Source organism: Populus nigra, chromosome 4 (assembly GCF_951802175.1).
Source record: "Populus nigra chromosome 4, ddPopNigr1.1, whole genome shotgun sequence".
NCBI lineage: Eukaryota > Viridiplantae > Streptophyta > Magnoliopsida > Malpighiales > Salicaceae > Populus > Populus nigra.
The window spans coordinates 68,238-129,185 of record NC_084855.1 but is presented as its reverse complement, the minus strand read 5'-3'; the positions used below and the strand labels follow the sequence as shown (position 1 = coordinate 129,185).

General features: G+C 36.7%; 8 protein-coding genes, 1 long non-coding RNA gene and 1 pseudogene across 22 annotated transcripts in view; 5 read left to right on the top strand and 5 right to left on the bottom strand.

Annotated features, from left to right (window-relative positions):
• Positions 1-644: 644 nt before the first annotated feature.
• Positions 645-6,128, top strand: LOC133692316 (uncharacterized). Of its 6 annotated transcripts, XM_062113176.1 has the most exons (12): positions 645-847; positions 1,014-1,182; positions 1,745-1,826; positions 1,913-1,982; positions 2,372-2,488; positions 2,784-3,086; positions 3,218-3,606; positions 3,881-3,980; positions 4,443-4,496; positions 4,590-4,676; positions 5,326-5,454; positions 5,575-6,128. In XM_062113176.1, the coding sequence occupies exons 3-12, from the start codon at positions 1,759-1,761 to the stop codon at positions 5,890-5,892; spliced, it is 1,635 nt and encodes a 544-aa protein (XP_061969160.1). In that variant the 5' UTR covers positions 645-847; positions 1,014-1,182; positions 1,745-1,758; the 3' UTR covers positions 5,893-6,128. The 6 variants fall into 6 exon arrangements, with proteins under 6 accessions (XP_061969160.1, XP_061969161.1, XP_061969158.1 ...); XM_062113177.1 differs by having other exon boundaries at positions 645-1,182; positions 1,750-1,826; XM_062113174.1 differs by lacking the exons at positions 645-847; positions 1,014-1,182 and adding an exon at positions 1,232-1,571 and having other exon boundaries at positions 1,750-1,826.
• An 87-nt stretch (positions 6,129-6,215) lies between these two features.
• Positions 6,216-8,486, top strand: LOC133692317 (AP-1 complex subunit sigma-1-like). Its single transcript, XM_062113178.1, has 6 exons — positions 6,216-6,502; positions 6,733-6,819; positions 6,968-7,059; positions 7,142-7,250; positions 7,385-7,420; positions 7,840-8,486. The coding sequence occupies exons 1-6, from the start codon at positions 6,500-6,502 to the stop codon at positions 7,930-7,932; spliced, it is 420 nt and encodes a 139-aa protein (XP_061969162.1). The 5' UTR covers positions 6,216-6,499; the 3' UTR covers positions 7,933-8,486.
• Positions 8,487-8,985: 499 nt separating this feature from the next.
• On the top strand, positions 8,986-18,096 carry LOC133692315 (tetratricopeptide repeat protein SKI3). Of its 2 annotated transcripts, XM_062113170.1 has the most exons (20): positions 8,986-9,142; positions 9,239-9,352; positions 9,434-9,835; positions 9,931-9,981; positions 10,101-10,193; positions 10,526-10,666; positions 10,760-10,840; positions 11,381-11,628; positions 11,712-11,883; positions 12,204-12,323; positions 12,411-12,464; positions 12,621-12,686; positions 12,799-13,011; positions 13,169-13,220; positions 13,546-13,919; positions 14,038-14,132; positions 14,867-15,109; positions 15,658-16,301; positions 16,679-16,882; positions 17,537-18,096. In XM_062113170.1, the coding sequence occupies exons 1-20, from the start codon at positions 9,131-9,133 to the stop codon at positions 17,716-17,718; spliced, it is 3,561 nt and encodes a 1,186-aa protein (XP_061969154.1). In that variant the 5' UTR covers positions 8,986-9,130; the 3' UTR covers positions 17,719-18,096. The 2 variants fall into 2 exon arrangements, with proteins under 2 accessions (XP_061969154.1, XP_061969155.1); XM_062113171.1 differs by lacking the exon at positions 13,546-13,919 and having other exon boundaries at positions 13,976-14,132.
• A 69-nt stretch (positions 18,097-18,165) lies between these two features.
• Positions 18,166-20,038, bottom strand: LOC133692732 (protein LYK5-like; annotated as a pseudogene).
• A 1,469-nt stretch (positions 20,039-21,507) lies between these two features.
• On the top strand, positions 21,508-23,592 carry LOC133690598 (uncharacterized). 2 transcript variants are annotated; one of them, XM_062110823.1, is made up of 7 exons: positions 21,508-21,840; positions 22,061-22,121; positions 22,201-22,295; positions 22,395-22,428; positions 22,616-22,670; positions 22,745-22,804; positions 23,359-23,592. In XM_062110823.1, exons 1-7 carry the CDS (start codon positions 21,643-21,645, stop codon positions 23,465-23,467), a joined length of 612 nt encoding a protein of 203 aa, XP_061966807.1. In that variant the 5' UTR covers positions 21,508-21,642; the 3' UTR covers positions 23,468-23,592. The 2 variants fall into 2 exon arrangements, with proteins under 2 accessions (XP_061966807.1, XP_061966808.1); XM_062110824.1 differs by having other exon boundaries at positions 21,510-21,840; positions 22,762-22,804.
• A 708-nt stretch (positions 23,593-24,300) lies between these two features.
• On the bottom strand, positions 24,301-25,292 carry LOC133690599 (calcium-binding protein CML37-like). The gene has a single exon (XM_062110825.1). It carries the CDS (start codon positions 25,104-25,106, stop codon positions 24,528-24,530), a length of 579 nt encoding a protein of 192 aa, XP_061966809.1. The 5' UTR covers positions 25,107-25,292; the 3' UTR covers positions 24,301-24,527.
• A 3,551-nt stretch (positions 25,293-28,843) lies between these two features.
• LOC133692515 (uncharacterized) lies at positions 28,844-32,610 on the top strand. Of its 4 annotated transcripts, none has more exons than XR_009841908.1 (5): positions 28,844-29,194; positions 29,442-29,541; positions 29,659-30,315; positions 31,773-32,260; positions 32,347-32,610. It is a non-coding gene; the product is annotated as an uncharacterized LOC133692515 (long non-coding RNA). The 4 variants fall into 4 exon arrangements; XR_009841906.1 differs by lacking the exon at positions 29,442-29,541 and having other exon boundaries at positions 28,859-29,194; positions 31,773-31,819; positions 32,171-32,260; XR_009841907.1 differs by lacking the exon at positions 29,442-29,541 and having other exon boundaries at positions 28,848-29,194; positions 29,665-30,315.
• A 785-nt stretch (positions 32,611-33,395) lies between these two features.
• LOC133692514 (uncharacterized protein At1g76660-like) lies at positions 33,396-37,220 on the bottom strand. Of its 2 annotated transcripts, XM_062113523.1 has the most exons (3): positions 36,280-37,220; positions 34,523-35,693; positions 33,457-33,902 (listed from the first exon to the last, which is right to left on the bottom strand). In XM_062113523.1, exons 1-3 carry the CDS (start codon positions 36,325-36,327, stop codon positions 33,691-33,693), a joined length of 1,431 nt encoding a protein of 476 aa, XP_061969507.1. In that variant the 5' UTR covers positions 36,328-37,220; the 3' UTR covers positions 33,457-33,690. The 2 variants fall into 2 exon arrangements, with proteins under 2 accessions (XP_061969506.1, XP_061969507.1); XM_062113522.1 differs by lacking the exon at positions 36,280-37,220 and having other exon boundaries at positions 33,396-33,902; positions 34,523-36,260.
• Positions 37,221-39,181: 1,961 nt separating this feature from the next.
• On the bottom strand, positions 39,182-48,147 carry LOC133692512 (histone-lysine N-methyltransferase ATXR7-like). Of its 3 annotated transcripts, XM_062113521.1 has the most exons (20): positions 47,778-48,147; positions 47,440-47,645; positions 46,761-47,295; positions 46,513-46,629; positions 46,105-46,419; positions 45,691-46,011; positions 45,291-45,605; positions 44,662-45,162; positions 44,108-44,537; positions 43,885-44,010; positions 43,217-43,800; positions 42,995-43,117; positions 42,761-42,841; positions 42,150-42,203; positions 42,025-42,058; positions 41,907-41,932; positions 41,765-41,811; positions 41,620-41,673; positions 41,293-41,413; positions 39,182-39,482 (listed from the first exon to the last, which is right to left on the bottom strand). In XM_062113521.1, exons 2-16 carry the CDS (start codon positions 47,619-47,621, stop codon positions 41,910-41,912), a joined length of 3,741 nt encoding a protein of 1,246 aa, XP_061969505.1. In that variant the 5' UTR covers positions 47,622-47,645; positions 47,778-48,147; the 3' UTR covers positions 39,182-39,482; positions 41,293-41,413; positions 41,620-41,673; positions 41,765-41,811; positions 41,907-41,909. The 3 variants fall into 3 exon arrangements, with proteins under 3 accessions (XP_061969505.1, XP_061969503.1, XP_061969504.1); XM_062113519.1 differs by having other exon boundaries at positions 41,907-42,058; positions 47,778-48,144; XM_062113520.1 differs by having other exon boundaries at positions 41,907-42,058; positions 47,917-48,144.
• A 9,177-nt stretch (positions 48,148-57,324) lies between these two features.
• LOC133692061 (uncharacterized) overlaps positions 57,325-60,948 on the bottom strand; it is a 3,725-nt gene continuing 101 nt past the window's right edge. Inside the window, exons 1-3 of the mRNA XM_062112736.1 lie at positions 59,983-60,948; positions 59,139-59,825; positions 57,325-58,340 (exon numbers count right to left, since the gene is read on the bottom strand). The exon at positions 59,983-60,948 is cut by the window's right edge and continues 101 nt beyond it. Of these exons, the coding sequence (XP_061968720.1) occupies positions 57,756-58,340; positions 59,139-59,825; positions 59,983-60,927 (2,217 nt within the window). The 5' untranslated portion in view covers positions 60,928-60,948 and the 3' untranslated portion in view covers positions 57,325-57,755. The remainder of the gene's footprint in view (positions 58,341-59,138; positions 59,826-59,982) is intronic.

Here is a 60,948-nt window from a genome sequence, read left to right as displayed (position 1 = left end):
AAAATCATCAAGACATGATTTTTTTTTGTTGCAACTTGTTTTTTGAAATTATAACAAGTTTTTTATTTAGAAAACCTCACTTTTGATTAAAAAAAAAACATATTCTCACAAGAAAAAAGAAGCACAAGAATAAAAAAATTATCTTAAAAACACGTTTTTTACTCAAAAATTCAAATCATTGAGATTTTTTAAAATATTTATTTTAATTATTATAAAATTAAATAAAAATTTATTTTAAATATCGCCTCTCACCGTCAGCGTGCAAAAAGCTCGTTTACATTTTTTATAAAGAGAGAAGAGAGAGTGGCAAGCATTAAGTTAAAGTAAATAAAATATAAGATGGTCAACTCTCCAAGCCATTTATCTAACCTCCTCCTCCTTCTTCTAGTTCCGAGTCCTGACTGCCCCGAGAAAATAAAACAAACAAATATTACTCCCGTACGAAACTGATAGTGATGGCGAAACGAAAAGTAATCAGTGCCCACTGCCCCACTCCCAAAGCAACTGTTGTTCTATATTAAAATATCAGTCATGTGCTACAGGTTAATCATTCATTCAGACTCATAATCTCTCATGACTTTAGAGTGTCGATTGTTTTCCCTTGCGCCAGGTGAGTTAGTGGAGCGTTGACCGATTTCTGTACGTTTGTTAACTACTCCAAATTCATGGGTTACTGTATGTATACATGTTTTCTTCTTTCTGATAGTATGGTTGAGTGTCACACATGAAACATCAACCTGTCATTCTTCTGCTCTGGGCTTGGTGAAGTAGCTGGGGAATACATTCCAGCACCTACCTTGATCATGGGGGGTTGGGTGACCTGAACATAAAAGAGAAAAAAGAGAAGGTCAACTGCTCCTCTTCTGGGCCTGCAAAGTTGCAGTCATCTTGCTCTACTTTCCACTTTCTTCCTAATGATATCATCTCTTGTGATAGATATCTTTTTTAATTAATTAATTAATTTATTTATTTGCAGTAGTAGAACTAATTATTAATGAGCTTTATGTAAACAGGCAGCATGATTAACCTCCTCCTCCTGCTGCTGCTGCTTCTCGCTCCCACTGTGAGGTGTCATCATTCACCAGCTGTTAATGAGTCATAATAATAATTGCTGTTTTTAATGCTCCATTCTACCCCTTTCTTGGTGGTTCCTGTCCCCACTCCCATCTACAGGACAATTCAGTACGTTATGCTGTTCCTTTCATTTCCCTTCCCCTCCCCTCCCCTCCTAACAAATAATATTCACCGACTCCATGACTCACCGTGGGCCGTCCATTTCTTTCTCTCCTTTCGTTGTTTTCTTTAATGCATCGATAGTTGATACTCAAGATCGTTTTTAGGTTACCACATGCGAATTTGTTGTCTTGTCTTGCCGTTAGGCTAGAGGATTTTCTTTTCTTTTTTGTGTAGGACTAGGAGAGAGGTCTTTTGCTTGATTGTTTGTGCTCTCGCTCTTCCTACCAAAATTTATGATGATGGTGATGTGTTATATGCGCTACTTAACTCCCTCCATGCTTTAACTAAAGTTGGAGGCTTCGAATTTATACATCTAAAAAGTTTTTACTGAAAAGGTAATCCTAAGACGACTGCTGCTACTAGTATCACTTCCCTTTACAAAATTCTTCTAGTTTTGTTCAACATATGATCTCATCTTGCACTTTTCATGTATGTCTCTGTTCGTTGCTCTGCTTGCTTCTTTGTTTGCGATTTTCTATAGGCCGGCTAAACTAACTTCTTGCAACAGAGCAGAAACAGTAAATGTCCGGTCCTGATAGGCGCTCTTTCTTTTCTTCTTGTCCCTCTATTTCACCTCCGAGCTCCTCAAGGTTAGTAATCTCTTTAATTCCTGCTATGCCATGCCACCACATTTTGGCCCAAACTCAAAAGACCTTTTAATTTGCTTTATTCGCAGTGTCCCAGACAGTGATATGCTTAACGGAGTGCTAAACATGTCACCCAAACTGTCCTCTCTTTCGAATTCTGTAAGTATCCATCACATGGTGTTTTAATGTTCATTAATCTCACTACTTTGCAATCAATATAGAATCTGTGAATCAGTCATCCTCCTTGCTATTATATCCATGCAAATGTCATTTCACTCCGTGAAGAAGGCTTACAAAATGTTTTTTATTCTAGTTTCACCTCACTTTCCAACACCATCAGAGTGCAATCTTAGGCTCTCTTTATGGAATTGTCCGTGTTAGGAAATTAGGGATCTTATTTTACTCTCAAGACAGAAGTTCTGTCGACTCAGTTACCTTCTAATGTGATTGATGGACCGACTACCTTGTTTACCTATGTCTACAAGATCAAAAGCAGTGCTCATTTCGAAAGTATTACTCATCCATGTATCTTCTTTATATTTTGACAGATTGCAAAGTTGGAGAGCACAGTGTCTCGCGAGGCTTCACTGAATTGGGATTCTGAGAACACAGTGGGTTGTAGTTCCATCATATCTATTCCTAGCGATCACACTCCAACGCCAAAGGTTCAGTATTATATAATCATGTAATGCCAATTTTTAACTGGAATTATGCATATGTGATAATATTAGCAATCCAAACTATATGGTGGAGCGTTATATGCAGGATCGGATATCATAAGAACTAGCCAACGGTGTTTAATTAAAGGGAACAAAAACGAAAAAAAACGAAGAAGTGCTAGAAATGGTTTAATTCTGTTTTGAAATATCTGGTTAGAATCAGCTAATATCTCAAAATGGATGCTGTCTTTTCTTTTTTGCTTATTTTCTTGGATATAATTTTGACCTCGTTTTTCTTCAGTCTTCTGCTGTACTGAGGAAGGAGATTGCAACACTTGAGGCTGAAATATTGCATCTGGAGCGTTATCTTCTTTCACTGTATCGTACAGCTTTCAATGAGCAGCTACCTGCTTTATCAAATGTGACTAAAAACCATTTGCAATACAAGACAGGATCGCCATTAAAAGCTCAATCGCCTCACAACTTAAAAGTACATCAACAGACCGGTGATATTATCCACCATGATCAAAGTTCCCCTGCACATGGTTGGTCAGGACCATATAGTCAGAGTTGCACTGCTAGCTTACAGTCAACATCTACAAGGGTAACTAGCCTGATTACCAGGATCTCTTTAAAACAGCTACGCTGTTCACATCACTTGCACAACTGCATGTGATTTTGCCATAAGATGCAATTTGTGACAATCAAATCGAAATTTCTATTGAGCATTTTCAGGAGCAGAAGAATGTTGATTCTGGTCGTCATAGCCTTGCAGATCACCTCCGTGCTTCTTGCTTGGTTAACGATCTTGGCATTCCTGATAGACTCTCTGAAGACATTGTGAGATGCATATCTTCCATTTACTGCAGACTTTGCAACCCCCTTCATAGCCAATTAGGCTTGGCAGCTTCTCCTACTTCATCCCTGTCATCCTCTAGTATATTTTCCTCTCGCAACCCTTCTGATAACTGGAGTCCGCATTGCAATGGAGATGCTATGTTTCAGCGTCAACTTCAAGGGTTGAAAGGAGAGAGCGGACCATATGATACAATGCTTGAAGTTCTGAACATTTATCTAGATGATGCTAGTTTCAATTATGCTGCCACCATGCTAAAAAATTTCAGGTGGTCAGAATATGCCTTTTCTATCACATTGGTTATCTAAAATGATTGATCATATTAATTGCGTTCTTGGTAGCTTCAAGTTTTTATCTGTTCTATAGGAATTAGCCTGGGGCAACTTGCAATCAAGGGTAGTGGGTTGTTTGGTTAAATCCTTACTGTTGGCTTACAAGGTGGCAGAATGGGTTGAATCATCTGATATTTCACTTCTTTGTAAAGATCAACTTCAGAGGAGTTATTTTCCAAAATTTCTCGCTTACTTTGTATTGCTGTACAGGTCACTGGTTCAAAGGCTTGAGAAGGTGGATCCAAGGAAGTTGAAGCGTGAAGAGAAGCTTGCGTTTTGGATTAACATTCACAATGCCTTGGTCATGCATGTGTGTGGACTAGCAGTTTGAATATTCTTGAACTCTCACTTACAATAAGTAACCTGTAGTATGAAATAGAATAATTTTGTAGATAGAACGAAAGAACAAAAGTGAGTTGCTCATGTGATAGCAAACCATTATTCTTTATAATTTCTTGTAAATAATCCACATCAAATGCCAAAGCTTCCACATGATATGAGCTTGTCTTTTAAACAATCTGAAAGTACAGAAACAACCAGTGGATGATCCATACTTTGCTTTTCGACCCAGATGATAGTGATTCTCATGTCTCATCTAATTGGCTTTATAATTCTCAAGGAACAATCTGTGATAACATGCGTGTTGAATCATCTATACATGTGCAATGACATATCTACCTTTATTCACCCAGCTAGTGTTTTGCACATTGATACCATTATTGCTGTTGTTCTCAATGCATATTAGATGTGTGCTTATGAGGTTTCTTGGCAGGCATATTTAGCATATGGGACACATAATCGGGTGAAAAGTGCATCCATTTTGAAGGTACAGAATGTTGGCATCAGTATACCTATCCTATCTGTTTTTGTCATGAATCTTATTCTGTACTTGTGTCATCATTGTATTCACTTCTTTCAGGCAGCATACAATGTGGGTGGACAATGCATCAATGCGTGCGTTATACAAAGCTCCATCTTGGGTATTCGGTCACACTACTCAGAACCAGTATGTCTTTCACTTTAAAACCTAATAGCAGTTATAGACTAATCATATCCGTGGATGTTCTTGCATATATACTGAGAAGGGGTGTATGATTGTGTTGTGAACGAATAAACAGAGAAATTGTTGGGGAAAAAAATGCATACATAATGGAAAACATCTGGTTACCTGGTGTATGTTCCTCTGTGTTCTTTCAGCTTTTGGCTCCATGGCGTGAATGATCAAAATGCCTTGGTTTAGAGGGTATTAAGGCAACTTTAGGATGGAGGAGGGTGTTACATAAACTGATGTGATGCAGAGTCTTGAAAAGAGATTAAGTTAATAGCATTATCTTATGGTACGCTTGGCTAGTATCTATGGTAGGCCGACAATGTTTTCTTGAAATTTAAATTCAAGACTGTAAAGGAGGTGTCTTGAGCATTTGAACAGTCTGCACTGTGAATTCAAACCAAACAATCCTGATTAAGCATTTGTTTTAGCTGCCTAATGAATGAGCCTAGTCATTTTATTTAAGAAAATAGAGCTTGCAAAGTAAACAGAAAATCTATTCATAGTTATTCTTATTTAAATAAGCAAGATATGTTCTTTGAAATTTTCAATTGTCTTATTTGCGTTTCTTAACCCTCATGAATGCTCTTAACCCTCATGAATGCAGTGGCTACAAGCATTGTTTTCTCCAGGAAGGAAATCTAAGACAGGGAATATCAGACATGTCTATGCCTTGGAATACCCAGAGCCACTCGTTCATTTTGCGCTTTGTTCAGGGGCATATTCTGATCCAGCAGTATGAATAATTCATTTCAAACACATCACAATTTCGTAACTCCATTAATTAGAACAGTTGTATACGTCCAGTCATGGCTGAAGTGAACTGATCATTACAACTTTTGTTTGATCAATTTAGGTTCGAGTTTACACAGCAAAGAGTATCTTTCAGGAACTCAAGGTTGCTAAAGAAGAGTTCATTCAATCCAAAGTTTACGTGCACAAGGAGTCAAAGATTTTCCTACCAAAAATACTCTGGTACTTTGGGAAGGACATGTCAGTAGAAGCTGATGGGGTGATTGAGGTGATAAGTGAGTGCCTGACAGAAGGGCAGCTGAAGGCTATGAGGAAATGCACGAGGGGGAAGACTAACAAGAGCATCCATTGGTTGTCGCAAAGCTCATCCTTTCGGTATGTTATCCATGGAGAATTAGCAAAAGGGAGAACAATGGTCTGATCAAAGAGCGCACTGCCCCTGCCTGTATAATACATATCTGCAAATGATCATTTTTTTCCCCTGAACAAAATAACGAGCGAATGTTGTATAGAAACTAGAAAGTGGTAGCTGGAATTGTAGAGGTGGTTTTGCGAATCTACAATGGAACCACCCGGTAAATTAACGTAAGTGTAATTATTAAGGAAAATTCTATTTTTTTTAAAAAAGAATCATGGTCTGTGTGTGTTTGATTGCAATTAATTAATTAAGAGTGAGCACTAGCAGTATTGACTTTTAAATATATCGGTCGGTTGGGAAATTGGTTGGCTGGCACAAGGCTGTGTTTGGAATGGAATAATTATTGCCTTGACCGGGCTCTCCTCCCTTGTTCCTAGTTAACTCGGAGAGGGACCGATATTCATTCATTTACAAGATGAGTGGAGTGGGAGCCACCTGTTTGGTTGGACCGCCTTTTAACTCCTTTTCTTGAGGAAAGACCCGTTAAAAATGGGCTACGTTCTTGCACACCGTTATTATTATTATTGATCTCAGTTGCTCTACCTATAATCGACAGGGATTGAAATTTAACAGATTCTCTTTGGGTGTTCTGTTCTCTACAAGTTTCACAATGGTAAGGACGACGTTGCTATTATTTTAGAAGAATATTAACGCAATCTGTTTCTGTTTCTTGTTCAATTCTGAATATGCAATTGATCCGTTAGATCGTGTCTATCTTACCTGGAGCGCCATTAATGGAAAGAAAAAACACGAAAAATCGAAGGGTTCAAATGGTATTGAGAGTTTACACAGAGTGCATCTACTACTTGTCTAGGCATTAATTAATTACCTGTTGGTTTCCAGATTCACTTCGTGCTTCTTGTCAGTCGCCAGGGAAAGGTGAGGTTGGCCAAATGGTATTCCCCTTACACTCTGAGTGAAAGATCTAAGGTAACCAGCTATTATATACAATAACTTCTCCTTCGATCGGTAGTGTTATGATAGACATATTGTTTTTTATACATACACGCGCGTTAATTTGAATTAGGTAGTACCGATCATCATGGATGCAAAACTCAATTTGTTAAGGACTGGACAGGTAATTCGAGAGCTGAGTGGCATCATTCTAAATCGGGGTCCCAAGCTTTGCAACTTCGTGGAGTGGAGAGGATTTAGGGTCGTGTATAGAAGGTTATATGTTTCGCAGAATGTTATTATGATCTTAAGACTGTACTGGTAATTGTGATTTATGAAATTAAGCCGATGCGTGCAGGTATGCTGGCCTCTATTTCTGCATGTGTGTTGATGAGAAAGACAACGAACTGGAGGTTCTTGATATCATTCATCATTACGTGGAGATACTGGATCGTTATTTTGGCAGTGTAAGCAAGCCTGCTGGCTGGCTAGGTAGCTAGCTCCTAGCTACCTGGACCCAGTGAATATTTATATACGCATGCATACTATACGTACTAGAAACATTTACTCCTATCCCCTTGTATAATTTCTTAATTATCAGGTTTGTGAATTGGACTTGATCTTCAATTTCCACAAGGTAACATTCTCTTCATCTTCGTTTTTCCTTTTCGTCATAGTTCATTAGAGGTTTGAAATCGTTATCTTTTGTAAAGAAAAAAAAAATCTTTTTAAATAGAATTATGGGTCTGGCATCGTTATAGTTAGAGTTGATTTACAGCTAGTTTGACACTATATTGTTTGTTTTAACTAGCACATTATAGAAGATTCATCTCATCTCATCTCATCTCATCGGTTAAGTGTGTGTTTAGAGATGCGGGCAGGCATGGTTTTCGGTTTGAAAACATGATCACATCATGACAAGTGGTGGTAAATCTTCTGTAATGTGCCAATTAAAACAAAGAAAAGTGTGTGGAGGAGTTGTGCATTCTTAAGCATTCCAAAGCTGAGAGAATAACAAAGGAAATAACACGGCAGAGCGTGCGTGCGTGCATGCAGGCGTATTATATTCTGGACGAAATCTTGGTAGCCGGTGAGCTTCAGGAGTCAAGCAAGAGATCAGTGATACGGGTGGTGTGCACACATGTATAGATGTCCTCCTTGCTTCGATCTCTCACACCATAATAACCCTACATGTTTTGTTCTTGATGAATGAATCTTGAACGCAGGATTCGTTGGTGGAGACGGCCAAGGAGCAGGCCAACTCGTTAAGCAGTGTGATTGCACAAGTTACCAAATAACAGTACAGGACCAATCCTCCCTTTATCAGTAGTACTGTGTTACCATAACATCAGCATAAACCTTTTATTGTCTCCTTATCTATCTTCATTGATATTTGTTTGATTCATACTGCAGTTAATTGATATTTGTTTCGGAAGAAGTTGATCGGTGAGAATATGTGAAGTGCCTTTAGATGCCATCAATTACAGATCTCTTCCACTTCGGATACCACTACCTCCTGCCTTATCATTGCTTGCTTTTAGCTACACTACTTTGGTTCAAGACAGCAAATATGAAAATAATCATGATATGTTCACCTTTTTTTTCTGTTTTAAAATGATAAAAAAATTCCACCAATAAATTCTTTATCTTTATTAGCCAAACACGTAATTTATTTCTTTTTTACACCTTTAATTATACAGTCTCTTGGCAGCATAACTTCTTTTTTTCCCTCTACTTGACACCAATCCTTGTCAGTTGTCACAGTGCTTTTATTTCTTACATGGTATGTTATTTATCTTTCATTTCATTTCGGTTTTTTTTTTTTGTTTTTTACCTGAATCTTTCTTTCTTTTTTATTTTTGGTTTTGCTAACCTAATTCTTTTATTCTCTTTAAAATACATATATTTTATGTTATTTTAAATAAACATTGTAACAAAAAGTAATAATTTATATAAAAAATTATTTCTAAATTAAGAGTAAAATAGTTAACATTGTCAGGTATGTCAAACCATAAAAACTATGATAAATTATAATTAAATTTAATACCCAAGGTATGAATTAAGAAGAGTTTGTTCGTAACACGCTCAAAAATTCGCTTTTTTTTATTTTATTTTTTATCATAACAAACGAAAAAGAAAAGGAAAAAAAAAATCATTTTTCATTAAAAATCGGGCGGGTCTGGATGTTGACGTGGCATAACTATAAAACCTCCTTTCTTTTGTTCTCTCTCGAATATATATTTTTTCCCGTATAGGGTAAGGTACAGGCACAGCGAGTGAAAAGCAAAGAGAGTGAAGAAAGAAGACGAACGTAGCGTAAAGAGGGGTTTAGGGTTTTCCTCCCAAAATGCTGAAATCGGTCTGTATTTGATTAGTCTCTCTCGTACTCCAAGCAGAATTCGAGAAATAATAGTAATTGTAATTAGAACTTGACGGTTGCTTTAATTCGTTTCAGGGAGAAGAACAAGAAGAAGATTTAGAAAAGCAAAGAGCTGCAGTTGTGGAGTTGAGAGAGTTAGAGAAGTCAGTAGAAGCCAATCCTGATGACCCCTCTCTTCGATTCAACCTCGTAATTATCAGTTTTTTCATTTAATTTTCCTACTTGGTCAGAAGCTTTTCAAGAAAATAATGATGCATCGATTGATTGCAGGCAGTGTATTTGTGGGAAAGATGCGAATGCAAGGAGAAGGCAGCAGAACATTTTGTTGTAGCAGTGAAACTGAACCCTCAGAATGCAACTGCTTTCAAATATTTGGGTCATTATTACTACGAGAAGGAGAAGGTCAGGGCTCTCAAATGCTACCAGAGGGCTGTCTCCCTCAACCCAGACGATTCTCAAAGCGGAGATGCACTTTGTGATATTTTGGACCAGACTGGAAAGGAGACCCTGGAGCTCTCTCTCTGCACTGAAGCCTCTCAAAAATCACCAAGAGCCTTTTGGGCTTTCAGGAGACTGGGTTACATTCACCTCCACCATAATAGATGCTCTGAAGCTGTTCATACTCTTCAGCATGCCATTCGAGGTTTTCCCACCTCTCCTGATTTATGGGAAGTATGTTCCTCTTCCACACCCAGTCTTTTTCTTCCTTTTCAGTTTACCTGCTTTTCCTTACCATTATATTTAATATCGTTTTTCTATCTATAAAGGCTTTGGGTCTTGCTTACCAGAAACTTGGCATGTATACTGCTGCTACTAAGGTACGCTTCCTCTTTGTACCCTTCTCCTACTGTTTGACTCTACACTCTTGTGATTTCATTTTCAAATTAATAATGCCCGTAATCACTGACTGTCCTACTCGCCACAACAATTTAACCAGTCTTATGGACGAGCCATTGAGTTGGAGGATAGGAGAGTTTTTGCTCTCATTCAAAGTGGAAATATCTTCTTGACGCTCGGAAATTTCCGAAAGGTACTCTTCCTTTGTTTAATTTTCAATACCTGAACTACTGAGGTTTCACAGTGCTCGGTTTCTTATGTTCATATAAGTACGTTTCCACAGCTGGAGAATGAACACGCATAGACCTTTCAACTTGATGGCTTATTACATCTTTTATTAGAATAGAATGCGCTGAGGCATTATTTTTGCATGCATTTATTTCTTAATAAAACATATCATTAATTATATCTAATCATGCTTGTGAGAAAAGACGTGTCTCATTTATGTGTCTCCTTCAATACAAAATTCCTTTATTTATTTGGAGGTAATTGATGATATGTGATAATGTGGTCTTCTGCAAAAAGGGAGTTGAGCAGTTTCAGCGAGCTTTGGAGATCTCACCTCAAAATGTGTCTGCAAACTATGGGTTAGCTTCTGGACTCCTTGCTTGGTCAAAGGAATGTATGAATATGGGTGCATTTAGGTGGGGAGCTTCATTGTTAGAGGTTGGTCAGCATGACTTCAAATAATCGCATCTCGGACATTTTTGTGATGTCAATATGAAAATATCTAACTTTTGGTTCCTAAAACGACCACAGGATGCGTGCAAGGTTGCCGATAAAATTGCTCAGCTGGCTGGAAATTTTTCATGTATCTGGAAATTGCATGGTGACATTCAGGTGAGCCTCTCTAAACTTCACCAGTCTCCGCCTCTTTAATGCCTCAACTGTTCAATAATACTTACTTCGTTCATATTTACTGATTTCAAATTTAAATACCACTAATTTCTGGCCTCTGACCAAGTAAAAATGAAAGATGGACTTTTTTCATTAGAGTAATTTAAAGTTTGAATTTACTAGTTTGAGATGTGTGCAAACTGTTTGGCTTTAAATTCTGAATTCACCAACATCTTTCATTGTTATATATTTTTGTTTGGTAGTGGTATCGTTGTTGTGAATGTAGTTCTGCCCACCTCTGCTAATGCATTGCTTGTTGTTGAGTAAGAGAATGATGATACCTTTTATGGAATTTCCTGGGAAGTAGAGCGTGGGAGAGGAGGATAGGCTATTTGAATTAGTCTCTTGTCATTTGTTTTGTTAAAGAACTTTTGCACATGCTGTTTTTGGTAAAATACATTTGCAATGTGTTTTGCACCCTAATTCAATATCCAGGTTTGTTTACCAAATTTAATAATTCAGGCATGTCTCTTTCCTTGCTAGCTTAACTACGCAAAGTGTTTTCCATGGATGGAAGATGACCAGAGTGTAGAATTTGATGTTGAGACTTTCCATGCTTCCATCCTTACCTGGAAGCAAACTTGCTATTTGGCCTCCACATTTGCCAAAAGGTCGTACCAACGTGCTCTGCACTTGGCTCCATGGCAAGCTAACCTTTATATTGACATTGGAATTGCTTCAGATCTCATTTCTTCTACGAATGAGAATTATGGGCACGACCAGCATCCTTGGTATGATTTGGGTTTATATTGTTTTGTTTATCTTCTATTCTTACCATAAATTTTATCTCTGAACTTACTATTGTTTTCACCAGGCAGCTATCGGAAAAGATGGTTCTGGGGGCCTTGTTACTCGAGGGTGACAATTATGAGTTCTGGGTGGCACTGGGATGTTTATCTGGTCATAATGCCTTGAGACAGCATGCCTTGATCAGGGGATTGCAATTGGATGTCTCCTTAGCTGTTGCTTGGGCATATCTTGGGAAGGTACTTGCATAAATCTCATAATTAGATCCCCCCTCTCCGCTCTTTTTCTCATGTGGTTCCATTATCATGTTTGGACTTTACTTCTTTTCTAATAAAACATACTGTTACACTCATGAAACCATTTTGTTGCCTTGTACATGCTACATTAGCCTGACTCTGGAGTTACAAACATTCCCATAGTTTTGCACTTGCCTGAATGCCATGTGAATTCCCCAGCTCAGGGCCTTTGGCACAATTGGCATTATAAATACAGAAAAATCTTGATATATATGATACTGGTGGCGATGTCAAAAAAATTCCTAAATTCCTGGTCTATACAGCTTTACAGAGAAGAAGGAGAGAAGAACTTGGCAAGGTTGGCATTTGATTGCAGCAGAAGTATAGATCCTTCACTTTCATTGCCATGGGCAGGCATGTCAGCTGATAGTCAAATTAGGCAGGTTCCTAAATTGTATAGTATTAAATGCATGGTTTTATGGTGATATAAATCCCTACGTAACACAAATGGTGCATTGTAATTCAGGGAGTTGACACCAGAGGAGGCTTTCGAGAGCTGTTCACGAGCTGTGCAGATACTTCCTGTAAACATCTAATAATTTTATGCTCTTTGAATATGCTTTAAGAGAAAGGAATTTTGCATTTAATGTATGAGTTGCACATCCTTTAATGCTACTTGGTTATGGTGCTTATCTCATTGCAGTGGCATGATCTTTTCAAATCATTGCTTTGATTAACAGGTCGCGGAGTTCCAAATTGGTCTTGCTAAACTTGCTTTTATTTCAGGGAGCCTTGCGTCTTCACAGGTACTATAATTTATAATTACACATGAGAAATTTGCCTCTTTTGAAGAAATATGTTTTCATCTGTATTTCAAATCAACTGGGCAACTTGCTTAGGAAGCTGTCGCTTCTACAGGTTTTTGGAGCCATCCGGCAGGCAGTCCAGAAAGCCCCTCACTATCCCGAAACTCATAACTTGCATGGTCTAGTTTGTGAGGCACGATCTGAGTATCAGGCTGCTATTACTTCATTTCGTCTAGCACGCTGTGCAATCAACATTTCTTCAGGTGACACATCAAAATCTCGTTTCCAAGAGATAGCAGTTAATTTGGCACGATCTCTGAGTAAGGTAATTTATATTTCTGCTTGTATTTTTGGACTTGGTTTGTTGACCTGTAAAAGTATTTACATCTTATTCAAAGGTTTCTTGCTTTGTGCATGATGTGAGTAAATTTTGTGATTATATTTTTTTCCCTTTCTTTAGCAAAAGCCTTTATTTGGTGCAGGCTGGGTATGCTGCTGATGCTGTACAAGAATGTGAAAGTTTGAGAAAAAAAGGTTCGGTTCTGGTTAACATTTATGTACTTGTATTTATTTTCTTTTATTTTGCTTAATTTAGTATCTTATGCAAGAAAGGAGTGAAGTGATGTATGGCTTCAACATCGTTAATGCTTTTAATAACATATATGAATTCTCCTAACTTTTATAATTTATGGCCAAGTTAAAAGTGTGAAACAATAGCAGTTTCAGTAAACAATAAGCGTAATGAGAAGCCTCTTTTTATGAGATCCCTGTTAGCAATCTTAGATTGTTTATTTAATGTGATCATACTGTTGAATTAAACCCTGGACCTTTTTATGTGATCAGTTTTTATTTGTTTAAGGTATGCTTGATTCAGAAGGTATGCAGATATATGCTTTCTGTTTATGGCAACTTGGTGAGAATGACCATGCGCTCTCTGTGGTAAGAAATCTGGCTTCCAGTGTTTCAGCAATGGAACAAGCACTTGCAGCATCTTCTGTTAGTTTTATCTGCAGAATGCTGTATTACATTTCTGGACTGGATTTGGCAGTTTCCAGCATTCTGAAAATGCCAAAAGAATTTCTCCAGAGTACAAAAGTCTGGATTGTAGCATCTGCCATTCATGCTCTTGATCACAGTAATCGGCTTGCACAGGCTGTTTCAAGCAGTCACTACTCTCTTTTATCCCATGATGAGATCATTGAAATACACTATTTAACAGCTCTTGCTAAGCTGGTAAATTTTTTATTTTCTTTGCTGCTACTTGAACATCTGATGTTATATTTGAACAGGGAGTTGCTTGTTTTGGGCTATGCCATTTACCGGTGCATACTTATGTCGGTGGGCTGTGCAGGTTAAACATGGATCAGATTATTGCCTTGGATTTCAGAGTGGAATTAGCCACATTAAAAAAGCTCTTCACAGTTACCCCAATAGTAATTTGCTTAGGTAGATATTGAAACAACTACTGTGCATTATCTTTTAAGATATTTCAAGAACTCTAGTTTATGCTGTTGTTGTCTGTTCTCCTGTGCAAACTACATTTAGATTTAAGCTATTTGGCTGAAACCTAATGATCAAATATCCATCTGTGATACATATATTGAGTTTATTACTACTTTTCATGAATGGAATATTTGGTTATCTAAAGAAAATTTTGAATTTATAATATTTTCTAATAATATTGAGTTTATTAAAGTCTAATAAATTTTGTCAGTGTCCACATTCTAGTATGTACAATGGTCCGTATGCATGAATTTGGTAATAAAAGCAACAATTTCTTTTATTCCGATTATGTGTCATAGATTCTACATTATGATTTCCTTGTTGTTTCATATGTGAACTCAGTCTCACAAGTTAGAGCATATTCCACACGTAATTGGTTTCCCCATCATTCAGTTTGTGTAAAATAATTTTTATATTTTTGGAAATTTTGGAAACTGACAAAATTTTGCAATTTTCCTTGATTGCATAGAATTTTTGGAAATTCATTATATTGTGTTCGGTTTGATTTCTCATTGTCAAATTAGCTATATACTTTTATGCATCATGGACATCTTTCCTAATTTTATCTACCTAAACATTTTGAAGGTTGATGAATGTTATGATTGCTTATCCAAGCTTCAGCAAGCAGTATCATTAGTTATAATTTTTTTGTATCCTTGTTGTACCTCTCTCAACAGGAATCTACTCGGTCATCTTTTGCTATCATGTGAAGAATGGAAAGAAACTCATGTAGCTAGTAGGTGCTGCGTCACAGAAGCTCCTAACTGTGCAAGCAAACAAGGTTTAAAGTCAGGATGTGAAATTCTTGGTGCTGGGGCAGTTGCTTGCTATGCAATTGGCAATAAAGATCCAAAATTTTCTTACCCAGCATGTGGTTATCAATGCCTTAATGGACCTGCAGCTGTCCAAGAACTTCAGAAGTATAGTAACTGTTCTGTGTCATTCTTATAATACGATTCTCTGTTTTCAATAATCGATCATTGTACTTGATGAAGGTTGAAAACAAAATCATTAACTTTTTCAACTTTTCATATTGTTGTGGCTTTTTGGAAAATATACAGTGCTGTTTCCTACATGCACAGACTGGAGGAGTTTGTTCCCCTCCTAAAAGAAATACACATGTAGTTTTTATTCATCAAATAAGCATTCTCCTGTGTTCAGGAAATGAATTTAGATCAGTGAATTGATAGAACATGTCTAAAGAAAAATATAAATAGAAAGGAATAAGGACAGATAATATATCAACCAAGTTACATTTCAAGAAGTGGATGCAATTCAAAGTCGCCTGCCTTCAAAATTTAATGTCCGGTTCCACCACCATGCATGCATGTGTATTGTTTTGTGCTTGTGTTGGTGGTGACTTGCATAAATTGTGTGATTTGATAGATTCCTTTATAAAAATATGCTTTAACCCATTTATTTTGTATTGGAATGAGTAAACACTCCTGTTTTTGTTTTCAATGTGCAGATACATGCGCCAAGAACCTTGGAACCATAGGGCTCAATACTTGCTTATACTTAATCTTCTACAGAAGGCTCGGGAAGAGAGATTCCCTAGCAAAATTTGTGCCATACTTGAGCGTTTAATTTTGGTGGCGCTTTCCAATGAGTTCTATTCAAGAGAAAGCATGTCTTATCAATATCAAAAGTTTCAGCTTTTGCTTTGTGCTTCTGAGATCAGTTTGCAAGGTGGAAATATAGCAGGCTGTATCAAACATGCTAAAAATGCTTCCTCACTTTTGCTTCCTAATAACTACCTGTTTTTTGGACACTTGCTGCTATGTCGTGCCTATGCTGCAGTGGATGATTATACAAGCCTCCAGCAACAGTATATAAGATGCCTAGAACTGAAGACAGATTATAATATAGGGTGGATGTGTCTTAAAATTATTGAATCTCTGTATAATGTGGAAAGTGATTCAAAAATCTCAGTGTTGAGCCTCAAGGAATGCTCGAAAGAGTGGAAGAATTCATGGAATATGTGGATAGCTGTATTTAATTTGGTTCTGGGATTAATATCTTTATGGAAGGAGGAGTACTTTTCAGCTGAAGAATCCCTTGTGCAAGCTTGTTCGCTGGCCAGTTCTGAGAGCTGCCTTTTTCTCTGCCATGGTATTCATCAATTAGATTGAGTTTTTGGCGGTCTATTACATTAATGCATCATGTTGAAAATTCCCTTAAGACAGAAAATGCTGTGAACTTTTATTTAGTAAACTTGTCTTTTGCTTATTAGATATTTGGGTGAGTTGGTTATTTATTGACTTATATGGATCACACTTAGCTGAAATTGTCCTGATTACTTCTGCATTTTTGTCGGCTTATTATGAAATAACCCCACAATGTTAAAAGTTCTTGGGTGTCTTGATAGGGATGGCTGGTGCATTTATAACAAATTTTCAAAATTGTCAAAGAAATTAACCATAATGATTAAATATTTTTGGTTTGTTTCCTTTAATTTTTCCTTGTAATTGAATCATTAATGCTTTCAGGTGTAGCATGTATAAAGCTTGCCAGACAGTTTTGTAGCTCTGATTACTTATCTCTTGCTGTAAGTAGCCTCACCAGTGCTCATGCGACTTCTACCATCCCCTTGCCTATTGTATCGTTACTGTTAGCACAAGCAGAAGGGAGCCTTGGCTCAAAGCAAAATTGGGAGAAGAACCTCCGCTTTGAATGGTATTCTTGGCCACCAGGTATGAACTGTTTAAGATACTGAATATCTTTTTGTTATTTACATAATTCTGAAATGCCAATTTTCTTGCTAGTTCATTTTGCAACAAATGGCACTGCTATTAGTAGTGTACTGGTGCTAGAATTCCACCATGTCCAAACTTTTTGAAATGCATTACAGAAGGCTATAAAGTGCAATCGAAATGGAAATGTATCTGATATATAGTGGGTGATAGTTTGGTTTTCATCTCTCAAATAAATATGCATACCAATGCACCATGTGACGACTTCTAATGGTTGCCTTTTGATATAAATTTGAACACATTTTAGCATTGGTTACAAAGTCACGATCAGCATTTGTGTACATTTGGAAACTTTACCCGGCATTTCAATCTGTTTCAACCATTCCAGATAAGAAGATTGTTTAGTTGTTTAACAACATGCATACCTATTCAAGATTTTGAATTGCCAAACACTATATTCGTTCCCATCAAAAGATTATGGATCAGAAGGCCCAGTTAGATTGATATGGTCACTTGCTGTGTATCTGGTGGTAGTTGCATATTATTTCCGAGTGCTGATTAATCAACTGTTAGTGGGTGTCTAACACACACACACACACACACACACACACCTGCATATACATGGTTATTCTGATATGCTTCATGTTTTTAAAGAAATGAGACCTGCAGAACTCTTCTTTCAAATGCATTTGCTTTCAATACAACCAGAAGCTGGGTTTAAAACTCCATCCACGGTGGAATTATGTCAAAGCCCACTTAAATGGGTTCTTCGGGCAATCCATACAAATCCGTCTTCTTTGAGATATTGGAACATCCTGCGTAAGCTTATGGAATGAGATGCACGCTCCTCCAAGATGCACGATTGGAAAAGATGGCAGAGTGGCAAAATCCTTCTCTCATATCATATGGCGTCACCAACTTTTGACAATTATATGAATTACCATCACTGATTGAATTGTCTGTAAATTATGATATCATGCTGTTTCCTTCCGGTTTAAAAACCCAATGATTGTAATGTACTTTACATGTTGGAACCTCAAAGTTGGATTCTAGTCACCGGAGAAGCTCAAGAGGGGCCATTATAAATCGTACTGTTGGTAATGGGGATCCATTTTTCGGAAATGTTTTTGGAACAACATTGTATACACAGCTTGTAAGACGACAGTGACAATGACGTTCATGGTGTGTTAAGAAAGCAGTGTTTCACTTGTGCAGTTGCATGTCTGATAAAACATTTTAGTTAATACGTTGGCATGAAATGTGCTGTTGTTGATCTAGCTTCCCTAGCCTAAAGACGTTGAGCGATCAAGCTCATCGGATGGATCCCAGTCGAATGAAGACGAGAGGAACTTGGACAATATCATGAAAACTTGAGTTATTGAAGCTCTTGTATTGAGATCATGATAGACACAGCTTTTAGCCTGCTGGGCTATTGGGAAGGCTAGATCCAAGGGGTATACGAATCCAGAGAGTCTCTCTCTCACGTTGTCTACCTCAAGCACACGCACTCTCGTTACAGAGAGCAACTCATCACCTGAACTCTTTTCAATAGCGGCTGCAGCTGCTTCCTTCCCAGATAAGAGCTCCAACAAAACAACCCCGGATGCAAGAACATCTAATTTCGGGGCGGACTCCATTTTTGATGTATTCAAGGGGCCATACAACTTTGAGTACCCACTATCGTGCCTTGTAGATTGAAATCCACCATCTTGGTCATTTTCCAGAGTTATTTCCAGCCCGAAATCAGCAAGCTTGGCTCTCAAATTGGCATCCAAAAGAATATTGCTGGTCTTCAAGTTTTTCTGGATATAGGGAGGGTTGGTGTAGTTGGTAAGGTAATTGAGGGCATTAGCCACGTCGTAGGCAATCTGAATATCTGCTTCCATGCAAGGCTTCGGTATTTGTTGTTACATAGAAGCCAATCAGCGAGAGAGCCATTCTCTGTGAACTGATAAACAAGGTGAGTGTTGACCTCATGTACGCAGAAACCAGAGAGCCTAATGACGTTGGAGTTATTGATCATCTTCAAAATGTCAATCTCGTTAGAGACATCCCCTTTCATGACCCTGACAGCAGTTGTATCGCCCTTAAAAGATTGGCAGTGTGTTGGGTTTTGAAGTGGAGACAGGCTTGTACTGAGAGATTTGCGGTACCAAAACAGAAATCCAAAGATTGCAAATACAAGAACGAGCAAATCAGCACCTATCCCAACACCCGCATGCACCCGATTGTGATCGGAAGAGCTGGGCAGGGCAATGGGAGTCTGCGAGGTAGGGCAAGCGGAGGGACTGCCGATATGTTCAATTTTGGTGGTCTCAGCGGTCAAAGGAACCAGAAGTGAAGGGGAAAATGACACTGGAGGACGACAGCATGTTTGCGTCAAACAGCCTCTGATGGTCGACACCGAACAACCGGGGATTGTAACTCGTAAGGGATGGAATTGTCTAGTTGACCATGTAGGTGAGCAAGTATTTAACCCCTAAAGCATTCTGGTTGGAAGTTGGGCAAGCACACCTCAGGGGTTTCTGGAGAATGAGTCCCGCGGTCAGATTTAGAAAAACATAGGGGTTCTGAGATATCGAGGACTGGCAAGTGGTGAGGCCTTGGTAGGTGTTGTTGGCCACCGTGAAGTTTCGTATCCGTGCTTGAGTGTGTAGTTGACGTTGTGCTGGTAATATTGACGGGCATAACAGGAGCAGTTGACGGGAACCACGACCTGGGAGGTGGTGGGAATGGAGGCATTTTCGGAGGAGATGTGATTGATGGAGGCGATAAGAGTGGCTGCTTGTGGGACGCCTAAAAGTTTGGCAATAAGGGAAAGAGAGTCATAGGGAGTCATAGATCGGAAGGTGATGTAAGATTGGCACGAAGATTTTACCCCGTTGCACACAAATCGTTTGGTTGTGTTTTCGAAACTGTCGCAGTTCAGTTCTCATACTGCTCATAAAGGCAGCCGCAGCCGCTTTAAAAACAAAAATTAGTGTAGTTAATGCTGATATTATTCCATATTAGGAATTTAGTTTTAATTAACATATAAATTGATTCGAGAATTCTTTTTATTATATATATTGAATAAGGCTTTTGCTGTAGTATAGTTAGCTGATATTATTCCATATTTAGACACGAATATATTTCCTGACAAACAAAACTTTCCATGTTCTGGAGCTTAAAGAATTTTCAGTTCCTGGAAGTCGACCCTTGGGGATAAGGAAATTCTTGGAGGGGGAGGGAATGACGAGGACCAAGGTAGTGGGATGCTAAAGAATGCCATAATAGAGCGAGCAAGAAGGGTGAGAGTGAAGCGAGGGAAAGCTAATAAAAAAGAAAAACATAAAAATAAAACTGCTCTGAATAAAAAAAAATATATTACTAAGTACAGATATAATACTATTATTCTATACAACTAAAAAAAAATAAGTAAATTTTATTGCAATAAAATAGCGTCATATTATGTAAAAGAAAAGATAATCGAAAAAGAATCATTCGGTCCTTTTTATGATATTTGTTTGCACGTCGATTTTTTCTTTTTTTCTTCTGTAGTCCTCATTTATTGTATTTAATTATTTTTAACATTTTCATATCTGACATTATTTTTTTATTGATGATGGGTGCCATGGCATCCCGAACACAAGCTGAATAAAAAAAAAAGTGATGGTAGAAGGGTAAAATTATAGATCTTGAAGGGTCAATTTCAGAATTTTCTTTAGTGAGACAATGATTGCGTTTCTAAAAAATTTGATTTTTTGTTTTGCTAAAATTTAATATGATTTGTATATTTTGGATTGTTTTGATGTGCTGATATCAAAAATAATTTTTTAAAAATAAAAAAACATCATTGACATGTATTTTGACACGAAAAATTATTTAAAAAGCACCCACAATTACACTACAAAACACGCTCTAAGGTTTTAGAGTTTTGGGATTTTAAAAGGATGATAATAAATACTGAAGAGGAAAGAGAGAGAAGTCTTTTTCTTCCCCCCGTTTTGTTTGTGTTTTGGAAAGGTACGAGCGGGGGCGCTGCTGGAAAGTGAGGGAGGGGGGGAGAATGAGAACTTTTATATATTTTTTTGTATTTTTTTAATTTCTTGAAAATATATTGTAAAATATGAAACAAAATGAGTGTTTATAAAATTTAGTGATTTATTATATTTCATAGATGCCGCGTGCTTATGACATGATTGTGTATTGTCATAGGTTTGTAGAAAAAATAAAAAAATTATATGAAAAAAATTTATTGTATTCCACAATGTTTTAAAAGAAAAAACTACAAAACTAAATTCTTAACCAATTTAATATTTAAAAAAATAAAATTAACAAAGAAAATTTTAAAAACAATTATAAATAAATAAATAAATAAAAACTATATAGAAAAATACTATAACAATCTATAGTATTTCATGAAAAAAATATACCTTTGTAATTTTTTATTAGTTTAATATTAAAAATAATAAAAATAATAAATACAATATTTTTAAATAAAAACAACCACAGAAACAGGCTCCCAATTTTGGGCTCTTCTTCTGGCATCAGAAACCAACCTTGTGGCTGGCTACTGTCTTGAGGAGGACTGAAGTGGGCTTTCTCCGACCAAGAAATATTTATATTGTATTAACATCATTTTTAAATAAAGTGAAGTGAAGGACAACAGCCACAGAAGCAGGCTCCAAACTTGGGCTCTTCTTCTGGCATCAGAAACCAACTCTGTGGCTTTCCAGTCTGTCTTGAGGGGGACTGAAGTGGGCTTTCTTCAACCAACCATGTCCTCCATCTCTTCTTCAATGCTTTTCTCCTCCTCGCCTCGTCCTCCTCCTCCGCCTCAGGTGCTTCGTGTCAGCTCGCTCTACACAGCAAAGCCTTCCTTCTCCGATTCCATGGCTACCTCTGCTCCCAAGTGGGCCCAGAAGACTATTACTCTGCCCCCACACCGCCGTGGCTGTCATCTTATTACCCCAAAGGTTTCTTCTTCTCTTCGCATCGAGATTTTTTAGTTGGATTCAAGAGAGATTTCTTTTTGATGAGGATACTAGCTAGTATATTCAATTAATGAAAAAAATTAAAATTTGTTTAGTTTTGTTTCTTTACCTACCGCTACTAACAAGAACAACAACAATAATATAGGCATGCTTATACTTTCCAATTAACTAATTGATTTTCCCTTATTATTATAAAACATAGATACTGAATGAAATTGGGAGTGACTTGTCAGAATTCAAGTGCGGCCTTGCTCATCTCTTCTGTAAGTGAAAAAAGCCTTATTTTTTGTTTTATTATTCATTGTTTCGATGATGTATGTCTAATGAATATTTCTATTTTAGTGCATCACACAAGCGCCTCTCTTACTATCAATGAGAATTACGACTCTGATGTCCGAGATGACACCGAGACTTTCCTCAACAAAATTGTTCCTGAGGTAAACACCTCCCCCACCTTTTCCTTTCTCTTTCATTTACCAACAAGATTCAGTCTTTGGACTCTCCTTCTTACTTTCCTTTATTTCCTATGTTTTCAGGGAAGATCTGCTCCTTGGAAGCATACCCTCGAAGGTCAGTGTTTCTGTTTGTCCTCAATTTTTAAATGCAATGAATTTTCTTTTTATTAATTCCCTCGTCCAGCAACTAAATAGATATAGAAGAGGGATTGTGAAAGTACTACTATTTATGTTTCTGATCTCGTCTAATTTGAAATTTATCCCCCTATACTAATCAATCTCTGCATTTAACACTTTTGCAGGTCCAGATGACATGCCGGCACACATTAAATCATCAATGTTCGGATGTTCCCTAACGTGCGAATACTTGCTACTCATACTTTATTTACTTCTGTTTTTTTTTTTATATATATATTCTATCATTTTCGTAGTTTCTATTCCTGTGCAGGATTCCAATCACTGATGGAAAGCTTAATATGGGCACTTGGCAGGTTTGTGAACATCCTTTCTTTTGGATTCCTTGGAATTGTGTCATGATCACGAGCTGATGCTTGGTCATGTACATGCATTATTAACAGATGTTTTCCATTTTAATTATAAATAATAGGTAGTCTGAATGCTTCAATTGCACAAGTAGTTGTTGATGCTCAGCTTCCTCTTCTTGTTTTGTTTGATAAGAAATGCTTAGCTTTTTGTTGCCACACTGGTATTCGTTGGTTTATACTTCATATGGTTATAGAACGACCATTATTGAGAATAATATGTTGTGCTGAACCAGTACATCAAATTAATGTTTTGGAATGTTTTGAAAGCATGTAGAAGGGAACATCTTTTTTTAGGAATTGAGGTATCTTTTCCTTTTCTTTCAATTAAGAAAGAAATTGCTTGGAATTGAGATATCTTATTAACTAGGCTTTCCAATGTTAACGAATACTAGGTAATTTGAGGCTGTAATAGTGTGCATTGACCTCCACACATTTTATCTCTAACATTGCAGTACAGTATTGATAACAATTCCCTTCTTATATTTACTGTTCTGGTTCAGGGAATATGGCTATGTGAGCACCGGGACCACCCTACTGCGCGTAAAGTTGTGGTTACCCTTAATGGAATATGAGGAGCTAGTATTTGGCTTTTGTGTGTTTGTAACTTAAGATGATGTTGTGGCAGATTATCGTGCCTGTTTCACATTTTAACGGGACATACTTGCGTTGTTATGTTCCTGGACTTGGCGTTCTGATGACTTTGAGCATATTAAAAACTAGATTCATAGAATAAATTATATTGTTACAGCTACAAGATAAAATCCCAATAGCTTGTGCGCCCCATGTATTTGGATTTTTAAGATGCAACTGCTGATGAATGAAATGCATACCAAAAAAAGGTTTGCTTCCCATCAACACGATAGCAGCAGGATGTCATCATTCTATGTTAAGTCAGTGCTGGAGTATCATTTTTAGGGTGATACGAGCCATCTTTTACAAGCCAACAGCTACAATCGAGCAGAATTGAACGCAGCCACAATAGAAAAACAAAGGATCTTCTTGATCCCCAAGCCACTGGAAAATCCCAGCGACGCTGCTCCAGAGGAGTCTGAACAAACCCAAAGGAGACCCAATCTGAATGAAACCCAGCTCGCCCAGACCCCATAAGAAAACTGAGAGAGAGGCGTAAATGACCCCTCTCAATCAGCAGGAACATAAGAAGCATCGCCAACCGAAGCCCATAGAAAAGAAAGCGAATTCCAGCCGAAACCTGCCAAAATCAAACCACGTTGTATCCAGGAGAGATTCAGCTCACGTCATGGGAAAAGAAGAGGCGTGAACAGTCACTCTGGTATCCACGCAGTAAATTTCCCACGGGGTTTTAGAATTTCTGTTAATATTTGTAAGTTTAGCTTGGCAGGCAATTGATTAAGATTGGGAAGAAATAAATTCGTGTGAGTTTAACAGTTATTTATATCCCAACGAACTTACAGTTAATCAAATGCACAGAAAAATAATGAATATTTAACAATTCAAGGAGAACAAATGAATCAAGTAGAGATGGATTCGAACACTCAAATAGTTCACAAAGAATGGTATCGGTTTTGGAGAGCGGAGCTCTTCACCACTCGGCCAATTTCTATTCTACTATTTTATTTTTATTTCAACTGATAGAACACGGATGTACATATATGAAGTGGGAGAAGGGCAGGGCATGGATGGGAATGAACTAGCGCATCATGACAGCAAACTCGTGGAAGCTAAGAACACCGTCTCCATTGAGGTCGAAGGTACGGATGATAGCCTTGCAGTCGTTGATGGAATTGGACTCCCCCAATCGACTCAACATCCGCTTCAAGCTGGAATGAGTGATGCAGCCAGAGCCAGGCTCAGTCTCGTACAATCCAAAGGCCTGTCTGAGATCCTCGGTCTTCTCTTCCTCTGAAAGATTGCCTGTCATCAAGCATAGGAAGTCCTGGAACCCCAAAAGCCCGTCTCCATCCATATCAGAGAACCTGATGGCAGCCTCAGCTTCCTCGATGGAAAGCTTACCTCCAACAGAGGTAATACAGGACTGCAACTCAGCAGGAGATATCTTTCCATCTCCATTTTCGTCAAAGTAATTGAAGACCCCTCGGAGCTCGTTGTTGTGATCTACCACATTAAGAGCACTAGTTGAGTTGTTGACGCTTGTGGGATGTGGTTTGTCGTGGGATTTCCTTGGAGATAGTTTACGACGTAATCTTGCAAGAGGAGATGAATTGGCGGGAGTTGAATAAGGTGGAGATGAAACCGAGTGTGATTTCATGATATATAGCTAGCTAGCTAGATAGCTGGGTTGAGGTTTGAGATAGCCTAGCTAGTACGTTTTTGAGTTTTGATCGTAGAAGAAGATGAGATAGCTTAACTGGAGATGGGAGTAGATAGAAAGAGAAGTAGAGGGGAGTTGTGTTTGCAGGGAGTATGGTTATAGGAAAGGAGGGAGTGGTCATGGCAATATATAAAGGTTTGGTTTTGGGGGCTGATTTTTGATAATTTATGCCGTCATGCTCAGGGGTGTAAAAGACGTGGCTGAAGTAATGGATAAGTGAGTGAAAGAACACGGTTTTGCTGGGCATGACCGGCCAGTTGTTTCTTTTTTAAAAGATCTAGAATCCACACGCGGAAAGGAAGCGCGTGGAGGAAGCTTCCCTCCTTCTTGACTATTATTTCCTCCTCTTCCCAGTCCTTCTCGGCATTTCCGGCATTTTCTTTTGAGCAACCACAAAAGAAATTATATAATGAGAATATGGTTGTAAACATGTTTTAAAGTTTTTTTATTTAAAAATATATTAAAATAATATTTTTTATTTTAAAAGTTATTTTTAATATTAGTGTATCAAAATAATTTAAAAATATTAAAATATATTAATTTAAAATAAAAAATATATATTTTTAAAATATAAAAACAAACAAAACCTAAACAAGAAAAGGAACAAAATGTAAGCTTCATCAAAGCATATTCATTCTGTCTTCGTCATGAGCCAATGAGCCATTCCAAGTTCCTTTTAAAATTGAGGTTTAATTTATTTTTAAAAAAAATTAATTTTTTATTTTAAATTTATTTTTAAAAAAAATTAATTTTTTATTTTAAATTTATTATTTGAAATCCTGTTGATATTAAAAATAAATTTTAAAAATAAAAAATATTATTTTATGTACATTTTAAAAAAACACACTTTAAAAAAAAAATCTCTATTATTTCTAAATTACTCATCCTTCAGGTGACTTTACTAATTAATTTCCTTATGCTCCACTTTATCTCAAACTCCCTCCTACATCTAAAAACAAATGAACAGTAAATTACTCATCCCTCCCTCTCAGCCTTTTTTCCATCGACGGTGAAAAATTTATAACTTGGAATATTTGTGATTGCATTTTGGACTTTGATGATAAGTATGCCGAGTTTGTGAAAGAGACATGGCGGTTGGGCTGATCAGTTGCATGCATGCGTTGTTCATTTAACGTTTACAAAGAACAAGACAAAGGAGAAAGCACTTGATAAACGTTGGTCATGGATGCTGCTTCTTCTTCTCCAAACACATGACGTCATCATCATGCATGGCTTGGTTTAGCAAGAACAAGTTTCAAGTTTACAAAAGATAACCTATGATTTGTTTTTTTTTTTTAAGAAGCAATACTCTCTAACACTTGTTATCACCATGACTAGAAGTGTATCAATGTTGCAACAAGAGAAATAACTAAATTTATGGAGGCTGAGATTTTTCACGAACTCAAATAAGATTGTTAATAAGATTGGTCATTCTCATGGATGTATCATAGGAGGATGGTTATTTTCTGAACTTAACTAACTATTAAATCCAAATATCTTAGGTCTGGTATATTTACGAGACTCATGTTGTCTTGAACTGTACGAACTGCTAAATCTAAATGTCTTGAATCTGACATGTTTGTCATTCGCATTATCTCATTTTATTGGGCGTGTCGAAAGAGAATGGTCATTCTCTTGTGTGCATCCAAGAGATGATGGTCATTACTTTGGACTTGATTAATTGTCAAGTTCAAGTGCATTGGGTTTGACATGTCCGGCATGTCCACATTACCTCACTTACTTGGGCATGCTAAGAAATAATGGTCATTCTCTTAGACGTTTTAAGGGAGGATGCACATTTTCATGGATCTGTCAAGGGCTTCGCATACTGTCAAGTCTAGCATGCTCTGACTTAGCACATTGTCAAGCCTAGTAGCATCTGGGTGTGGTTGATGCCTGACCCAACATGTCAAGGCTTGTCACACTGTCAAGCCCAATCACGAATGGATCTGGCTCATGCCAAACCTAAGTGTGTTTGGTATTGTGGTAGTTGTTGTAGTTTAAAAAAAGTTGTTTTATAAAAAGTACTTTTAGTTGAGGTTAATTTGAAAAAATATATGTTTGGTTAAAATTGAGGTTGAACAAAAAGTAATTTAATGTGTTTGGTTAATTAAGAATTTTTTTTAAATTGAGATTATAAAATAACTAAAAAAGATATATATTAATATTGACGGTCTTTAATTCAAATATTATAGATTTAACTATTGCTATTATATCATGAAATCAATAATACTTTATATAAAATATTTTTTATTGTTTCATTGAACTATCTACAATTCCATCACGTACGAAATTCATCGGACAAAGACTACAGTTTTCATGGTTTTTTAAGCGTGCAACAAAATCATGTAAAATATCATTAGAAACAAAATTAGAATTATAATCAAATTCTGAAAATATCACGTCATCATGTGATTTCCTTTTAATTTATGTAGTCTTATTAAATAATATTAAACACTAATTTTTGAATAAAATACAATTAAAAATTAATTTTTTTGTTGTTCAATTTTTTTTGTAAATTCACTCTCCACGTAGAAAAGAGAGCACATAAATAAAGATTAGGAAGAACAAAGAGAAAATAGAAGAAAAGAAAATGGTTTCAGTAGGCCAGCCCTCCATCATCGTCATCATCATCTTCAAGTGCAACAGGGAAAAAACAAAAGGAAAACTATTAAGAACAACCCTTGTGGTTGAACAAAAAAAAATTAGTTTCAGTAGGCCAACCTTCCATCACTTGAACAAAAGAAAAATGATTCCAGTAGGCCAACCTTCCATCACTTTCATCATCATCTAAGTGCATCAATAGGGGAAGAACAAAAGGAAAACTGTTAAGAACAACCCTCGTGGTTTTCTTATACGGAAAACAAGAGAGAGCCATGTTGATGGGAACTAGCTTTGACACTTGATACCCAAAGTGCTGGTCAAGGAAGGAAGAGGAGAATTACTCTGTTTAAACAGAGTTGCAATAAATAGAAAATGAAAAGCATGCAATTTTTTCTTCAGTGAAACTGATTTTTGAATATAGATAAAAGTGGGGTCCATGCATGAAAATTACGGCTCGTTTTGTAACCAAATAATATAATGCTATCGTTAAATAAAAATATAGCCGTAAATACTTAGCCAAACAGCTAGTGTTTTCGAGACTTGATACATTGCCAAGTCTCCACTTGAGTCATGCTAATTTTTTTTGGATATGTTCAAACAAAAAAAATCATAATAATTTTTTAAACCCGTTGAAAATTAAGTTTATGAGCTGTTAGATTTAAATGATGTATATAAATAAAATAAGACTATGATGATGTGCGTTATGTCATCACCATGACTCGGACTGTATCAGCGAATATAATTAAATTAAGACTGATAGCAAATTGCTTAATTTGGTTTTAGATTGTGAATTGAAGAAGATCATAGAGTGCGTAGGATGAGGAGGAGGAGGAGTAGCCATAAATTAGGAATCGCTATTATTGTGGGCGGGGTGACCCCACGATGCCCCACAGCCCACAGGACTCGACAAGACTCGTACTGTACCCGTACTGTCCTCTCCCATCATTCCAGCAAAACACAAGCATCTTTTGATTAGTTTGCCGCGTGTTTTATGCGTGGACTGGACATGGCGATAGGTATTTCCACTCTTCATTTCCGATTAACAATTCAAGGACTAAAATAATTAATATTTAGATATTTTATTTATAATATACAGAAAAAACTAAAACGTGGGGCAAAAATACTGTGGACTTGTTGTAGCCAGATTTTAGTCACTGCATTCTTTCCATCTTTCTCTTTCGTTTTCCGCTCTTTCGTTTTCTCTTTTCTACTTCCAGCCATTACCTCCCCTTAATTCAGCCTTCAACAACACGCAGAACAAAACCCCCCTGGTTTTTTGTGAGGAAAAAAAGAGGAGTTTTTTGGGAGAGAAACGAAGAGAGAAGACAACACAACAACCGGTAGCTGCCATTGATGTGAAGGAATCGACGGTGGATCCTTTCTTGGTTGAGGCCTTACAGAACCACATCTTCCTCACACCAGTTAGTGTTTGCTTCCTTTTACTTTCGATTTCTTGATGTGATTTTTAAGTTCTTTGCTGGTTTTGTTCAAAATTTTTGGTTATTAGCTTATTTAGATATGTTAGGCTATTTGGGTTTCTAAGAATTTTGTTGTTTATGGATTTTTTTTGGATGTGTTCTGTTAAATTTGTATTTTTAAGGATTTTTTAGGTTTTGTGATTTAATTTGGGAATTGGGGTTTGATTGATTTGGAGATTGGTTTATCTAGGAGCTTTGACTAAACTGGTATGTTTATGGAACTTATAACTGGGTTTATTTATGGAAGACTTGGAGTGGGTTTTTTAAAGGGACAGACCAAGTGTGCGAATGTGAGTAGAGATCTTTATTATTTTTTGTTGATTTCACGGTTTCACCTAAACATTTGGCTTCTGAATTTTGGGTTTTAATTATAATTCATTTATTTTCTTTTAAACTTATATATGTAGGAGCAGCTTTGACAATTCCGAATCTTCATCGATTACAGTTCTCCCAATCTCAACTTCCAGCTCATCCATTCCGAAGGCTTTTGTTGTAGACAAGCCCACGTTCAGCCAGATAAGTTGCTTTTAAAACATGGTTTGCTTTGTGCTGGTTTGGTTTGCCTTTTTAATCATTATGGGTCTTCAGATTATGATTTTATCTGGATTTGCATGTTAGTTGTTTTTTTTTTGTTTCCATTTGTATGTTTTCTCTCTTTTTTTGGTTCTTTTTACTGTTTAATGGTTTGTTCTGCTTTTTTTGTTGTTTGGATTAGTTGCAGTTCTGATTCTAATGGTTCTGTTTGTCCTTCTAAGTCTCTTCCTTGACAATAGAGGTGTCTGTCTTGCTATCAAGGTTCTTAGTTGCTTCCGAGGTCTATTTTGCGACTTTGTTCCTGTTCATGTTGGTTTTTAAGTGTTCTCTGTCCTGTGGATATCAACTTCTTTTTTTTCTATTTGTTTTCCAGCTCTTTTTTTGGGTTGTTTCATGTTTCGCTCCTATTGGTAGGTTGGGCAGGTGGTTGGTTGTTCTGATTCTCATCTTTTTTTCTCCTTCCTTCTCAGCCTCGAGCTTTTGCAGGGAGGAGGCTGTGTTGTTATAAGGATCATTGGTGCATTTTGGAGGTCTGTTTTCCTCTTACTTTTAAGCTATGCTTCCTTGCTTATGCTGGTAGCTCTGTCTGTGCTTTGGTTATGCTTTTTTCTTGGCTCATGGGTTTTGAGTTACATGCTGCTTTGATGTTGTTTTTCTGTCCCATTATCCTGCATGATTAGTTTACATTGGGTTTGTTTTGGTTGTGTTGATGGTTGGGTCAGATTTGACCTGCTATACATTTTTGTTCTTTGTTTTTTTTGTTCTGGTTTTGTTTCGTTTTCATTTTCATCTTGGTTATAGCATTTATGTGGGTATGACATTGTGTTGGATTGTTCTTTGTTCTGGGGTTATTGACTTCATTCATGTTTTTTTTCCTGGTTTTTCTTTGCTTGCTGAGTTTAACCTTGCCACTGTTGCTGAATTTTTTACCAGGTTTCAGGTTGTTTACTTCAAGTTTCTTTCACCAGTTAGTTGTTGTTTCATCGTTTGGTTGTTATTTCTTCTTTGCTTTTTCCTCTCATTTGCAACACTTCTATTCTGCGCTTTTTCATTATGTTGTTTCACTTTTTTTTTTGGTTGTCCAGTCTTTTTAGAGCTTTAGTTCAGCTAGAGCTTTCCGTAGTTCTTTTTCTGATGGTTTTTTACCCCGTTTTAGGTCCTAACCCCCCACTAGGAGAGGCTTAGCATTTTAAAGGGTTTCGATTGTTGTTGGCCGGCTTTGGAGTGTCTCTTATTGCTATTTTTTTTTTCCTTTTTTTCCTTATTATAGTAGGGGTTTGTGTCTTCAGGTTGATAGTCCAGGTCAAAAACATTTTCTGGTTTGTTACCAGCTTTGTTTTAATCTTTATGATATCTGTGCTGCTGGTAGTGTATCTTGCTTTCTTCCTCAAACAGGCTCATTTTTTTCCTTGCTTGGTCTGGTTTTTTGGTTCAAGATTTGAATCCCTTATTTAGTGCATTTTCTTTTTTTTCTTGGATGGTTGCTTTCCCTTCGCCTGTCTTTGTTTGGTTCTCAGGCTTTTCTTACTCAGATACAAAGGAATAGCTTCTCACAATGGAAACGACACTTGCTGATTGTTTAGTGGATAGTGTATTGATTTGCCTGGAGATTTACTTCTGTCAGACTAGTATTTTTTTCATCCCATAGTGGTTGTAGGATTGCCTTTTGCTCTTTATAATATTCTTGCAATCCTTTCCAGTCTTTTGTATTAATGTGGTCCTCTAAGACATGCTCCTTTTTGTTTGTCTTCTCATTCTCTGCCTTTGTACTGCGTTTTGATGTTGCATCTTCTCTTCCTTTTTTCCTGCTTTTTGATCACTTGAGTTCTTCACTGTTTACTTCCAATCCATATGCCTGTTTTATACTGTTCCTTTGTTTTTTATGCCAGTTTTTCTTTATTTATGCTGGGTGTTTTTTACTTCTAGTACAGTTTTTTTTTCCTTTCCTTTTTCTCTTCTCTAACATTTCTGCCTTCTGATGATGCAGTTACAATTGATTTTAGAACGTTCTTCTTTGGTGCTCTCAATTGACAGGTTGGCTGTCGTGTGCTTAGACAGTATGTAAGGTTGATCTGATGATATTTGCTTGAAAAGAAAAGGGAGGGAAACATTTGGCAGAGTGCAGACTTAGAACAGCTTTTGGTTGGGGTGGGGGGAAGGAATTCAGATTCTTCTTGTTGCTTTAAGTTGGTCAGCTATAGAGGGATAGATACAAAGTGGGGCGGGTCAAATGATAGATTAGCTCATAAAGCATGAAACCGTTTTATAATGATTAATTTAAAGCAGTTCTTAGTTTTCGTTCAAGCCAAAGATAACGCTATTGCAGATACTTATTTTGGAGATGCATTTAAGGCGTAAATGGTGCTTTGTTTGTCATGGTTTCAGGTTACGTGAAATGCAGCCCGGTAAAGCAGCGTGACCTATTTCTCTTTCTTTGTGTTCCAATTTTTTGTGTGGTTGGATTTGCAATTCCAGGTTGGCCATGATGTTGCTTGCCTTTTCTTCCTTAGATCACTTTCTTTCCATTATCATCAGAACTCTGTTTTACGTTTTGGATGCAGGAACAATTAGCGTTAAGCCACACGGCTTTGCAGTCTAGAGACTTTCATGAAGGGCTTTGAGTGTGTTTTTTTCTACCCTGTCCTTTGAGAAGCCTTTCTCAAGACGTCTGCTGCTGCTTCGTCTCAAGCCTGCACACACCATCATCTTGGCAAATCTTTTTCCCTTTTCCCTTTGTGCTAATAAGACTATCTATGCTACCTAAGAACATGCCATGTTATTTAAGAGCCATTGTTGCTGTCGTTTGAAGTTAGATCTTCCTGGAACCTTGCCAAGTCCTTGCATTTGTTGCTGTTTTGGGTTTCCCCATGTTAATGCATGCATGCCTTTTCGGCTTCTTAACTTGCAATCCTAGGCATTGTCGATTAGGCATCCTTTTTGGTAGTCCGATCAACGTTTATTCATGTTTCATTCCATGGGTAAGGCGCGACTAAGTAATCTTATAAATCTTAATTCAATTAAAAAACTAAAATTCTAATTTTACAATTAAATAATATTTCTAAATAATAAATACTAAGAATAATCATTTCCCTCTTAGTCCTTTCTTCATCGTACTTTCTCCGTTTTCCTCCCCTGATGCAAGTTTTCAACGCTAGTGCATTAGTTTTACAACGCAGATCCAAAGGTCGGCAATTCATGCAGTGTTTTTCAACCTTTCCACCGCTACTACTGGGCGGAGCAGGCATTCTGCTCGTTGTCTTTTTGAGATCTTCACATCTTATTAGCCAAGGTCATTGTATGCAAGCACACATGGACATGACTGCATCGGATCTGCATAATTATATTGACATGCTATTATATATCATGATCCCTTTCGATATTCTATTTTCTTCTCCTTTCAATTTGCGAGACGAACCTCCACAAATTTAAATATTCGATCACCTGGTTGTTGACTTGAAATTGAAGCTCAACCTCAACCGCCGCCGCCTTGGCATTATCAATTGATCCGTCATTTAGCCAAATTATCAAATAAAAAGTTCATAACATGCATGGATCTCTTTCTACACATAAATGATGAACATCCACAACATGGCTGCTATTGCTGAACTGATTTTCGAAAAGGAACATATCACAACTTATTGGGGACAAAAGTTGCTTTTTACCACACATAATTAGACATCAAATATTATGACTAATAGTGAAGTGGAAAATTAGGAACAAAGGCAATACACTCATCAATCAGAGATATCAGGCCACACCTGAAAGAGCAGCAGGGAAGACAGATTAGGTTAGATCACAGGTTAGACCATGCCACCTATCACATAAACACAAAGAAGAGCGTGACAGAGAAAGCTTTAAATTAATACACAGAGAAAACAACTGGCAGCTTGCTTATTCTCTACTTTCTAGTCATGCCATGCAAAATCTCCTTTGCCTTCTCTTAAGCTTCTTCCCCTCCTGTAGTCAATTTCTGCATCAGAGCTCGATAATCCCAAATGATATTTCCTGCTGGTTTTAGATGATGCCATCTTTGAGAATATGTCATCATCGGTCACAACATGTTTACTGGGTGTACTTGATCCAGAGACATTCCCAGGTTGCCATCTTGATTTAGGGTCTGAGTTTACAAAGAAAAAAAATATCTCTGTGAGAACATGTCTAAAAAATTGGATGTCTTGTACATGGTGAGGTAAATTCAAGAATGCACAACATTAACAATGCACATAAAAGTTTAAAGACGTCATAAAAGTTTAAAGACGTGAGGAGATGGAGGGTGCTCTATTTGTCAAACCAATTTTTTTTTTGAAAAGTGAAAACACATACCCGCACGCAGAGGTTGTTGAGAAAAGCAAAATGTACAAAGATTGCAACATTTTAGGTTATCTGCCAAGAAAAAACTGTCTCAAGTTGAGCAAGCCAACAGCCTTGACTGATTACGGTCCGATATTATAGAGAAAATCCCTTGCCATGCTCTCTTTCTTATCCACCAAAAATCATAAACTTCCCAATCTTTCTAAGCATCAAGAGCTTTTGCCACCACGTTTATAAGTTTAGAACATCAAATTGAACATAGGAAAAATGTTTGACTGTTGAGAAAACATAGATTAAAAGTTACTTGGGAACTTAGATCGCGTCATTGTTCAATGTCACTCTTCTGAGATTCCTTTTTTTTTATTTTCTTTGCCCATAATTTCAGAACAAGAAACAAAGAAATGCAGATGAAGTTAAAGAATTCACCTTCATATCTATCAGACGTGACAGGCACTTCACAGCACACTACCCGGTCAGCAAGATCTGATTTCAATTTAAGGCTATTCTGTTTTGGCAAGTTTGCATTTGCTTTTTGACCCTCATTCAGTAATGAAGCTTCCATACTTTCTTCCATGGTAGGTTTGGCTGAAGTAAAAGGAGTCATGCTAAATGTGTCCTCCATTACATCAGAAATCTCTACATATTGAGGAGTAGTGATTATCTCATCAGCGCTGAACCCAAACGATGCTCTGTAAGCTTCTAATTCTTCTGCATCTTGCTTGGGACTTTTATTATGCCTGTTCTGGTGTCCATTTCCACTAGCAGGGTAAACATCCGAATCCTTGGAAACGCTTAACCTCCCACCAGTATTTGGATCATGGTCCAGATAGAATCGTGCAAATGTAGCAGGACAGAAGAAATTTGAATCATGTGACACCATGGAGGCACCAGGAGTCTCGTGCCCAAAAAGCCTGCCAGATCCACTCCTTGAATATTTTCCATTTTGGGGAGAAACTGAAGGACCCCACTCCCGGGGAAAACCACGTTCAGTAAAAGACGCTGATAAACAGTCACCTGAAGTCCTAGAAATTGGTGATAGGAGACTGCTGGCAGGACTTCCAGGATAGAAAGAATATGTTGATTGAAGATCAGATGCAACAATGTAATTGTTCTTTTCAGCGCCTTTGAGATCCCTAGATGATGTGAGGAATTGAGCAAAAGGAACGTCTGGGGAAGATGGCGTAGTTAAGTGAGCCAACTCTGGTGGGGGTGTAAGAGGAGCAGTAGATGGCTCTGTTGTGAAGGTTGAGAAAACGGGAGGAGAAACCAGTTGTGTTTCGTGAGCATAAGGTCCAGTGGCAAACATTGTGGATGAAGGACCCCCAGGTGAGTTGGCAGATAATGAAAGGAAGCAGCTAGGAGACTGAGCAGTAGATGGGAGAGCCGAATTTGTAAATGACGCTGGTGAAGACGGGGGAGCTAGAAGTGATGGAGCTAGTGCTGTAGCTTGATTGGTTAGCCCAACAGGTTGAGGTCCATTTGGCTGGGCTGCTGATGCATTGCCCTCAGGAATTCGAGATGCAGGAACAATACGCTTTCCACCTTTTTGCACGCTGAAACAAGACAATGCCCCCCAGCATCCTCCCCATCTCTTGCGCTGCTCAACATAGCTCAACATAGCGAAACAATTATAAGTAGATGACAAATTGCTCATGAAAAGGGAAAATCCAATCCAAATGTTAGAAAATTAGTGACAAGAAATCAAGAGCTAGCGTGTGTAATTTAGATTTTACAAGGAAAATTCAAACGATTATAGATATAGAATCACCTTGTGCATAGTATTTAATACCAAATGGACACAAAAAAAAATTCTAGCGTGATCCAATTCTGTTAATGCATTATTATCCAGAAAAATAAAAGTTGATCTGGAACACAATAAAAGCAATTAGTAGATAAGAGGATTCTTATAATCAGATCTGTGCTGCTTCTTTTTTTATTTGATTTATATGAATTTCAATTTCCAATTTATTTCCTCACTTAAGAAGTAATAATAAATAAATGATTAAGATAATATTACAGATCTATCTATCCATCCATCTGAGGAAGGGAGGAAGAGATTGAAACAAAAAGGAAGGCCGCAGAGGGCAAATAAGATAGGTAAGAGGCATCAGATCCAGATCTGGAGGACATGTATGTACGTATGTATGTATCTACTAGAAATAGAAATTGAAAGATAAACGTACCTGTTCCTGCTGCTGCTGCTGAGGGAATCTATTCTGCTCCGACCCCATAACCGAGTCTGATAGATTGATAACCCACACTCACTCGCTACTACTGCTTGCAGCCTTGTCTTGAACTCTACACAACACAGTACTACTACTTCTTCTTCAAGCTGCCATAGATTTGCTTTTTTATCGCTCTGCCGTGCCCAGTCCAGCTCTCTTTACCTTTCCATTATGGCCCAAACATCCCACTTTCTCTCTTGGCATTGCATTGGCTCATGTTCTCATCTAAAAAACAAACGCCATCTTGAATTTGGATCAGGTTTCGATTTTCACACGCCAACAGATATCTACTAATCATTTGTCACTCAACACTCCCTCACAACGTCAGAAACTTTGCGAATTTGGGTCATAAAACTGGAAACATGCAAATTTTATCAATCCAGCTCACAACGGTCCTTTGTTGTCAGTAAATCTGTGAGCCTTGTAGCATGGTTTCTGCTTTGCTTGATCTTTAGTTTTCCTTTTCTTTTATACTAGATTTTGGCTTCGACACTAACCAGAGGCTTCTCAAAATTTTCACTACAAGGATGAATAGATTACAATAAATAATACGGCGTCACAGCTTAAAGACTACAGTTGCTTATAAAAAGCAGAAACAATTAAGAGGCCAGATTTGCACATCTGCCATCATAGAGGCAATCACTTGCATACACCGGTCTACCGAAGGCTACGAACCAAACCCCCCAATGCACCACACTTTTCTCCTTTTTTTCCTTCTTTTTTACAATTCAAACAAACTGGATGTCACACGGTTAATTCACCCCTCTCTCTTTTTTTTTATGATAGTGAAAAGGACCACCGAGTAGAACAAGGTATTTTTACGTGTTTTGCTCCGATTAGTAACTTCAAAACCATGTTGTTTCAGTGGGTCAAAAGCCATCACCACTATCGAACACATTAGTATTAAACACTTGTTATCGAATGTCAAGAGAAACTTTCAATTCTCATATCAATCCTAAATAACCCAACTTCCAATACGTAGCTTATAATAGTTATTTATATAAATGGTTAGCTTTCTTAATAAATTTTTTTCCTATTATTCAGTTCGTTTGCCAACACGGAATCTTTCAAAAATCCAATAGAAACATGATTTATTAACCAGCGAGAAAAGCACGCATCTTTTATTGCTGCAAAGGCTCATTATTTATTAACCACACCCTCCTCCTTTGTCCGGGCTTGGGACCGGCTGTGGTGTGCATTACAAACCATGAAACAACACAGGCGGAGTTACTCTTATGCAACTGAAATAGGCAACATACTCTTGATGATCAAACAGATTAAAGTATTTTAAAATCTCTCTTTTTATCAATAAATGGCACGCATACCAAATGGAGGTTCGAACCAAAGCACTCCATTTGGTGAAAGTACTATCCACCTGGGCACCAACTTTCCTTTGCTTTGTTAGAGCGCTTATTTCCTAGTGCAGTGAGGCATAGAAAATGGTCATTTCACCCCCCCCCCAAAAAAAAAAAAAAAAGGAAACCCTTTAGCCAATCCTAACACGTTTGGATTGAGATTTAAGTGAACTGAGTTCGGTTTAAAGACAGATTAAGCAACCCCCGCACTCTTAACACTTTTCATTGATTTATTATAAAATGTACATGTATATATAGCAAGTTTCACCGTGATTCAAGTGTTTTGAAATTAGCAATTGCCATTTTGTCGGTACCTTCCATATCTGCACAAAACCAATACAGTGGGCAACGGCGTTAGCATCTATACAACGAGGGAAGCAGACATGACATACCAGGGGGCATAAGGAAACCTCCGCCCCACCTCAGCGGCGACAATGAATCTTTACCTGATGCACTCCTGCAGCCAAAAAGAAATCGAAGGAAAAGGATGAACAATTAAACAGTCGCACCAATTAAATACCCAAGATAAGCTGTTGTGTGAAACTATCATATACCCAAGGCTCAAATAGAAAATCAAACAACCAAATTAACGTGGTATGTTGGTCATCAACATTCCAATGGGATTGGGTTTTGGCACATACTCCCCCCAGCTTTTAACCGCATGCTTTCTCTTCAAATTCTGACCAACAAATCCTAAAGAATTTTTTTCCTTTGTTTCAGCCACTTTCAGCCCTATGAGATGTGCCATTACCTGGTCAATATTATGGACCTCTCATCAAGGCGTGACTTTAAAATATTTAGCTGTTGTAATCTAAAAGCTAGACTGCTAGAATGGCGTCAGTTTTTATTTCACAACTTCGCTAACCAAAGCATAGGATGATAGGCTTTAGTCAGTGCCAAAGAAATGGCTATCACAGGATTTAAAATATCGGTGAAACAACACTGTTGCAAAAAGTTTTCGCAAAATAGCTGATTCCAAAATGCAATATATGAAGAAGTCTGCAATTGAAAAACACAACATTAAATAAATATTGCATTTTGGAGGATTTAATTTCATGACAGGATAAATTATCGAGATTCAAAACAGCGACATCCATGATTGTCATGATTAGGCTATTTCACCAATTATTTTTCAAAATATACTATTCTAACAATATTTTTATTTTACTTTGCTAGTTTAAAAAAAAATCCAAAGAAATCACAATGAAAGTAAGACTAGAAACCGTTCCATCATGCAGCAGAATACATGTCAGCCCTAAAAATGGCTGGCTCATAAGTATTGAAATGACAGCAAAAATGTTGAGATCCATGGCCTTGTAAAAGTTTTTTACCAACTGCTTGACAGCTAGCCCATAATTACCGAGTCCCTCCTGTAGTCAATATTTGGTTTAATAGGTGTAAGCACCACAGGCTCCAAAATTCTTCAGTTCCTCTAATTTAATTTTGAGACACAAAAACATGTTAGAGTTGCAAGGGTGAAGCAGCCATCACCAACTATCACTATCAACAGAATCAAAAACTAAATTTATTAATAAGTTTCATCACATATATTAGTTTTTCCCTGTACTGAATAAATAAGGAAATAATGCATGTCTGTACAACACAAATCAATACTCCAAAAATGTTATGTGCAAAAACAATAAATTGATTTGGAGTTTCTAAGAGGAGAAACTCATCTGCAGCAGAGAGAGATCTACAAGAATGCACAGGTCATTAATTCATCTTCGAAGAGTAGGGGGAAAATTCAACATAGAATGATCATCACAATCACATCGTCCAGCTTTTATCAATGCCTAGATTCACAGCCTGGAACAACATAATAATTGCATTAATGATTTGAATGCAAAAAAATAGTCCTCCAATCAATTGCTAAACCAAAGAGAAAATTAACCAATTCTCGGTGTCAACTGATGATGTAGAGATGTTAGAACTCAACATGCCTTAGTAATTCATTGCTACAGAAAAAAAAATGCTTAAAAGTGATATTATTGGGCAGTGAACTTCATTTGTGAAGTGGTTATTACAGGTAACACTTCTCCCAACAGATCCCAACACTGGGAAAATAGTAAACAAGTAGGGAGTTTCTACATGAGACCCCCTATGTAAAAAGCCCATTAAAGATTATCTATGCCCAACTAGAGGCCCACTTTTTAGGTCATCGGCAGACTGGATACATTATTTTGGGTAGTGAAGAAAATTCACACTTCTCTTCAAGCTTATCCCCCACCTCCCTTGTCTCAAAAACACATCCACCCACCCCTTCCTCCACACTGATATATAAATTGGTAGTCCATTTAATTTATCGAACCACACTCTCTGCTTATATTGCCAAGTTCACCACCAGAACTGTAATCTACTGGATTCAAGATTACTACTCAGGTTAAGACACGGACTCACTAATCACAGATATGAAATGTGTTATAATTATATCAGTTACGACAAAAATGGCAGAGGCATTTTTAACATGAGATTGTCTGAGACACTCTAGTACAAAGTTGACAGCTTCACACATAGGTGAACTTCAGATTTCAGTTCTTTTTATTTATAAAGAAAACATTGTCTGGAAACAAATGATACCACATGAAGCAAATGAAATAGCATTAATGAGCAAACAAGTCAAATGTTTAATCCATTTACAAAGCTATAATCATATTCCAGGTTTTTGATTCCAAGCAGACAAGAATAAAAGAATGTGGGTATAAATGTAAGCTACATCGTAAAAACACCTCTGAATTATAGGTTGTTATGATTAACACCACCTTATTATTATTATTATTATTATTTAAGAGGCCAAGCTATAAGATGTTTACCCCTTCTATAGATTCCATCCAATTTAGCCATTAAAGGTCACATGCAGCATGTTTTTCTAAGCAATCACCGAGAAGTCATAAAAAAACAATAGAGGGTTGATTCTTGATGATAATTCATCATATTGTAAGAGAGTTTTATCATAATATTGGTCGAGGTTGATTCATTAAGGATTTTTTAAAGATATTTTGAGATTTTATAAGGAAACATGTGCAACCTGAGTTATTCAATGGAAAAAAATGGGTAGGAGTGTCAGTCAAAACAGCCAACAATTCAGAGGATAAAATCAGCAAAAACAAAAAAATGATACTTCAAGAGTGTCAACAAAAAAAAGCTGTGTGAAAGACCAATTAACTGATAAATGTATGAATATATGTGTTTGCACCATCCCATGCTTATGTTAATAGTGTTCATAGGTATATCTCCAAACCTTTTACTTTTTTCCTTTTGCCACTGGGATTTGTACACATACGCAACCCTTCCCAGTTGCTTGTCCTGAAATCTGGACTTCATCCTCTAATAGCACTTGGAACCAAGGGATATGCCATTGTGCCTTAATGAAATGCATAAAACATTGTCTTGTTTTCACGCTAGCTTTAAGAATTTTCACATATTAACTTCCCATCTCTAAGCTAGATTCACACAATACATACTCCAGGTATTACATCTAACATTCTAACCTATTATGGATCCCAATATTAGTTCATTAAACAGACAAAGATGCCAAGGAAAAATGGTAAAGTGGTTGATAAGTGATGGAAGCACTATAAAATATTCAACACTAAGTGATCAGTGATTAGAAACATACAATTGAAGATAAACCGTGCCAATGTTCACTGCTGCTGGTCTGCACCCATCTCATCAGAACACCAAACAAATCTTTCAAGCAGCAGTTTATGAACAAACCCAGCTCTTCCAAACGCATCAAACTACAAGAAAAAAAAACGAATTGCTAAATTCTCTGTTGCTAGAAGATAAAACAAAATAGCTAAATAAAATTTCCACATTCCAGTTTTGAAAGGAAAATTAGTAAATTAAGAAATCATTCGAGGTGAATGGGAAAAAAAGGAGGAGGAGAAGCTAAATCAAACCAATTTAGTTGAATGAAATATATATGCATTGAAAAATAACGTACCTATATTCTGATCCTGTCAACCATACAAGGTGAGAGACAACTCTAAAATACAGCCTACAAAATATTGAACATAAACTATAAGAGATAGGAAGGCAATGAACAAAATCCATGTCTTGTCACAATAAATAATAAAAATGACAGTCACCATAATTGGCATCTCAGAATACTTCCTAATTCAATGATCCACGACACCTGAACAAAAATATTTCTTGAATTAGATGCAAGATCAAACTTGAAAAACAGTGCAAACAAGATAACAAAGATAAAAGTCATCCACAGCCACTTACTTCCTAGAACCACAGTTGCAAGGTATCTTTTTATCCTCCAGAGGAAATTTGTAATTGTAAGTAATTTCTTCACCAGCAGCTATATAACGTTTTGCATAAATGAAAATTTTTTTCTGACCTTCAACGCTTATAACCTTGGTGTAGCAGTTCGGCTATAAAAGAAAGTCAATTCAATTATAAGAATCAAGAAATAACATCAATTTCAGTAAATGGAATCATTTGCATGATAATATATGTACCTACCTCGCAAGAATGGTTTATAAATCTTGCAATCCCACCACGTTTTGTGGCATCAACCTACACAATTTAGGAAGGGCATACAAATGTAACATGCTTGCGCTCACAGCTTATAACAAACATCATAAAATAAAATGCAATGGTGATAAAAGCAGGTCACTGTTGCCCTCCAATCCCAATATCAACTTTGTGGTTTGCATACAAGTATATAATTCAATAGACAGACCACATACCAGAAATAAATTGAAGCACAATTTTGCTACAGTAAAATAACACCAAAACATGCCTTGCAAAGAGACCATCCAACTCCAATCAGGATTTCAAAATTTGGGATCAACAGTTGAGATGAAAAAATAAGGAAAGGAAAAGGTGAAAAGGTTCTGTACAGAGTTGAGACACCAGAAAAATAAACCCACCCTAAACACGAGCCCAGACAGCAGTCCATGTATATGAGCACTGCTGGGGAGAAAAACAAAGCTAAAGGAAAACTCTGGGGTTGAGCAGATTAGGGATAAGGGGAAAGAGGGCAATTCTTGTTAAAAAGCAGCCTTAAACAAAATAATGAATTTGAAATTTGGTAGCAAAAAATGCAGAAGACATAACATTGATCTACTGACCACGTAACCATCATCAAGTCTAAAAAGATAACTGCTGCCAATTCCCATCTTCTCATAAAGTCTTTCACGTATATCAGATATCTGTGTAAAGTATAAACACAATAAAAGGGCATCAATGGAATGAGAAAAAAATAGCAAAAGAGAATGAATAATTAAAAGCTTGTAGCAATGGGGGAAAGGTTTAGGAATTACAGCTATATTATGTAACACACTGCAACCAGCATATAAACTTACTTGTGGACGAATCAGTTCGCCGACATATTCAATTACAAAGTCCTCAGCCTCAATTGACTCTAGAGCAACAAGACCCCAGTCATGTATCTTGCTTCGCTGGAAACATAAACGCTTTTTTCTTGCCTAAAAAGAAATGTGCAATAATTATTATTTGACAAAACATAAAATTGGCAGTTCCTAGACAAATTAGCAGTTCCTGGACAAGCTTCATTTTTCAATCACCTTCAACTGTGTTGCTTTCAAAAGGTCAACACCTTCTGCAGCAGCAAGAAGATTGCGAAGCTTCACCCTGTTAGTCCTTGCAGAAAGGACCTTGCCATTTGACAGCTGAGATGCATATGCCTCTGAACCTGAATACTTGGCATGAATGCACCGCACTCCCCTAACATGAGCTCTTTCAGCAGGACTAGCTTTAACTGACCATGCATGCCATTCCCAACCATTAATTGAAGATCGTGCACAACCATCAGATCTAGGGCAGGGAATTAACATCCTGGATTTACTGGACTTTGTCTTCCGTGCTGTAAACTGTCCAGTTGCTGTTTGCTTATTAGCACCATTTTCTACTTTAAGAATCTTCATAGGATGTGACACAGATCCACCATTTACTGTGCTTTTCCTTTTCAACTTTGACACCTTGGTTGCTGTACATAAGAAAACATGATCAGACTTTGTCTTCCGTGCCATAACCTGTCCAGTTGCTGCTTGCTTGTTAGCATCATTTTCTACTTTAAGAATCTTCATTGGGTGTGACACAGATCCACCATATACTGTGCTTTTCCTTTTTGAATTTGACACCTTTGTTGCTGTACACAAGAAAACACAATCAACAAGAAATAAAGAAATAAAAGGTTTTATGCTCGCCAAAACAACATCACATCATTTCTTACAGTTTAGAGTCTTCTTAGAACATTCAGTAGCCCCTGATTTCTTAATTCCAGCATCACGGCCATTGCAATCAATAAGCCCAACCATATCCCTAGAAGTCTTTATCGAATCTTTGGCATCTTTATCATCTGGATATTAAAGATTAAATAGGTAACGGAAAAATTACATGACTTCACGGTTAAAACATTTACAACGAAATAGAAAATTATAAGAAAAAAGCAATACCATTAACTGCTTGTGCAATCTTCATTACTTTCCGACGACTAATATTTTTGGGCAATGATTGATCCCTTTTTAAGGTGCTTTTGACAGTGGCTTTTGAAGGCCCAACATTAAGAGATGATTCAGCAATAGTGGCTTTCAAAGGCTTAGCATCAACAGATGAAGCCTGGCCCTTCTTCTTAGGAGTCTTTACAGGTTGAAACACTACATTCTCAGAAACATCGCTAAGAACATCCTGCTTTCTTGACTTCTCCACAGGCTGTTTCAGTAATCCAGAATCAACTGTAGTAGTAGAATGAGAAGATGAGCCCAACTTCTTTCCCACCAACTTTCTCTTCCGATGATACGTGTATTTACCTGAAACCAATGACAGTACTGAAGAATCTAGGCTGTGAAATTTGTTCGACCCCTCTGTGAATTTGAATGCTCCTTCCTAAAAATTTTACAACAGAATTAAGCATTAATTCAAACATTAAAATACAACCAACAACTATGTGTAGATGTAAAACTGAATTATTCACCTAATGAAAGAAAAGTTAAAATTAATAAATCCATACCTCATTGATACCAGGTTCAGTATGCTTTTCTGAAGAGCAGCATAATCTAGGAGATTGATGAAGAATTTCATCGACAAAGATCGATTTCCAGACACTAAGTACATCATCATGCAGCTTCTGCATGCACATTGCAATGGTGACATAGGCCCCAACCTTGGGAGTCAATTCGAGTGATTTTGAAGGTCGGAATTTATTTATAGCGGAAGGGAATAGAGCAGTATCTTTGAATCCAGGTGGTGGTGACCCGTCAATGTTTTCATCATCAATTGCATTGACAACAGATGGACGTAATCTTTTAAAAGCAATTGCCAGAAAATTGGATATTTCATTCTCAGATTGAAATGGAAAAAAAGATTTTTGCACTTGTAGTGAGCTCTGAGGGTTACTGGAAAACATTATCTCAGCAGGAATTTGGTTTGAATCAATCATCTTCTCATCTTTCATTTTTATAGAACCATACTCACTTGCCTGGCTGGATGGAATAGAAAAGTCAACAATTTCCTGCAGCAGAAGAAAAGAGCATAACCAATAGATATAAAGCTGCAAATTGACAGCCACAGTCAACTTCCTTTTATTTTCTTTAGCAGCAACGGGAAAACATAAAGAAAGCACAATAATCTTACAGTTACCTCATTTAATCTCTTATCCTCTGAAAAATTAACTAATTTCTTCACTTTCTCTTTCACAAGAATTTCAACATACTCTAACAAAGACACCTTTGTGGACTTATGCAGCTCATATGCTACGCTTTCTAAGATGCATTTCATGTCATCATCTGGACAATCTTTAAACGATAGGCTATTCTGTTCGCAAGGCTCCTGCCCCACATGTGCACATGAAGATGTAATAGATGATGGCACAGTATGATCTGATTTAGTTTTGAGAAGCTCAAAACCAGGAGGGCAGTCGACACTGCTAGCAGGAGATTCTTGGCCAGAAAAATACTGTAAAACCATTTAAAACTCTAATTCAGCAATTTTCTGTACATGGAACAAGGAAAAAAGAACTCTGAATAAACTCCCTACATACAGTTTCACTGGGTAATTCTTCAATCTTCATGCACAAATATGGATGATGGAACCAAAGTTTGCTCTTTCTCCAGGAAATTGTATACTCTGCTATGGTATCATAAAAGACAGCATTCCACATGACTTCCATGCAATAATCAGAAAGACATCTACAAATAACAGCGTAAGACCCCCAGAAATCATCAGCATTTCCAACAGATTTTGTACTTCTGGGTAATTGCACGGACAACTCATCAGCACATGTCTGATCAGAGATATAATTGCAAGCAGCAGCATCACACTCAGGAGTAGAAAAAATCATCCTCTCACTGGCAGATTGAGACTACAAAAAAATATGATGTTAGTGAGATTAGGATATGAAGAGGCACGAAGAAATTCAAGCATGTGTAAAATCCCTAGAATTTCTAAGCAATACCATTTTACCGTCCACAGAACAAGTTTTGGCAGCCTGATTATCAAGCATAAGATATCTCTCTGCTCTCTTTGTGCGAACAAACTCTGAAATGACATTGCAGATTATCTCATCTAATGCAAATCTACGAGCAGCTTTCAATATTCCGGAGTGCAATTGACTGGAAACTTCTTCAGATATTACAGATATGAAACTTTGAGATGAGCCAGTTTCAGTGGTGGCATCGGTCATGGAGAAAGATTCAGGTTTATCCAATCTCCAAGCATTCATAATAGATAGCAGAGGAAGGGGTCTAAACTTATTCTGAGCATGATATATCTGCCAAATGAGATGCATGGTGAAGGTTAAAATACAAGTAAACTATGTTATGTGGTGAGAAGCACAGTTCAACAGTCTGAGGCAACTGCTTACCATTAATGAATCTTTAAGATACCCGTACTGATACCAAGAATAAAGCTCCAGAAGAGAATGTGGCCCATGCTTCCTCCCATCATCGTCCTTGAATAGCCAACAGGAATCTTCACCTGACTGGAAAAAAAAAAAGAATCAGAGGCATTTTCAGAGGTGGAAGTGAGCTGAAAAGGAACAGGGAGGGAAAGATATAGGAGATAGGTATGACCCCAAACCCATCTGGAAAAGAAAAAAAAGCATTGCGGTACCACAAGTGAAACTGGTGTGACATAGTCGGCTGCTTCAGAGTTGGAGATCGGTTGGTTGGAGCTGTAAGTATGGTTACGAACACGGGAATCAGATATGGATTCTATATCTGGATGAGCAGAGACTGGAGCAGCATACTGAACGCCTTCTTGCCTATGTGCTGCCAAATCTGTAGGGTGATTTGCAGGCATAGTTGTGCCTGAAGTACCCAAACAAAGATATGTAAAACCAGTGGAAACATGATCAGGAAACTGCTTGAAGTAGTTGAGAGGAACGGGATTGATCAATATCCCATTTGCAATGGGATACACAGGAAGATCCTCAGGCAGGAAACCAGTAGATAATCCCTCGTAAAGCTGTTGCTGTATGTAAGGGCCACACATTTGTCCATTTTCATTAAGGTACATCCATCCACTAACAAAAGCAGGTGGTGAGTGGCCAGAACAATTCTCTCCCCCGTATGAAGCTCCGCCAGTATTAGGCATACCTTCACTATTTCCATTGGACTTGCAACTCATCTCTGGTATGGAACTAGAACTAAATATTTTCATCATCAATGAAGCAGCAACAAGGCAGAGAGGTTGGAGCGGCATTAGGTAGCGTAGACAGGGTTAGATAAAGAAAAATCAAGAAACAGAAAAAAAGAAAGAGAATGGGAGAGGTAGGAGAGAATTGTAATACCCATCGAATGAGCATTCTTCTGCACTACTCATCACCGTGAATGTGTGGTCATCACAGTTACCAGTGGAGATATATGCATCTTGTTGTTCTTGGCGCTGAAAATCTGAAATCTTCAACCTCTTTCTAGAGGAGAAAGAAAAATAATCATCTTCTTCCTGAAAGCGGGGTGTTGAGGAAACCATAGTTCTCCGTTGACCTCCCCTCGCCTGGATTAGGAAAAAAAACTAATCAGTTTAGACAATACAAATTGATCCCAAAAAAAAGAACGAAAACGGATGGATGATCAGCGATCCAGCGTGCAATTAAAAATTAATTAGGGTTGAAAACTGAAATTGTACATGGAGAACGACCGAAAGAAAACGAAAAGTATTGTGTGCTCTGACGATCGTAATTCTTGATCTTCGTGAAAAACAAAATCATCTCTTAACGTAATCTAATAATGACCGAAAGAATCGTCGACACACGAAGATAAATAACCTAATTAAGCTTAAGCCGGCGTGAGGTTTACGGGTGGTGCTGCCGTGGCTCCAAGGCGATTAGGGTTAAGCGACCGGGTGATAAAGAGGGTCTTCTCAATCACACACGCCGGCTTTAGGCTTTAGGCTTTAGGCTTTAGCAACAGCAGCCAGCCTTTTATTTACTTATTTTTTCTTTATTATCAGAAACTTTGCATCAGTCCAGCTCCAACTTCCGTATTTATATTTCTTTATTGGCGTCGTCAAGCCATGGTTTTTTCTTTTTTCTTTAAGAATTACCAGTTTGATAGGGCTATTGCAGTCCCCTGAAATTTTATTTTAATTATTTTATTTGAAAATAAATAAATTTTAAAATATCAAAAAATTAAATAAAATAATGCAAGGAATTGAGAAGATTCGGTTAAGGCAAGTACATACACGCATGCTACACTAACTAAAATAAAACTAGTCATATCACCAGCTCTTCTCTAAGAATTTTTTATAGCAAAATTATATATATATATATATATATATAAAATCAAATAATTAAAAAATTATTTATATGAATAAATAAATAATCAATAACTAAAACTCAAAATAAAATTTTAAAAATAATAAGAGAGTTGTAAATCAAGATATTTAATCTTGAAAGATAGAATATATACTTAATTTATTTATTAAAATATTTTTTATTTGAGTAAATAATAATAAAAATATAGATATAAATTAAATTTATCGAATAAGATAAAAGGAGAAAATAACACCAAGAAAGGCTGCAAGTATTAGAAATATTATATGAGAATAATTTTTTATTTTCAAAACTAAAGTTTATCCATACAAAAGATTAAAAAAATATAGATAAATCAAAAAAACTCTTTAAATTTGAATACATAATTAAAAAAAATAATCATTATTTAAAATAGACTTTCTAAACAAAATGAAAGAGAAAAATAGAGGAGACACTAAATTAAATATAAATTAAAGAAATAGAGAAAATAACATAAGAAAATCATTAATTAAATAATAGAAAAGAAAATGCACTAATGGGCTTAGCTCATTTTGTCATGAACCGCTTGACTGAGCCTTTAATTATTATTATTTTGGCAACTAGGCCCACCCCAAATATTTTTGAAAAGAAAATTGAACGACATGTTGCCTGCTGAGGTAAATAATGCGACGTTTAATTTGCTCAAATTCCGACCGTTGGAAAATTAGGCTTTAAGTTTTTTAACTTAAAAATCCATTTTTCAACTCTCTTTTAACCCAAAACACCTATAAAAATATTATAGAAACCATGATAAATCTATTTATGATATCAAAAAATCATCTCAAAAAACAAAATCAACCCAAACCGAAAAATCAACCCGAGTTCAAATTTGTTTTTTTACAAACTTTAAAGATAAAAAATAACACATAGTATGAACTCTCCTCATCAAATGAAACTATTTGCCACAAATATTGTTCATTTTTGTTACCTAAATTAGTGTCAACGAGTTTTTTTCTCTGTACTACCAGAATATAGCAACCTCTCTCAAATATGGGCTAAAAAAATAACAAAAATGAATATTTGTAGCAAAACTGATCTGGAAAAATATTCAGGTACTAGAATTATATAATTTGCTTGATTTTTAAAGTTTAAGAACCAAAGTGTATATTTTATGAAATTTATGGCACGCAACCCATATTTAGTGTCTTTTTCATCTCGATCCCTCTTCTTTTAATTTCACTATTTCATAAGAAATCAAAAGTAATTGGTCTTCAATTAGAACTAAAATACCAGGATAAAAAAAATTCAAGGACCAAATTAAAAAAAACAAAAAATTTGCACAGCCCATCTCCAATAATGTGTAAAAAAATGATTAGTTTTGCATGGTGATAACCCGCGCCTTTTAGAGTTATATTTAATAATATTATAAAATCATTCATTTAAAAAAATACATGTTCTGGCTTTATCAATACATTATTTGTTTTTTGTTGTCCAATCTTGTTTTTGAAAAATTTTAAATTTTTTTATTTAAATAAATTTTTTTTATAATTTTAAAGTGTTCATGTTAAAAATAATTTTTAAAAAATAAATAAAAATATTATTTTGATGTATTTTCAAACCAAAAACACTTTGTAAAATAACCGCTACTATAATCTCATATGTTGTATAAATAAAACCCCACTAATGTAACCAAAAACCTCAAGAAAACCATCACACAATTAATACTTTAATTTATTTTGTTTTGTGTACGATATTTGAGCACTAGGCCAATTCTAGGGGTGAGCAAAAAAACTAAAAAACTGAAAAAACCAGAAAAAAATAACCGAAAAAACCAAACCGTGAAAAAAAACCAATTAAACCGATTAAAATTTTAAAAAAACCGACCGGTTCGGTTTTATAAGCCTAAAACCAAAAAAACCAAACCGAACTGAACCCAAACCGGAAAAAAACGAGCCAAACTGAAAAACCGAGCCAAACCGGTTTGAACCGGTTTTTGTCCTAAAAAACCGAACCGAAAATGATCGCCCATAGCCAATTCTTATTTGCACGACATATCATAAAAAAACTAGTTATATGACCTGCGCTTCGCTACTGGTTAAATAAAAAAAAATAAAAGAGCTCCTGAACAAAATAAAAGAGAGGATGTTTTATCTATTTTTTTAGTTTTTTATTTTTTAATTCATCATGTCACTTTATTTTGCATTTTAAAATATGAAAAAGCGAAGGGTTTAGGGTAGGAGAAAAAACACATTTGATAAAAAAAAGTCTCATTCGGATTTTCACCGGATCACCTGAGTTTTGGGTTGATTCGGCAGCTCGACTGGTTTATTCCGGGTCAATTACAGGCTCAGATTTTAAATGAAATAGACTCACCCAACGTTGTTGAGCCTGGCCTTCTAGTATGACCTATAGTGTTGGGTTCTGTTTTGGGCATGGCCCAAGCTGTTGGATCCTAGTTATAAAAGGGTCCAAAGATGTTAGATCCTAGTGGTAGAAGGGGCCAATTGGGTATTGCGTCATGGTGGTAGGCAAGGCCTAAAGCTGTTGGGTTCTAGTGGCAGCAGGGCTCAATTGGGCGTAGGTGGGAGGTAAGGCCCGAAGCTATTGGATCTTGGTTTTGAGGCCCAATGTTGTTGAGTCCTAGTGAGGTGGGAGATAGGGGGCACCACTGTTGAATCCTAGTTATTGGGTCATGGTGTGTGGGAGGCTATTATTGTTATTACTACTTTGGGTTCTGCATCCGACATGACCCAATACTCATTTGGATTCAGCATCGATAGGACCCATTGCCATGTTGGGTTCTGCATACGTCAGGATCCAAAGCAATTTTGGATCATGCATCAGCAGGACCCAGAGTTGTTTTGGACCCTCATCCGGCAGGACCCAGAGCTATTAAATACTAAAAAAAATTGGAATCTTTTCTTCAAGATAATCCACTAAAAAAAGGAGGTCCATAACATAGTTTTTTCCAGTGCAATAAAATTACATAGTGTCTATTTATCGTTGATAAAGGGGTATTCCATGGGTTTGCCTTGGTATCGTGTTTACCCAAAATAAAATCTCTTATATAATACCAAAAATTTATAAAGTATATGATATGAATAAAAAAATTTAATGAGAGCTCCATCAACTTTAATATGATAATATTAGAGAATTATTTACTCAACAAGACAAAATCTCGATTTTTTTTTAAAAAAATATATTTTTAAAAATATAAAAACATGAAAAAATTATTATTTTGAAGCAAAGAAAAAAAATTAAATTTTAAAATTTCCTAGGATTGGTGTCACAGCCAAATACAATGCCAAATTTTTTTTAAAAATAAATTAAAAAAATATAAAAAATATAATTTGAATTAAATAAAAAAACTTCAAAATTGTTAAATTTTTTTCAAGAATTTTTGAAACAGAAAATCAAACATGATCTAATTAATTTGAAATAAAGAAAAAATATCAAATGAATATTAATTTGAAGTAAGGCAAAAAAATAATTTTTTTTTCAATTTCTTGAATCTCACCTCTCAACCAAACACAATCTCAATATATGTTTTTTTAATTATTTAAAAAATAATGCAAAAACATGAAGAAAATATTATTTTGAAGTAAAGAAAAAAAATTAAAAGTTATAAAATTTCTTGAGTTTGGCATCACAACTAGACACAATCTCAACATATTTTTTTAAAAATAATAATACAAAAACATAACAAAAACATTAATTTAAAGTAAAGAAAAAAACTTAAAAATTGTCAAAAAAATTTCAAAACACAAAATCAAACATGATTTAATTAGAAAATTCAACCCAACTTGAAACGAAAAAAAATTATTATCACTTAATTTTTATACAATATAAAAAAATTTCATCAATTTATTTTAAAAAATAAAATTAAATCAGAAAAAAAACGATAAAGAAATGTAATTGGATATGGCTGTTGGGTTTGAAAGTTAATCGTCGTTATTGTTCAATGGTCTTTCATTAATATTCAATGGTGGTGTTATATTGTAGTGAATAAGATATATATTTACGATGTGCGGATGCATAGAGAGGCATGGCGGATTGAATTGTCACGTACATGATAACATGGATTCCCAATCCGTCTACCAATGGAAATCAATTGTTTGTTATTTTTTGACAATCTTCCTATGTCGATGTCCCTGGGGTGGATTGCTTTGAATAGCCCTACCAGAGGAGTAGGCATTTTTGGTCTTCGCTTTTCTTGTGAATGACTCCAATCTTTTCTTTTTGTTCTACTCGAGCCGTGGTTTTCAACCGGGCTCTAGAAGACTGCTCACGCCTCTAGATAGCACTGGCAAGACCCAACACTCATTTGGGATCAACACCGACAGGATTGAAAATATCTTAAAATACTTTTTAAAAAATATATTAAGATAATATTTTTTATTTTTTAAAATCTATTTTTTTATATAATTACATCAAAATATTAATTTAAAATAAAAAAAATTTTAAAATTTTAAAATTTTCCGAGTCTCGCTTCGCAGCCAAACACAATGTCAATATATATTTTAAAAAAACAATTATTTTGAAGTAAAGATAAATTTAAAATTGTAAAATTCCCTGGGTCTCGCTTCGTAGCCGGACACAATCTTAATATATATATTTTAAAAAAATTATTTTAAAGTAAAGAAAGAAATTTAAAATTGTCAAATGTACTGGGTCTGGCTTCGCAGCTAAACACAATCTCAATATATATATATTTTTAAAATAAAATTATTTTAAAGCAAAGAAAAAAAATTAAAATTGTTGGATTTCCTTGGGTCTCGCTTCCCAGCTAAACACAATCTTAATATATTTTTTTTAAAAAAAAACTGTTTACAAAATAATACAAAAAAATAAAAAAAAAATTAATTTAAAATAAATTAAAAATTTTCAAATTTCATGGGTTTGGCTTGTCAAAAGTTATTTCAAAAATTAAAAATAAAACAAATTAAGGTTGTTGGGTCTTGCCGATAGGCAGAACCTAACGCTTTGGCATTTTTTAGAAGTGTTTTAGGTCTGACTTCAGCATTGGGCCCGACTGCCAAGCCAGACCCAATAGCTTTTGGCAGAGAAAGCAACGCCCCCAACTCTTAGGTCTTGCTTGGGGCAGGACCTAACTCTAATGGGTTGAGTAGGACCCAACGATATTGAGTCATGGTGTCAGCAGAACCCAACGCTCATTTGTTTTTAGTCAAGAATTGTGGTTGGGGGCGTGACCTTCCTGCCACAAGCCGTTAGGTTTGGCTTTAGTGGTCGGGCCCAACGTTGTTGGGTTTGGTTTACAATCCAGACCCAAAACACTTCCAAAAGATGCCAATAGCGTTGGGCCCTGCCTCCCAGCTAGACCCAACAAAGTATTTGACTATAGACGATACTATAGCACCACAGTCAAACACACTATTGGATCTTGCGTCAATGCATTAATGGCCACCGACAATAAATCGCCAGACCACCACCGACACGCTTTACACTAGGAGAAAGATCACGTGACGACGCTTTCAGTGACACGGAGGAAGGCTATTTTTGAACAAACAGTGGCGTTGCACGCACAATTGAAAAAACATGGACGCCATTAACACGTGGAAAACACGCACCATCAGCTTTTTAGAATTTAATATTTAAAAATAATGTTAAATTACTATAAAACCCCCTCATAACCCTGAAAATAACAAATAAACCAATGTGAAAGTACCAAACTACCCCCTGCATGCATATAAGCTATTTTGTTTTATATACTGGCAAAGATGTATTTTACTGATTTTCAAGTCCATGCAAAGTTAAAAATACTCTTGATCGGCGGGTTTAAATTTGGTTGATCTTCAGAGCAGGAGTGTATTTTTATTGTACAAATTAATCTGCAAAGAAAATAATAACCATGTTCAATCTTTTAATGACCAATAACCCAAAGTAAAAAAACTAAAATACCCCCATCTTCTAACCTTCTAACTTTTCCATCGAGAGACTTTCCATTGAGAGTGAAGTGCAACGACGATGACACCATCGGCGACCTCAAGAAGCTCGTGGCGGCATAGACCGGTACCCGAGCTGAGAAGATCCAGATCCAAAAGTGGCTTGTTCCGTTCTATAGTTGCAAGCCATGTGAAAACTTTTGTTGTTATACACTTTTGCTGTTAATCGAATGCTGTTATACGAGGAAATCATGTGGTCATAATCGAATGTTGTTATACACTAATGCTGTTAATAAAATGTCATTAAGATTGATGCCATGTGAAAACTTTCCTGTACTGATAATTGGTGCCAGAAATATGGGTGTTGTCGGTTTGTTTCTATTAATACTCTTTTCTTTTTATGGCAGTGTCGAATGGTTTGTTTCTTTACCGTCAAAGTTAAATAGAAGCGCGCGCGCGCGCGCGCATGCGTGTGTGTGTGAGAGAGAGAGAGGGAGAGAGGGAGAGCTATGAAGGCTATAACTTGGTGTTTGTGCGGGAGTGGGATCATCAACTGTGTTTTCTTAGCCAAGCACTACCTATACTTCGCAAGCTAGATATGACAATTACTAGTAAAAGGTCAGTTAGTTGGGTTCAATTTGCTTGATTTATGTCATGCTTGTATTGCTAGGTACTTCTCCTCATCTGCTTGCCATAACATTGGTCTTTCTGTTACCCTTCTCATCATATTTCCAGAGAGCCAGAATATGTGGCTGTTACATGTCTTGCACTTGTGCTTTCTGATGTTCTTTGTGCATGTAAAATAAAACTATTGTTGTGTGAAACATACATGGCATGGCATGCAATAATTATAGTGCGCCGCTATAAGACCATCATTTAGCTCTGTGCAGGTGTTTGTCATGGTGTTAGGAAAGAGATGCAAATTGATTTGATTTTGTCTAAGCTAACTTATGACCCTCATTACTCGCAGAATATGCACGAGTACGTTGGTGTTAACGCAGTCTCCATGGTTTATAGAGTTGGAAGTGGATTTCGATTCAATTGTTTAGGTGTATGCTTTTGCAATAAAGGCTTTACAGGTCTTGAATTTGCAGGAGGAATTCTGAGTATTGTAGGCGGAGCTACTTACATGAATGCTGGAGCTAATGGGCAGTTAATTCCATAGCTCTAATCTAAAACTACCTGTACATGCTTGTGTGTAAAGAGGTTGACATTCTTTCTCTTGCTGAATGAAGGAGACTGTCAACAGTATCATGCATTTGTTTGTTTTGCATAAGCTCTGTTAAGTATTAAGGAGGTCATTCGAATCATACCTGGGGGAATGGCTATAACAATATCATGAATTTGTTTGTTTTGCATAAGCTCAAGGAGGTCATTCAAATGGCTATAAGTTATTACAGCAACATCCTAAATAAGGAGGTCATTTATATGCTGGCTATATATGTTTTTGTAAAGAATAAATGTCAGCTTTTTACCGGGACAAGACCAAAATGTTTCTACAGACTCTCGATATTTTTCATTAGCTCTAAATGGAATTAATGTATCTCATCCCATTACCAGGTCCAGCTATCATTTGTTAGGTCCATAGAAGGGATTCAAGGCGCCGGATATCATTTATTAGTTTTTCCTCTCTTTAAATCTTTGATTTTGACTTTCCTTTCTTCTCTAAATTTTTGTAGTTTATGTGCTCCAAGAACAAGAGGCATGTTGCACGTTTCTGTTCTTGAAACGTCTAACACCATATAGCATGGACCAAAAGCTGATGCTACAATGCACAATCATGAATTTTAAGTAGTTAAGAGTCTTGCTTGTTCCCAGATGTAAAATCTAGCGCTACCTTTTAATAGAGGTTATGGCTGGAGTGACGATGAGGACATGTATAAACAATTCATTGATTTTTCAATGCCTTTATTACTAATAAAATCCAAAATAGTATGCACTTCTCTTTCCACTTGTTCTGTGTTGCATTTGAATTTAATAAATGATAATTATTAATTGAATATATAAAATAAAATAAAAAATGATAATTTAACACCATCGTTTTCCAATCTAAAGGCCAATCTAACGATATCATGAGTGTGTATGCTGCAATTTTACTTGACGAATATTTTTGCGGAAGGAGGTCCTTGTTCTTATGTTTATGCTAACAGCTTTTATCTTCAAACTATGTTTTATGGTATGAAAGAACCTCACCTTCAGACTAGTTGCACAACATTTTTGAATCATTCAAAAATAATTTACACCAAGCCCTTCAAACAAGAATCAGATACAACGACCTAGCAGACTAATATGAAAGGACAATCTCCTTATTTTCAGCATTCATGCAGTGATTTCCACATGCTGATGCAGTTACAATCAGGCTTTTTTGAGTTCACTAGCAGAGTATTGCTAAATTTTAACTTCAAAACAAACAAGAATTTCCTTTTATGTATGACATGCATAGCTCACGCACGATCATTTTAAACTAACCCCTGAAGCTATTTTAATTTTTCCGGAGTGCGTACATGTGTGCACGTGTGTTTCATACATAGGCATTTAAAGCTGGAGTCATGTTTTGTGAAGCCTTAGCTTTGGAATCAACCAAGAATTAATTGTGCAGATTACACAATACAAATCAATGCTTCCACGGGCCTTATAAATCAGGTAAATTTGTTACTCCTACTGCATTAGGCATAGGGTCAACTGATCCATTGGAACTTTCAAAGCAATGCTCAAATCAAAGGCACTAAGTTTCAAGGTAGTATCAGCCCCCAGCAAGACAAATCCAACCCAAATCATAGAATTGACCTCAATTTTAACATGTATCTGATATGTAAGCTATGGTCAAACCACCCCAAATTAACAAAATGTGTAGACCTATAGCTTTCGTTCAAACACAAATTTCTAATAGCACATACATAAATTCTAACATTTTGCATGGTGAAGTTTGTTTCCTCCCTTGGTTGATTCACAACCTTCTCTGGAAACATGAAACTTATTGGTTTTTGTAGTCAGATTAAGTGATTATAGTATGTAGTTGACATAAAAAACAGGATAGAAGTGTGATAAAGATCAACCTTGTAAAATATTCTCAACAACATGAAATTCAACCGCACAGGAAATGATTCTGTTTCGAAAACATATATCAAAGGACACAAGACCAAAAGATAATTACAAAGAGCACTAAAATATAATTCAACATAAGGCTCTGTATTTATGGCTTACCAAAGGTGACAAGTCCTCACATGGCAAGATGTCAAAGAATAGGATGGATCTTGCTGCCAAACTTTTGATCACCAAAACTGTAATTGATGTTTGTCATCCATGGCTCAGGAAAATTCTAGAGAAAATATCAACATTATGATCAAAATCACAGTAGTCCCTTGCAATGCAATTTCTGAAACTGTTTCGAAATCACATGATTTGGATGCTATTGGTTCTCCAATAATTCTTGGTTTGGTCATCTTCAAATCAATTTCACTCTGGTTCTAGTCATTGTGATGCTGGAAAATGAGCGGAAGCTGCCAATTCTGCTAACTGCTTCCTCCCAAGATTGGATACAAGCTCCACAGGGATGAACTGTTTAGGTATTAAAAATTCTTCTTCTTTAAAATTGTATGTTGGTTGAAGTTTTTTTGCTTCATCATTTGCTGCCTCAGCCTCCGCAAGTAGGAGGTTAGCTTCTTTAGTGTCGCCCCGCTCTAAAGCAGCAAATCTTTCTGCTGTGGCAGCACCAGAAATTAAAAGCAACCTCTGGAATCTAGCCATTGCAACCTCCTTTTCCTTGGATAATATCAGTCCCTCAGTAGTTTGCAATCTGTCAACAGTATCTTTAATATCTTCCTCAAGCTTCTTCAGCTCTGAAGTGGCCTTTTGCAAGCCAATCTCCAAACTATCCTTTTCAACACCCAATGACTTCGCCTCAGCAGCTATTCGTGCAGCTTCCTTGAAGTTTCTCGCAGCAGCAGCAACTTTCTTTTCTGCCTCCAGCTCTGGGACTCTTTTATCTATGAATAGACTTCTCTGCTTTAAGGATGATATATTTTGCTGGATGCTGGACTTAGTTGACGATAGCTCCTACAAATAGCACAGAGAGAGGGGGGGAGTTATAATAAATGATATGGTTTCAGTGAAAATTTTGAAACATAGAGTTAACTGAATTGGCAAATGATTGGCTTGGACATGTCAATATCTGATCATGGAAAAATACTTCCTCTGGCTGAAGTTTTCGAGAATGTAATTGAAAAGACTAACAATAAAGTGCAATGAAGTGCTGGCCAGGTGGAATCTATACATGTGGACAACCTCTTCTACTTAGAAAAACTAGAGTTAGACACATCAACATAACTTTTTGTATGGATCCATAGCTCATGCACTCTTCTGATACATGAACATACTAACTTAGACAACTCTAAGCCCAAGTAAACACCTATAAATTCCAAACTTTTCCCATCAGCTAAAATGATTCTGAAGATTATTTTTTGTTTGGCTCCCCAGGATAGATTCATGAACTAAACAATCTTGGTATAGTTTTTTCAGAGTAAAGAAGTCACTTTAGAAAGAGAATCTTTATTCTAACCAACTATATTATACTTGATAAACCATGCAAGACTAGTAGAGGGACCTTCTGTAATATTTCAACAACTTAGTCATATTCAATTTACAAAAAATAATGCATGAATCTGGAAAGACTAGATTGTCACAGGTTGCTCAAGTAGAAAAGCCCAAGATTTATCTTTTGCCAGATAGACATGCTTGCACAGAAATTTAACATCCCTACAAAATAAATAAATAAATAAAGAGATCTACTTGTTTGCATGTATTTTTTGAAGAAAGAAACAAAAACACATGAAACATTTGGAAAGTAAAACCCACCTGCAGGGAACCTCTTGCAGCAGAAACTTCCTGTTGGAGCCTCTGTACATCCAAGGTAAGCTCCTCCTCGGTCTTTGCCAGCCTCAACTTTTCTTCCCTGGATTTCAAAAGGGACGACTTGAGGCTTTTTCTCAGCACAACAACTTCTTGGTAGACTTTTGCTTCATCTTCTGAAACCCTGACTAATTCCCTTAGCTTAGCCCCACGTTCTTCCTCTTCAGTAAGGAACCTATCAATTTCCTTTCTTTTTGACGATAATGCTTCACTCTGCAGATGCATCTGGGAAAGGCGTGATTGCAAGTCATCAAACTTTGCATTAATGCTTGATTGAATCTCCTTGAAATCAGAGACCACAACAGCAATCCTCTCATCAACTGCATTGATTCTAGTATCATTCTCATCTATCTCCATTTCCTTCTGTTTGACTAAATCGAGAAGATGGTCGAGTTCCTTAGTGAGCACGTCCTTTTTCTTACAGAGAATTTCTTTCTCATTCCTATCGTCCTCAACTGAATGCTGGATGGAATCACTGACCCGCGAGCGTGCTTCATTTATGAAATGTGACTCAATATCTAATTCGATTTTCTTGGCCTCCAAGACTTGGGAGGATGAAAACCAATCATCGATTTCTTTTGAAGAAAGTATCTGTGCATTCTTCAAGACTAAATCTGCATTATTTTCTGCATCCTAGGAGAAAAGGAAGGGATGATTTAGGCATTATATGCAGGGGCAGTGATGATTATTTCCTTAAGGCAGTTCTATTAGGTGTTTTACATTTACATAGAATGGAATGGATAAAAAGAAATAGAGTCTTTTTTTAAAGTAACAGTAATGTGGTAGTGACCTTAGCGAAATGTTGAAGAAGAGAAGCGCATTCTTGCTCAGCAGCAATCTGGGAGTCAAGAGCATGGTACATCTTAGAGTCGATGGTATCACAGTGAGCTTCAGCGTCTTTGAGAGCAAGGAGTAGAGTTTGTTTCTCCTTCTCAGCAGCAGCAAGGCTGTCGCTAATCCTTTCTGCGGTCTCGAAATCTTCGGCCTCACAAGCAACCTCCAACTGGTGTTCTAAGTGGGCGTGATTGGCAGATGCTAAATTGAGATCCTCAGCAGCTTTTCTTCTCCTTGAGATGGAATCCTTGCGGGCGGAAGAAACAGAGGCAATCAAGAGCCGAGCAGCGTCTAGCTTCTCAGAAATCTGGGACTTAAGGTGGTCAAATTGGGACAAGGTTTCATCTTTCTTATTTTTGAATTGTGAATCTGAGAGGGAAGTATCAATAGGATTGGCAACAATAGATGATGGGGATTGAGAGGCATCGTCTTCATTCTTATCAGCATCATGGCCATCATCATCATTGTGGTTGTTGAGATCGGGAGGATAGGTGCGATCTCTGGCATAGCCGATCCTGAAGGAAGCCCTCCTTTTCTTTCTAGAAGTAGAAGAAATCAGAGTAGTTGGATCAGTAGTAGGAGAAGGGGAAATTGGATCGGATTGGGATTGGGACTGGGACTGGGTTAGGGTTTGGAGGGAAGAGAAAAGGTTCTCATCGAGGGGCTCTGACAACTGTTGATGATGAGATGCTTCTTCTGCACCTGCTCCTGCTTCTGCTAAAGTATTGTTGCTATTATTATTAACTGTATCATCAGATTGAGATTCTTCAGGATGCTTAAGAGGATCTTCAACAGGTTGCCGATGAATTTGTTCATCGGTGAATTGATGGGGTGTAAACAAGACCATTCCCTCAAACAGAGAATCCATGCCATCCTCCTCCTCCTCCATCATCATCGCCATTACTTCCCCAAAACTATTCAG

Bases quoted from the DNA above. Each gene is read 5' to 3' on its own strand.
- LOC133692316 (XM_062113176.1), top strand. From the start codon at position 1,759: ATGTCCGGTCCTGATAGGCGCTCTTTCTTTTCTTCTTGTCCCTCTATT. The intron at 3,981-4,442 runs GTGTGTGGACTA...GTTTCTTGGCAG, and splicing joins ACAATGCCTTGGTCATGCAT to GCATATTTAGCATATGGGAC. The intron at 4,677-5,325 runs GTATGTCTTTCA...TCATGAATGCAG, and splicing joins GGTCACACTACTCAGAACCA to TGGCTACAAGCATTGTTTTC.
- LOC133692317 (XM_062113178.1), top strand. The intron at 6,820-6,967 runs GTAACCAGCTAT...AGGACTGGACAG, and splicing joins CTCTGAGTGAAAGATCTAAG to GTAATTCGAGAGCTGAGTGG. The intron at 7,251-7,384 runs GTAAGCAAGCCT...CTTAATTATCAG, and splicing joins TGGATCGTTATTTTGGCAGT to GTTTGTGAATTGGACTTGAT.
- LOC133692315 (XM_062113170.1), top strand. The intron at 12,324-12,410 runs GTTCCTAAATTG...TAATTCAGGGAG, and splicing joins CTGATAGTCAAATTAGGCAG to TTGACACCAGAGGAGGCTTT. The intron at 16,883-17,536 runs GTATGAACTGTT...ATGTTTTTAAAG, and splicing joins ATGGTATTCTTGGCCACCAG to AAATGAGACCTGCAGAACTC.
- LOC133690598 (XM_062110823.1), top strand. From the start codon at position 21,643: ATGTCCTCCATCTCTTCTTCAATGCTTTTCTCCTCCTCGCCTCGTCCT. The intron at 22,429-22,615 runs GTCAGTGTTTCT...ACACTTTTGCAG, and splicing joins TTGGAAGCATACCCTCGAAG to GTCCAGATGACATGCCGGCA. The intron at 22,805-23,358 runs GTTTGTGAACAT...GTTCTGGTTCAG, and splicing joins TTAATATGGGCACTTGGCAG to GGAATATGGCTATGTGAGCA.
- LOC133690599 (XM_062110825.1), bottom strand. From the start codon at position 25,106: ATGAAATCACACTCGGTTTCATCTCCACCTTATTCAACTCCCGCCAAT.
- LOC133692514 (XM_062113522.1), bottom strand. From the start codon at position 35,750: ATGAGCAATTTGTCATCTACTTATAATTGTTTCGCTATGTTGAGCTAT. The intron at 33,903-34,522 runs GTGAATTCTTTA...TTGTAAACTCAG, and splicing joins CACGTCTGATAGATATGAAG to ACCCTAAATCAAGATGGCAA.
- LOC133692512 (XM_062113519.1), bottom strand. From the start codon at position 47,621: ATGGTTTCCTCAACACCCCGCTTTCAGGAAGAAGATGATTATTTTTCT. The intron at 43,118-43,216 runs GTGATTGAAAAA...ATTTCTTTTTAG, and splicing joins TGAAAGCAACACAGTTGAAG to GCAAGAAAAAAGCGTTTATG. The intron at 41,812-41,906 runs GTAAGTGGCTGT...ATTTTTGTTCAG, and splicing joins TGCAACTGTGGTTCTAGGAA to GTGTCGTGGATCATTGAATT.